Source organism: Cajanus cajan, chromosome 11, assembly GCF_000230855.2.
Source record: "Cajanus cajan strain Asha chromosome 11, NIPB_CcT2T_4, whole genome shotgun sequence".
Taxonomy (NCBI): Eukaryota; Viridiplantae; Streptophyta; class Magnoliopsida; order Fabales; family Fabaceae; genus Cajanus; species Cajanus cajan.
In genome coordinates this window covers 41,289,395-41,360,671 of record NC_138527.1, presented here as the reverse complement: position 1 = coordinate 41,360,671, position 71,277 = coordinate 41,289,395, and the positions used below count along the sequence as shown (strand labels likewise).

The window sequence follows — 71,277 nt, the reverse complement described above, 5'->3', positions numbered from 1 at the left end:
GATCATGGAAATAAGACCTTCCACGCAGAAAGGGCTCAACATTAAGGAAATTAAGCAAATGGAGTATCTATCAAAGGTAAACTTATTATATAAGTTGGAAAAATTGTAAATCATGTGATAACTTTTAATAGAGTATATAACTGAAAAAAACAGTTCTTTTTTAATAAATTAATTTTGTAGGATCAAATTAGATTTAAAATTTTAATCTTAGAATGATAAAAACCAACTTATAATAAGTTTTATATGGCATGTAACATATATTTATGAGTGTAAATTGATAATAATAATAATAATCATAAATAGATAAATAATGAAGAACACAAGATATTAAAAAATGAGCTGGTGAAAATAACTATGCTTTGACATAACACAGGTTATCGATGAGATGCTGCGCAGAACAAGTATTTCGTTTGCAAACTTTAGACAGGCAAAGGTAGATGTGAACATCAATGGTTAGTTATTCAATCCCATATATATATTCAGTGCTTCCTTACATTTGATATTTTATGCTCATTACAACTCCTTAAGATTTAAAAAATACATATAAAAAAAATGCAGGTTATACTATACCAAAAGGATGGAAAGTTTTAGTTTGGAGCCGAGGGGTTCACATGGATCCTGAAACTTACCGTAATCCAAAAGAATACGATCCTTCTAGATGGGAAGTATGTATGATAATATATTATATTTTGTAAAATTGTTTTAACATTCATTAACTCTTTAAGATATTAATTTAATAAAGAAACTAAAGATGTAATATATGTATGTTATGGTGCACTGCAGAATCACACAGCAAGAGCAGGTTCTTTCCTTCCGTTTGGATTAGGAAGCAGGTTTTGTCCCGGGAGTGACTTGGCCAAACTTGAGATCACTATTTTTCTCCATCATTTTCTTCTTAACTACAGGTTAATAAATTTGTTTAATTTCCTCCATCATATTGCAATTAACCATTGACTTGTATATTTTTAAAATTGTTTGTTTTAGAAGTATAGTCTTTTGTGTTACTTGTGAAGAAACCATATAGTATATGATATTTGATTGATGCAGGATGGAGAGAATGAATCCAGAGTGTCCAGTGACTTACCTACCAGTGCCAAGGCCTTCAGACAACTGCACTGCAAGAATTATAAAAGTCACATAAATCATGTCATTCATTACACTCTTGGTCTTGCAAGAAACACGTGGCTAGGCAACCTTGTTTGTTCAGTTCACACTTAGTTATATATCACTATTCTTGAAATGATACTATTTGAATAAATTTAAAGTCACCGGAGTTAGGGGCAAGAAATTTTGTATTTTATTTACTTAAAATATAAGGAAGAAGAAAAAAAAATCAATTGGTTGGGACTTTGCAGTGTATTTTTTTAATTGAATTTTGATTAGTTAAGTTTGTCTATTGTTATGAAATTCATTTATTTACTTTTTAAAAGTTAAAAATATATAAGTTTATTTTAATTTATAAAGGAAAGTTTTATTTATTTTACCTTTTTAATTTCTCTCTTATAAATATTAAGAAGTGTATTTAAAATAGACTTTAATCTCTTTTATTTGATAAAGGAGCTTAATTATTTTTTATTTTACTTTGGGATTGTCTCTCGAAGTGAAAATCTTGCTAGAGGTCTGAGAAATACATAAATTTATTGGATCATGCAAGAAATTACTTTAACTAATCCATCAAGTAAAGAAATATTTGTAAGGTCCAACAAATAAGTGTTTGTGTCTTTCATTATGTTGCCTTGCAGATTTTTTTTTATTCATATGCCTTTGCAGTTGCTTTTATGCATGGCTAAAAAATTAATTGTAAGGGTGAATCTAGAGTATAAGTCTCGAATCAGTATCCAAACGTGGGAACAGAGACTAAATGGTTAGCCTCAAATTGTATTTTAATTAAAAAGTGAAAATCAGTTTCAAATCCTATTTTAATTTGATACTAAAATGTCAGTCTCTAAAATAGATTAATAAAGACCAAAATCAGTGTCTACTTAGATTGTAATTAGAAACTGATAAAATGATCTTTAGTTGAGCAGTGGTAAAGTGGTAAAAATGATTTAGTTAAATAAATAAATTTTAACTTCTTCAATTTATGTTTTATCTCAAGATAGTCAAGGAAGCATTGTTACTTAAATTTCAGAGCATTTTGCAAACCATCATCAATGTGAATTGTAAATTTCAGAGCCGTTACAGTCTAAATTGTTATTCATATCATGTCTTAGATTTGTACTGGAATACTCTCAAAGCACATAAAAGAAATTCGTCTAAAAGAAAACATAAGCATGCGCCTGGGCACAACTTATTTAAATTATATAAAAAATAAAAAAAATAAAAAAAGCTCAAACTGTTCAAGCTTGCTTCAAACAGAATATTGATGAACTCTATTCTTTCAAATGATGCATTTTTAGTAATTACTTCCTCTATTTCTTTAAAAAAAATATTAATTGCACAGATTATGGTGACAAAATATATATCCTTAATAAAAATATTTTTATTAAAGAAATTAGAACGTAGACACACTGAAGTGTCGTGGCAATAGACAATAGCAGGGGAAGGAAGGAAAAATGGAAAGAAGCAGTTCCATTGCATATTAAAAAACTGTTGAGAAGATAATAACAATAATATCATAATAAACACATGAAGAACATTCATAACTGCATGAGCCAATTCAGACTTTAATGACTAGCATCTTCTTCCTCACAAAATTTTGTGTACTCCTTTGGACCCATCAAGGAATGTAATTCAGATGGATCACTTGGCTTTACTTTGATCATCCATCCATCTTCGTATGGGCTTGAATTGACCTTAAAAGTCATTCAGAAAAATAAGTATGTTGATTCGAAGACAAGGCAAATCAACAATATCAAAATAAATAGCCGTGTATATATTAATATATATAAGTAAGAGCAAATAGAACATGCATTGCCATTGATAGTGTAAAAACTGTTACATTAACTGTGCATGCAACTGTTGAATTTTTTGAGTTCTTGCAACAAAATTCTGCTAAGAGCAAATAGTAGAAAGATAATATGGATTAAAGGTTAGAATTGATCACCAGGCCAGGAGTTTCTGTGAGCTTTTTGTTAACCTCAACAATCTCCCCCGAGATTGGAGAATTTATATCACTTGTTGCTTTAACACTTTCAACTGCTCCGAAGCCACTCTTCTTGCTAACTGCACCACCTGGTTCTGGCAGCTCCACATACACAACCTCTCCAAGATGGTCCTGCAAATCCACACCTTCACCCTTCACTGGTGTGCTAACTTTACTTAAGTTGTAGTTAAATTTCAATTAACATATATAAGTACACCCTTACAGAAACATGCAAGTGTTTCCCATTAATTTGTAAATAATAAAGTTCCAAGTTCTAACCACTAACATAACAAGTTAACAGGAACTCAATCGGTTGCACTTTCCTAGCAACCTTGCCTACTGATATTGATATTAAAAAGGATGTTACACACTATAATTTGACACCCACACACGTAACAGACAACCCAAAAAAACAAATGATAAAAATATTGTAACTTGGTAGCAAGCAGAACATCAATAGAACCACTAAAGTCGATCTAACAGTGGCTTTACAAAGGTTGGAATAATATACACGAAGTCACAAGTTTGAACCATTGCACACCAAACAAACAAAGAAACAGAGTAAAAACTTTAGCCTTATCTTAATATATGAGGTTGGCTACATGAATCACACGAGTTGAATAAGGGACAAATTTTCGCTTAAGAAGAGGTGCAAGGAAGCAACCAACCTGAGCATGGTCAGTGATACCAATGGTGGCGACTGAGCCTTCATGCTTGACCCATTCATGTGAATCTGCGTACTTGAGTCCATCCAAGACTGCAAATCAAGCAAAAGACGTGAACAACCAATTCATGGTTCTAGAGAAGAGAAAATTGGACAAAAAAAAAATAGGATAAGCAGAAAAATGCAATATATTGAAAATGAAAAGCGTGTACAAAAAGCCTACATCAAGCATTCTATATAAGCAACAAAACTAATAACTACGTACTAACTGACTAGTGACTCCTATACAATTATATCTCTGATAGCAACTCGAGTGAATTAGTTGGTGAAATATAAAGATGATATTTCATTATATAGATATATTATGAACACATAGATAGCGTGTGTGAGTGTAAATATATAGATATACCGGTAGATAAGCATCTTGAGAAAGAGAAAGAAGGGAAGAGATGAGGTCTGGAGGCAGAAGAGAGTTTGAGTGCATTGGCAGTTGAAGAAGCCCACATCCTGAGTGCCATTGGAGATAACTGAGGTTGCTTCTGTTGTGTCTCTCTAGCTATCACTCTAACTCTTCACTCTGTTTTGGTATTGTTTTTCGAAACACTAAGATTCATATATGTTTTACAAAGTTTATCTTCGATGAATGGTGGGCAGCGAATGCCTCATCCTCTTTATGTTCTGCCTTATGTTTTATATTATCCATTTTAACCAAACACTGCCCTTCGCCTTACCTTCAAAAAAAATCAAACATAAACATGTTACTGTTATAAATGTCGACTATGTCACAAAAACTGGTGCAAGCATGTATATTTCACAAAAACTATAACGAAAATTTCACCAACATCCCAAAATCATAATGTGTTCGATAAATGTATATTTATTTTGTTTTGTTGAGATATATGTCACATTATTGGACTGAAAAATCTAGCAGAATACTTGTATATTCTCCACCATTGAAAAAATAAAGAACTAGATAAACCAAAAATATTGAAGAGGAATCAAAATTAAAGTTGGCCTGATGCATTTTTGGGCTTTTCTTGGACCATTGTACGGAGTTTTCACTGTTTGGAATCTAAACACCAACTAGCCCAAAGAAAATGTGTGCAAGTGTAACTCAGGCCAGCCCGATTGATCATGCACCTAAAATATTTCCTTTATGACTGTTATTTGTCACCTCTTTTTATGAATATACTTGCTAGTTGCAACGGGCTTTTGTTCATCAAGTATTAATTAACATCAATCTCACAAAAGGAATTAATTAAGTAATAAAGGAATGTTTATTAGACTTTTTATTTTTATTTTATTTTGTAAAACAAAATATTCATTAGTCGAAAGTTAATCACTAATCATCCAAGATATTAAAATCCATTTAAGGAATTAATTTCTATCAACAAAATATTTTTTCATTAATACATATCGAGAGTTAAATTCAGCAAATGTTTAAAGGCACAAAGTTGTGTATCATGTTGCTTTGTAGTTCCGAATAATAGACTCGTGATCACAAGTTTCGATCCTTAATTACTAACCAATGTGAATGGCCTGTTTTTGGTCTAACTGAAGAAGTAAATTAATTGAAGTGTACATAAGATATTATAGGTCTTTTTGAAAGAACTAAAAACAAAAGGTTTAACCAACATTTTGCGTTTCGTTTTAGAAACCTTTTTCATATGTTGGATTTAGAAAAGGTGAAACAGAAAAAATGGAAAAGAAAATAAATGAGCAGAATGTGATAGGATTTAATAGGTTATTCGATAGGAAAACATATGAAATAAATAAAAGTATCTTTTTTCTTTTCACTTATTTAGACGTATAGAAAATGGAAAGAAAAAAAAAACTGTATATAAAACAAAATAAATTTCTTTAATAAAAAATAAGAATAAATAAGGGCAAAACAATAATTTATTTTAAAAAAAATCCGTTTAGTTTTATTATATTTTGGACTGATTGAAAAAATTGCGAACTCCACATATTTTTGCATTATTTTCTCTCCTAAAATTAAAATAAATGGTAAAATAACGTATTTCAAGTGTTTTCTATCGTGTTTTCGTTTCTTTCGACGCTTTTTTATTGTTTCAAACAGAGCATTAAATAACCTCAAGCGTGTGATTCAGCGGTAGGGGTTGATCCACGCTTAAGCAAGGTCAGAGGTTCGAATCCTGCCTTGTGTACTCCAGGGACGAACCAAAAAACAGAGCATTAAATTATGATTTGAATAAAAAAAATTACTCATTTCATTTATTTAAACTGTGATTTAGACAACTTGTATAAAACTGTGGTTGAAAAAAAATATTAAAAATAATTAAAAAAATTTAAAGACTAATTATTAACAAAATCAATAAATACTTTATAAATAACACAGTCATAAAAAATTTATGATTTAAATAAATTTTTTAAATACTCAATCTCATATATATATATGTTTAACTCTACAGGTGATTCTCTTTGTAAAAGCGGAAAATGTTAGAAAAAGAAAAAAAGTTAATAAATCTCTTTATACTAAAAAAAGATTAGCAAAATAACAAAATACATTTATTTATTTATTTATTTTGTGATGCAAGAGTAATTTATTAAAAAAAATGTTAGCCGTCTTTTTCTGATATTATTTTTATTATTAGTTAAAATTTATTATAAATCATAAATGTTAATGAATTATATAATAAGCATCTCTTTTAATTTAGAGATAATACTTACTATTGTATCAAAAAAGAGGTAATAGAATTTCTAATAAATTTAAGTTAATAATATAAATAGTATCAAAATAAAATTGTAATTGTCATTCTTCTTTATTAAAATGATGAATTTATGTTGTATTTGAATACTAGTTCTCATACGTTTCAATGCATCCAATTGAAAAATTTGTTTCTTGATGGAACAAAAATCTAAACAAAGACTTATAATATCTATCGACATGTTTGAATTTACATTAATTTTGGTTTAATGTAAATTAATAAAAATAATAATGAATTATTTTTTTTATCAATTTTGATGTGGTTTTTAGTTGAATGTAGATTGTGAATATGAAACAAAAATGCATTCTGATACCATTGTGTTATGATGTAGATTCTCAATTTTCTTTGTTTTTTTTATTTTTTTTCATTTGTGAAAGTTTCTAGTTACCTTCCCGAAGCATTTTATAGGAGAGAAATTTATTCATATTTAAAATTATGATTCTTATAAATTACTAAAATATATTTGATTATTATAAAAATTATTAAAAATATTTATACAAAATTTTTTAGAGTTAAAGATTTTTAAGTTTGATTGTAATAGTATATTCTTTGCTATATAAATATTTTTTTACAAAAATATTCTTTATTAAAATAAGTTCATTAGATATATTTATTTACTTAAATTTTATTTTAAATATGAAATTATAATATTTTTAAAAATTAAAAAATTATTAAAATTATTTAAATACATAATTCAACAAAAAAGGTTACATTAAAATTAAAAAAATTAAAAATATATTATTTCATTTCATTCAAATAAAAGAAATTATTAATAGATGCGTACTATTAAAATGTAGAAACAAAATAAATTTTAATAATATTATTAAAATTAGCAAGTTTAATAAATAATGAGATAAAAGAGAAGAGAGAGAGAGAAATTATAAATAAATAAAAATAATAATAAAAAAGTGAGAGGGGGAGAGAGAGGTAGAGAGTGGAGTGAGAGTGAAAAAAATAGAGGAAAAAGAGAAATGAAAATATACAGAGAGGGATAGGGAGAGAGGAAAAGAGATGGCAGGTGAGAGCGAGAGAAGGAGAAAGAAAAATAAAAAGAAAGGAAAAATTATTTTTTGTTTTTAAAAAAATACTATCATCTTTATATATATATATATATATATATAAATTTCTTCTAACTCAAAAAAAAAAACTAGATTTTCTCTAATGAAAATATTTTTGTGCAAAATTAGATTAAAAATAATTTTTTAAAAATTATATTCTTAAAAAAATTATTAAAATAACTACCAAACATTAAAAATATAGATTATTGATTTAAAATTCTCTAAAAAAATATATTTACCTTAACAAACTTCTCAAAATTTTACAATCATGAAACTGGAAATGATATTTTTTTTGTTTATAGAAGACAAAAAAAAAGGGGTGTATGAAATATATATAAATAATAGGTTATTATTGTTGGTGTGTCTCTATTGTAATGATTTGACAAATATTTATTGTAATATTATAAATTTTCAATTATAATATTTTTATTAATATTCATGAATAAGTTTATTATTTTTAAGCGAGTTGAGCTAATATAAGTGATATCTAGTTATATTATTATGAAAAGATATTTCTTTTAATAATAATAATATTAGTCTTTTATTTTATTTTTAATAATATCAATGTAACTTTTATTTTAAGTATTACACCGCTCAATAACTTTATGTTAAATGTAAATTTTGTAAATTCAACCATTATATTGAAAGTTCATCATATTATTATGTATTACACCGCTCAATAACTTTATATTAAATGTAAATTTTGTAAATTCAACTGTTATATTAAAAGTTCACATCACATTATAATGTTTATATCAAATTTTGTTAAAATTGAACAACAACTTGAAGGTAATTAAAGTGTTCATATTTTAGTATATTTTAAAATGTATATATTACGACAATTTTGTTTTATAAGAATGAAGTATCAAATCAACTTGGATTAATATAAAATTTTGTATATATGATCTAAGAGTACAAAACTTTCAATCTAACAGTTAGATTTACAAAATTTACATTTAATATAAAATTATTGAACAATATAATACTTAGTAAAAATTACACATCAATGTTATTATAACACTTTATATATATATATATATATATATATGGGGAATGCTAATATACTCCCACCTATTTTTTAGTGGGAGTATGTTAGCAACCTATACCAAAATTTTATGACAAAAAAATTATTCATTTTTTTTATTTGGTTAATTCGTACAAAGGATATTATAGTAATTTAATTTAATTTTAAATGAAAATAAAATATTTTTTCTCTCTTATTAAGTTCATTCTCCAATTCATTTATTTTTTCTATTAATTAATTTTTATTTGTTTAGAGAGAGAGGGGGGAGATATCATGAGAGATGAGAGAGAAATGAGTTAAAGAAGAAATTTAATAGGAGAGAGATAAATAAGTTAGAGAAAGAATTTAATAAAAAAGAGAAATGAGTTGGGGAAAGAGTTTAATAGGAGAGAAAAATGATTTAGAGAATGAAATTAATAAAAGAGAGAAAATATTTTATTTTCATTTAAAATTAAATTAAATTACTATAATATCTTTTATACAAATTAACCAAATCAAAAGAAATGAGTGATTTTTTTTTCCTAAAATTTTGGTGTAAGTTGCTAACATATTCCCACTAAAAAACAGGTGAGAGATATCAGCATTCTCATATATATATATATGAGGAGGATTCAAACGACACCGGTGTAACTTTTATTAAGTGTTACACCGCTCAATAACTTTATATTAAATGTGAATTTTGTAAATCCAACCGTTAGATGGAAAGTTCATATCTCTTAGATCATATATGTCAAATTTTATATTAATCTAAGATGATTTGATACTTCATTCTCATAAAACAAATTATTCATATTTTAGTATATTTTGAAATGTATATATTACGTCAATTTTGTTTTGCGAGAATGAAGTATCAAATTATCTTAGATTAATATAAAATTTGACATATATGATCTAAGAGATATGAACTTTCAATCTAACGGTTGGATTTACAAAATGCACATTTAATATAAAGTTATTGAACGGTGTAACACACCGTTCAATAACTTTATATTAAATGTGCATTTTGTAAATCCAACCGTTAGATTGAAAGTTCATATCTCTTAGATCATATATGTCAAATTTTATATTAATCTAAGATAATTTGATATTTCATTCTCATAAAACAAAATTGACGTAATATATACATTTCAAAATATACTAAAATATGAACGCTTTGATTACCTTCAAGTTGTTGTTCAATTTTAACAAAATTTGATATATATGATCTAAGAGATATGAACTTTCAATCTAACGGTTGAATTTTCAAAATTCACATTTAATATGAAATTATTGAGCGGTGTAACACTTAGTAAAAGTTACACCGGTATCGTTTGAACCTTTCTCATATATATATATATATATATATATATATATATATATATATATATATATAAAGGAATCCGTTTATTCTGAGAATAAATCTATCTAAATTTACTTTATTTATTAATTTATGTTCTACGTCAAATTTAATTTTAATAATTGAAATTTAATGAACAACATCAATATTAAATCATTGATAAATTTATTCCAAAAGTGAATGTATGATTCCTCTGGACATATATATATATACACGAGAGAAACAATAAAAAAAATACTCTGAATTGAATTAAAAAAAAAAAAAAGGATAACTACGTTGAAAATTTTGATGATTAGAACGTGCAATCATTCTCGTCCAAAGTAGATAAAGGTAAGAAAATTAAATAAATAATAACAGTAAAGGATAAGGAAATATACGCGAGGGATAAGGTAAATGTGAGAAAATTTAATGAAGGAATCTTTAAAGAGATTGAGATATCTACGAAGTTTTTTGTTCAACAATCTTTAAAGAGATTGAGATATGTACACGCTTCATAAAGTTCTATAAATAGTATATCCTCGTGCACACAATTTTCATTGTTACTTTTTCATCAGTCTAGTTTTACACTTTTACTAAGAGAAATAAAAAAGAGATTTGTATTGATTAAATTATTATCAATAACAAAATTTTTATTACCACAAATATTAAGATAGGAGAAGAGATATTCATTATGATCTTAAAAAATATATATATATATAATCTATCCTAATTTTTTTATTTTATGTTATTTAGTTATTGTTAAAATATTATGTAATCGTTTTTATTTTCTTTAATATCTTATATGTGTTATTTATATTTTTTTTAATTTATTTTAGTATGTTATATTAATATTGTTATTTACAAATGTTTTATTTAATATTTTGTTTCCAAAATAAGACCAAATTTATTTAGATTATTTCTTAAATTATGTTATATTAAATTATATTAAATTTTTATATATTTAAGATTAAAATAATTATATATGTGTCTATAATATATAAATTCTATTTTTATATTCTTTTTTTATGTAGATGCTATAATAACAATAATAATAATAATAATAATAATAATAATAATAATAATAATAATAATGACCATTATAATAATATGTATTATTTTTAAACTATAATAAGTAAATCCTTGTTATTAGTTAATTAATACAAGCATATTATAGGTAATAAAGATTTAATACTTGGATAAAGACATGGTATTAGTATAAGTATTTACCCTACTATGATATTATAAGTATTTTTTTTTATCAGACTCAAGATTTGAATTCAAGACCTTAAGACTTGAGGATCAACCGTAACAACAATTGAACCAATGAACGATGAGTATGTATTTCATTAAGTGGGTGATTCTTGTATTACTGTGTTAAGGTAAAACTCGTTTATCCTGACTAGTCATTATAAAACTTGTTAAAATCTAATTTAAAATAAAAAATAAAGTTTGGACATAAATTTATCAACTTATATATATATATATATATATATATATGTGTGTGTGTGTGTGTGTGTGTGTGTGTGTTGTATTAGAACATGGTTGTATGTTTATATTTTTTTTATCGACTTATATATGATATTTTTTCTCATTCCTTTTGTGTTATTTTTCTATATATTTAAAACAATTGATTAAAGTGGATGGTTACTTCGAATCTAAGACCATTTAGAATGCTTGTTCATGCCATATATTTTAGTCAAGCAACACTTACTCTTATTAAAATAGTTTGCACCAAAACATTGTCATCACCAACATGACTCAATATTGCTTGCCCTCTGACCTAATATTATCATATTCCCATAATAATATGATCATTACAGTTCAACATAAAAAAATAAGAATAATTTTGTATATAAAGAAATAACTTATAATATAAAAGCAATAGTTAGCTATATAAACAAATTCAGCACAATAACATTACAATAGTCATAGCTCAACTTATCACCTTCATAACACAACAACACAATTATACAACATATCAACATAACAACTTAACAACATAACGACTTAGCAACATAACATCTTAGTAACATAACATCTTTAGAACACAACAATTTTATGCACCGTCATGTACTTATACTAAGAGATCTCTTACAAAATAAGTTAGTAATTTAAGTGATTTGACCCTATTGAATCACATCACATAAAGATCTATAGTATCTAGGTCATACAACATAGTTTTGGATACCAATGCAACATCAACACAGATACCAATCCAACATCAACACAACATTGATTTATTGGATTTTGTCACTTAAACTATGAAAATCCAGTATTAGTCGTCGAATATAGTATAGTTTGGATGTGATTGTGCCATAATTTTAGCATGCATTAACCAAGTCATATGGGTATAGCCCACTAACTATCCTCTCGATTCTATGCACTTTTTCAATACTTAATTAAGGATTTGACTCCTTAACTTCATGCCTTACTTAGTAGGTCACAACATAAATAATATGAATCTACCTAACCTCGTACTACATCAACTAAGAACTTAGAGAAAACTCAACATTTCACCTTAAAAGACAACAAACTCAATAATGTTTTTTTTCAATGTTTGGGCTTTTAGAACATCACAAACATATTCAACAATGAGATATTTAAACTTTCAAAACAACAATTTTTCCTCTAGTCCTAAGTTTACAATACAACTCAACATTATGCATCATGCATCTTCTCAGCATAAATCAACTCAACACAACATTTCAACTTATACAACATTAGCATATCTTTTGGCACAACTTAAACAGTTCAATGTTCTTCATTTTCAACTTTCTACAACATGATTCATTAATCATAACAACATATTACAACACATTTCCATAATGGTTTAACTCATCATCTCAATATATCATATAATAACTAAATATAAAGGTCATCAAAATAGGTCTCTTGAATATTCTCGTTGGGCAAGATGAGCTCTTTAGAGCTCCTTGTTGGGTTACACTACTCTCACCCTACGAGGGAAGCACTTTACCATATTCCTTGTTGGGCAGGCTTTTGGCTCGTTGAGTGATCAAGAGCTTGTTGTGCTCCACCGTTTTTGTGGATATTCTCACCGAGTGGACATATCTTGGTGGCTGACCAGGAACCTTTATGGGTCCTCATGTTGGACTCCATATCTCTCGTTGAGTGATCTTAATCACAAAATTATTCTCTTGGGCAATGCATCTACTATTGAGTGAGAAGATGGTTTCTCAACAAATCCAACTATTAATCCATATGAACAACATGCAACCTTTTTAAATCAACTTTTTTTATATCATAAACAACTCAAATTCATCAAAATAAGCAAGATCCATCGACAATAAAATCTATTATAAAATAATCATTTCTATTTCAAAGTACCATGACAACCAAAAACATAAAAATTGAAATTTTCATTTCAACCATGAAAAAGATTAGCAAAAAATAAAAAAATAACTTATCTCATTATAAATGGATAAATTCAATTAAATAAAAAAAAAGATCAAAATTACACATAACTTGACAACGATAGAAATAGGTTAAACTTTAAACAGAGTTAATGACTTAACATTACCTATTAATAAAAGTATCATATTTAAACTTATGAAAAAATTTGTTAAGTCTGATAGATCAATTTATATTTATCTATATGATATTATAAAAAATAATATACTTACTGCATTGTTAACAACATAATTGAATTAATAAATTTATAATTAAAAAAATTAAATTATCAATATTTTTGACATTTTCACTACACTTAATTATTTTACATTTTTTGTTCATACAAAATTAAGAAATCGAAAATAGGAATTCAAGCAATCGCATCTTTATCTACTTTTTTCCCTTCAAAGGGAGATACAAAGAATATTTAGATTTTTTTTAATAAAATTATCTTTTTTTAATAATAATTTGCGTGAATGTGCATTATTTTTTATTTTTATTTGAAACACTAAATTTTAATAATAATATAATAAACTATTTTTATCACGCATTTACAAACATATTTATTAGCTTATTTAAAAATTAAATTTATTAATCTATTTAATATTGTTAATATTAAATAATTTTTTAAATAGACTAATAAGGTAAATCATATTTTTAAATGTGAGACCCCGTACGGAAAACTCTTTTTGCTCTCAACCTTCACTCTCTTCTTCTCACTCCATCTTCCTTTCTCTTTTTCCCCAATATTCTCTACTCACTTGGCTGATTTGTTGAATTCGTTTCTTTGGGATTTGAAGGTGCTGATCCAGAGTAGACCAAGGCTAGCAAATTTTCGGAGTTCTCTCTCTCTTGTTCTTCCGTGATCGTTCAAGCTCTCTTTCGTCCCTCTCTTCCGTTCTTCTTGTCCCTAAGCTCCAATTTCTGGATTCAAGGTAAGGGAAGTTAGTTTTATGCTGTGGTTTGGTTAAAAGGGGGTCTGGGGACTCATTTAACCGACTGAGAACAGATGATTTTGGTTGAGAACTTCTAAAGTTAAGATTTTGGGGTTTTCGGGATTTTTGAGAAATTTTGAGGAAATTCTTGGATTGTGGTTGCATGTGGAAAATGAGGTATTTTTCTTGATGTTTGATGAGAATGTGACATTTTGGCTGGATTGTATGCTTGTTTGCTGTTAAGATTTGCAGGTTTTGAGCAATTTTTCGAACTTGGAGAAGTTACTGATGAGTTCGCGCTGGGCGCTGTTCTTCACGCCGGGCGCGCGACCACCAGGAGACTCTGTTTAGGCAAGCCCGCCGGGCGCAAGGCTGTGTGCGCTGGGCGAGCTTGCAAATGGGGGTCTCTGGTTGGCCCGCGCCGGGCGTGACTCGAGCTGCGCTGGGCGCGATATCAAGAGTAACATGTTTTTGGGATACTTGGACTGCGTTAGGCGCACTTTTGGACTCGCTGGGCGCGGAGGCTCCTTGGGAGTCTCTGCCAAGGGCACGCCGGGCGCAATTGTGAATTGCGCTGGGTGCGAGACCCTGGTAGGTCTCTGCCTTCCCCACGCTGGGCGCGGGTTAGGCTCCGCTGGGCACACGAGACTCCTTGAGTCTCTGCCAGACAGGCGCTAGGCGCAATTTGGAATTGCGCTAGGCGCGGGAGAGCCTTGGTGCTCTCGGGTTGAGTCGCGCTGGGCGCAACCTCGAGTGCGCCGGGCGCGCAAGGAGATGATCATCTATAGGATGTTGACTGTTGAGTTGTGCCGAAATTGTTAATCAATGATGTTATATGCTGAACCAAGCGAATTTGATGAATATGTTGTGATGATTAGGGGATTAAGCTGAGATAAATATGTTAGTTGTATTAGAGGTGTATTGTTGAGCTGGAATCAATGGATTAATAAGAGAAACTATATAGTATAGCGGAATTATAGACCGTTGAGCTGAATTGTAGAAAGTAATAATTTTGTTGAATTGTTGTGCTGTACTGTGCTGAGATATGCTGGGTTGGGTGATATTATAGCCGCTAAGTCGGTTCTGTTGTTAGCCACACATGTGGTGCTGATTCTAACCGCTAAGGCGGTGCTGTTGTTGCCGCTTTGCGGTGCCGTTATAGCCACTAGAGTGGTGCTGTTGTTGCCGCTTTGCGGTGCCGTTATAGCCACTAGAGTGGTGCTGTTGTTGCTGCTAAGCAGTGCTGATATTGCCGCATTGCAGTGCTGATATTGTTGAGTGGTATAAGCTATACAAGTGTGCTGATAACTGTATCTGTTGTTATTTATATTGACATTTATATAATTGTATGCTGAATTTTAATTTCACTAGCTTACCCTTTTGTTGTTTTCCATGTTTTTGGACTGCGATGATCATACTATGTATGGGAGCAGGGCAGGAATAGATGTGCGTCTTGTGGTGAGGTTGGTGGACCTTGCAGCTGTTTTGCTTGGCGATGTTGTTTTGCTTGTGGCTACGTGGGATAGTAGCATTTGGTTGTATTTTTCTTTAGTACACTTTAACTCTAGTCAGACTGGAACCTTGTATATCTATATATTCTAGATCTTATATTCATATACTTGTTCTATCTGTCTGGTGTTTCTAGTGTGCTATGCCGGGCGTAGTGACCAGTCGGGTCGTTACACTTTAGTGGTATCAGAGCAGTTCGAGTCTAGTGGACACTCTTTGGGGGTGGTCCCTTTAGGCTTTTTGCTGTGTTAGCTCTGTGCTGTGTTGTTTTGCTGTGATGTCTGCTGTGCTGAAAATTGTTGTGCTGAAATTGTTGTGGTGATTTGTTGTGCTATTGATTTTGTGTGGTTTAGTTACTGTTTACTAAAGATGTTGTTACCTTTGTAGAAGATGACTAGGACAAATGAGCAGATAGCCCGTGCCCTAGAGATGTTGGCCATGGTTATGCAACAGCAAAATGCCTATTTTGCTAGGATGGAGGCTGAGAGAGCTGCAGCTGGTGCAGCAAGACCTGTAGGGTCACAGGAGAGCCGGGATCTTGCTGAGTTCCGGAAGTGTAATCCTCCACAGTTTGCAGGAGATGCGGATCCAGAAGTGGCTGACCGCTGGATCCGTGAATTAGAGAAGATCTTTACAGTACTGGGATGTCCTCCAGAGAGGAGGTTAGCATACGCTGTATACATGCTTGTTGGGGAGGCTGAACATTGGTGGAGAGGCACCTATCAGATGCTTGCTGCTAGGGGAGTTACAGTTGATTGGGAGTGCTTCCGGACAGTGTTTATGGAGAAGTTCTTCCCGGAAAGCGTGAGGCATGCCAAAGAGGCAGAGTTTATGCGATTGCATCAGGGTGGGATGACAGTATAAGAGTATGCGATAAAATTCGAGCACCTAGCCCGTTTTTATTCGCAGGGTATGCCTGAGGCTTGGAAATGCAGGAAATTTGCAAATGGATTGAAATATGAGCTGAAGAGGATGGTGGTGCCTATGGCCATCACGGAGTTCCCAGCCTTAGTGGAGAAGGCGAAGGTAGTTGAGCAGTTGGAAGGTGGCAACCGTGCGGTGAGGACTATTGGGGGACCATCTGGGTCCAAGAAGGGTGAGAGTCAGAGGAAACCATATGACAGGCCCCAACCACGGCAAGGGGGTTCTGTTTCTAGGCGATCTTCCAGTGCTGCTAGTGGAGGTAAACAGAGTGGAGGTGCTACTCTGAGATGTTTTAGGTGTGCTGGGCCCCACTTTATCAAGGACTGTCCGCACACGGAGAGCCGTTGCTTCAGATGTCATCAGATGGGCCACGAATCGGCAAATTGTCCTACGAGAGATAGACCAGAGAGGAGCACTCAGAGGAGTAATGTACAGAGGGCTGATACTCAGAGGAGTAGTGCACAGAGAGCTGATACACAGAGGGGTGACAGACCTACTACTGCTGGTAGGGTATTTGCTTTGACGGGTGCTGAGGCTTCGACTTCTTCTGATCTTGTGAAGGGGAAGGGCAAGGCCGCTGGTAAGGATGTGATGATTCTATTTGACTCTGGTGCTACGCATTCATTTATATCATATGCATGTGCTGCTTTGTTGGGTGTGCCTGTGTGTGAGTTGGGGTTGAGACTACTTGTGTCGACGCCCGCTTCTACTTCTGTGATTGCTTCTGAATTATGCATGGGTTGTCCAGTTGTGGTGAATGAGAAGAAGTACAAGGTGAACTTGATTTGTTTACCTTTGGTGGATATTGACATAATCTTAGGGATGGATTGGTTGTCTACCAATCGCATCCTTATAGATTGTGCCAATAGGCGGTTAATCTTTCCTCAAGAGGAGGATGAGCTGTTGATCTCAGCTGTCCAAGCTGAGTCCTTGCTGAGGGATGGGGCAGAGTGCTGTCTTCTGCTTGTTGCCACGAGTGTGGAGACCGAGAGGATCTTAGCTGGTATCGATGTGGTGAGGGAGTATGCCGAGGTGTTCCCTGACGAAGTGCCTGGGTTACCTCCTGTTAGGGAGATGGAGTTCAACATTGACTTGGTTCCAAGTGCGGGACCAGTGTCAGTAGCTCCCTATAGGATGGCTCCTGCTGAGCTGGCTGAGCTGAAAGGTCAGTTGGAGGACTTATTGGAAAAGCAGTTGGTGCGACCGAGTGTTTCGTCGTGGGGTGCCCCTGTGTTGTTGGTAAAGAAGAAGGATGGGGGTAGTCAACTGTGTGTTGATTACCGGCAGCTGAACAAATTGACCATTAAGAACAAATATCCACTTCCCCGGATAGATGACTTAATGGATCAACTGAGGGGCGCGTCGGTGTTTTCTAAGATTGACTTGAGGTCAGGATATCACCAGATTAGGGTGAAGGAGGGTGACATACCGAAGACTGCTTTCAGGACTAGGTATGGTCACTATGAATATGTTGTGATGCCGTTCGGTGTGACCAACGCCCCCGCAGTGTTCATGGACTACATGAACAGGATCTTCCGGCCGTTCTTGGATAAATTCGTGGTAGTGTTTATTGATGATATCTTAATCTATTCAAGGACCCCGAAGGAACATGGAGAGCACTTGAGGACAGTGTTGGAGATTTTGAAAGCGAAGCAATTGTATGCTAAGCTTTCAAAATGTGAGTTCTGGTTGGATGAGGTGAAGTTCTTGGGCCACGTGATTTCAGCTGAGGGGATTGCTGTTGATCCGGCTAAGGTGGAGTCGGTATTGCAGTGGGAGCGCCCGAGGACTGTCACGGATATACGGAGCTTTGTGGGCTTAGCGGGTTACTATCGGAGGTTCATTGAAGGGTTCTCTAGGATAGTAGCGCCTCTGACCTAGTTGACGAGGAAGGAGCAGCCGTTTATTTGGACAGATGCCTGTGAGCGGAGCTTTGAGGAGTTGAAGAGAAGGTTGACTACTTCTCCTGTGTTGGTGTTACCAGATTCTGGTGAGCCTTTTGATGTGTACTGTGATGCTTCTCATCAGGGTCTGGGGTGTGTGCTGATGCAAAACGGGAGAGTGGTGGCATATGCTTCTAGGCAACTAAAGATTCATGAGAGGAACTATCCCACTCATGACTTAGAGTTAGCAGCCGTGGTGTTTGCCTTGAAAATTTAGAGGCATTATTTATATGGTGCTCGATTCAACGTTTTTAGTGATCACAAGAGTCTGAAGTACTTATTTGATCAGAAAGAGCTGAACATGAGGCAGAGGCGGTGGATGGAGTTTCTGAAGGATTATGATTTTCAGTTGATGTATCATCCGGGCAAGGCCAATGTGGTGGCAGATGCACTAAGTAGGAAATCCATCCATATGTCGAACATGATGGTGAGGGAGCTGGAGCTGGTTGAGAAGTTCAGAGATTTGAATCTCTGTGTGAAGTTAGCTCAGGATCACATTAGTTGTGGGGCAGTTACCATAACTAATGAGTTCTTGAGGCAGGTTGGACTCAAGCAGTTGCAGGATGAGGAATTGGTGAGACTTCTTGGTTTATTGGGCACCGAGAAAGCTGCTGGTTTTGAGCTGGGAGAAGATGGGATCTTGAGGTTTAGGGGCAGGATTTGCCTACCTCAGGATGCTGAGCTGAAGAGAGCTGTGCTGGAGGAGGGCCACAAAAGTAGACTTAGCATACACCCAGGTATGACTAAGATGTACCAAGACCTCAAGAAGACTTTCTAGTGGTCTGGTATGAAGAGGGAGATAGCTGAGTACGTGGCGGTCTGTTTGACCTGTCAGAAGGCAAAGGTTGAGCATCAGAAGCCGAGTGGGTTAATGCAGCTGATGGAAATTCCGGAATGGAAGTGGGATAACATTACTATGGATTTCATTGTGGGGTTGCCTAGGTCCGCTAGGAATAGTGATGCTATCTGGGTAATTGTTGATCGGTTGACCAAGTGTGCGCATTTCTTGCCTGTCAACATGAAGTGGTCCTTAGAGAAGCTGACACAGTTGTATGTGAGGGAGATAGTACGGTTGCACGGGGTGCCTTCCAGTATTATTTCCGACCGAGATCCGAGGTTCACTTCCAGATTCTGGCAGAGTCTACACCAAGCTTTAGGCACAAAGCTGAAGCTGAGTTCTGCTTATCATCCGCAGACGGATGGTCAGTCGGAGAGGACAATCCAGTCCTTGGAGGATCTGCTGAGGGCTTGTATGTTAGATCACTTGGGTAGTTGGGAGGAAGTATTACCGCTTGTGGAGTTTACTTACAACAACAGTTTCCATGCTAGTATTGGGATGGCGCCGTTTGAAGCCTTATATGGCAGGAGATGTATGACTCCTCTGTGCTGGTATCAGGATGGTGAGTCAGTGGTTGTGGGACCGGAGTTGATCCTACAGACTACTGAGAAGGTGAAGATGATTCAGGAGAAAATGAGGACTGCCCAGAGTAGGCAGAAATCATATGCTGACAAAAGGCGTAAGCCTTTGGAGTTTGCTGAGGGGGAACATGTGTTTCTGAAGGTGACTCCGACTTCTGGTGTGGGTAGAGCGCTGAAGGCTCGGAAGTTAACACCAAGATTCGTGGGTCCCTATCAGATAATACAGCGTGTGGGTCCGGTTGCTTATCGGTTGGCTTTGCCACCGTCTCTTTCAAACCTACACGATGTATTTCATGTGTCTCAACTGAGGAAGTACATTCATGACCCGAGTCATGTGGTGGAGCTGGATGATGTTCAAGTGAAGGGAAATCTGACATTTGAGAAGTTGCCGGTGGCGGTGGTTGATCATAAGCTGAAGGAGCTGAGAGGTAAATCCATTCCTCTGGTAAAGTTGTTGTGGGATGCAACTACTGGTGAGGCTACTTGGGAAGTTGAGCAGCAGTGCCGAGATCAGTATCCGTTTCTTTTCCCAAGTAAGTCTATTTTCGGGGACGAAAACTCTTGTTGTTGGGGAGGTTGTGAGACCCCGTACGGAAAACTCTTTTTGCTCTCAACCTTCACTCTCTTCTTCTCACTCCATCTTCCTTTCTCTTTTTCCCCAATATTCTCTACTCACTTGGCTGATTTGTTGAATTCGTTTCTTTGGGATTTGAAGGTGCTGATCCAGAGTAGACCAAGGCTAGCAAATTTTCGGAGTTCTCTCTCTCTTGTTCTTCCGTGATCGTTCAAGCTCTCTTTCGTCCCTCTCTTCCGTTCTTCTTGTCCCTAAGCTCCAATTTCTGGATTCAAGGTAAGGGAAGTTAGTTTTATGCTGTGGTTTGGTTAAAAGGGGGTCTGGGGACTCATTTAACCGACTGAGAACTGATGATTTTGGTTGAGAACTTCTAAAGTTAAGATTTTGGGGTTTTCGGGATTTTTGAGAAATTTTGAGGAAATTCTTGGATTGTGGTTGCATGTGGAAAATGAGGTATTTTTCTTGATGTTTGATGAGAATGTGACATTTTGGCTGGATTGCATGCTTGTTTGCTGTTAAGATTTGCAGGTTTTGAGCAATTTTTCGAACTTGGGGAAGTTACTGATGAGTTCGCGCTGGGCGCTGTTCTTCACGCCGGGCGCGCGACCACCAGGAGACTCTGTTTAGGCAAGCCCGCCGGGCGCAAGGCTGTGTGCACTGGGCGAGCTTGCAAATGGGGGTCTCTGGTTGGCCCGCGCCGGGCGTGACTCGAGCTGCGCTGGGCGCGATATCAAGAGTAACATGTTTTTGGGATACTTGGACTGCGCTAGGCGCACTTTTGGACTCGCTGGGCGCGGAGGCTCCTTGGGAGTCTCTGCCAAGGGCACGCCGGGCGCAATTGTGAATTGCGCTGGGCGCGAGACCCTGGTAGGTCTCTGCCTTCCCCACGCTGGGCGCGGGTTAGGCTCCGCTGGGCGCACGAGACTCCTTGAGTCTCTGCCAGACAGGCGCTAGGCGCAATTTGGAATTGCGCCAGGCGCGGGAGAGCCTTGGTGCTCTCGGGTTGAGTCGCGCTGGGCGCAACCTCGAGTGCGCCGGGTGCGCAAGGAGATGATGATCTATAGGATGTTGACTGTTGAGTTGTGCCGAAATTGTTAATCAATGATGTTATATGCTGAACCAAGCGAATTTGATGAATATGTTGTGATGATTAGGGGATTAAGCTGAGATAAATATGTTAGTTGTATTATAGGTGTATTGTTGAGCTGGAATCAATGGATTAATAAGAGAAACTATATAGTATAGCGGAATTATAGACCGTTGGGCTGAATTGTAGAAAGTAATAATTTTGTTGAATTGTTGTGTTGTACTGTGCTGAGATATGCTGGGTTGGGTGATATTATAGCCGCTAAGTCGGTGCTGTTGTTAGCCACACATGTGGTGCTGATTCTAACCGCTAAGGCGGTGCTGTTGTTGCCGCTTTGCGGTGCCGTTATAGCCACTAGAGTGGTGCTGTTGTTGCTGCTGAGCAGTGCTAATATTGCCGCATTGCGGTGCTGATATTGTTGAGTGATATAAGCTGTACAAGTGTGCTGATAACTGTATCTGTTGTTATTTATATTGACATTTATATAATTGTATGCTGAATTTTAATTTCACTAGCTTACCCTTTTGTTGTTTTCCATGTTTTTGGACTGCGATGATCATACTATGTATGGGAGCAGGCATGAATAGATGTGCGTCTTGTGGTGAGGTTGGTAGACCTTGCAGCTGTTTTGCTTGGCGATGTTGTTTTGCTTGTGGCTACGTGGGATAGTATCATTTGGTTGTATTTTTCTTTAGTACACTTTAACTCTAGTCAGACTGGAACCTTGTATATCTGTATATTCTAGATCCTATATTCATATACTTGTTCTATCTGTCTGGTGTTTCTAGTGTGCTATGCCGGGCGTAGTGACCAGTCGGGTCGTTACATTAAAAATGTCATATTAAACTTATAAAAAGTTTATGATTATTAATAAGTTAAATTTTAACCTTAATTTTATAAAACAGGTCCTTATTTTTATTCCTTATAAATAAATAATTTTAATTTTTTTATGAGAAATTTATCATTTTTATAATTAAATATTTTTTTAATATTTTATTATTCATGGTTTTTTATGTTATCTCATCTTTTTTTTATATATTTAAATACAATTTTTAAAATTATTTTATAAAATAATATTTAAAAAATTTAAAATAAATAAGCACTCCTCCAAAATGACACATTTTATTATATTAGTCTTTAAAAATCAAGAGAAATCGTGTCTTCAATAAAAACTAATTTTGTACAAGTATCAAGATTCAAAATTTAAAAACTAATGTTAAATCTTCATCACCACTAATAATACGACCAGAATTTAAATTAATGTACATGTGCCAAACAAAAAGAAATTCAACCATATCTATAAAAAAACTGTATTTCAAATTATAGTATCTTTGATTTGTAAATTTGAGCTTTTATATTTTATCACAACTTTACTCTTTGTAAATTTTCCACAAAAATAATCTCTTAAAGTTTGATCTGTCATTTATTTTTATTTTTAAAATATTAATATAACAATAAAATATGTTATATTTAGGTGTAAAATCATTCAAATCAATTAAGACTTTTCAAAATTTAATTAAAAAATAATAAAAATATACTGGATGACAAAAAGACCCGACAAGGATGACGTCAAAGTCGGAAACGGTGGACCTAAGTTTCAGCAACTCTGTCAAAGGTCGTTGACCAACTGATACTATGTCGTGGACCCATGCCCGCCAAATTAATTCCACCCTAACTTCTCAATATTTGTTTCCGCATTTTAACTCTAATATTAAATGTGTAAAATTTGTCAAATGTTATAGGCGTGTGAAAAAAAAATGCCATTAAAAAAGAAAGTTTCGTTAATGATAGTGAAATAATTTAAAAAAAAAATATTAATTATTAATAAATATTTTATATTATTAATGTAATTAAAAAATAGTTGTTATATAATTAAATTTATAATTTTATAATAACATTTTTAAAAATTATGTCTTAATGAAAAAAATTACATTCTCATATAGTTATCTGAATTTTTATAATAATTATTTTAAAAAAATTATCTCAAAAGTAAATATATCTAAACTTATTTTATTTGATAACTTATATTTTATATTAATTTTTAATAATTTAGTTGTTAAATTAAAATTTTATAGGTAGATTTACTTTAAGATTTACAAACTTTTAAAAAATTAGAATTATTTAATATTTTATTTTATTAATTTAAATTAATGTATAAAATATTTTTATAATTATTTATTAATTTAAATTAATAAAAAAATATTAATATTTTTAATATTTAATATTTTAAAATTTTTATTTTTTAAAAATTTAATCAATACATTAAATATTTTTAATTTAATGATTTAATTATTAAAATATAATATATGTATAAATTATTAAATAAATTAAATTTATATAATTTTATTCTTGAAACAAGTTTAGCTGGGTCATTGTCCGCGAGTTCATAAATCAAGCGCAATCGTTATTTAGGAAAAAAAATTGGATAAAAGAAAGATATGAGTGACGTGTTAAACGAAGGTGAAGAAGGAAAGTTCTGGATTAAAGATGAGGCGCGTATGATAAAGTGATAATGTAAAAATATAAATATAGAATAAGATTATTTATTAAGTAGCATAGTGTTTATACTGTAGGAAGCAAGACGTTTTTTCAACGGAACAATGCATATGATATCTTTTATCACGTTGACATATGTTTGTGTCTTTTTACTTTCCCACTTAACTCGGATTAAGAAATTTGGCCAATCATTTTCTTTTTAGTTACCTCTCAATCAAACTCTTTCAAATAATACTCATCAAGCCAACAATCATATTTGAAGTTTGTTTGAATTATTACCTTCTAAAATTATGTTGAATATTTTAGTGACAAATAATCATCTTAACTTTCTTTAAATTATTTTTTTTAATGATTTTGAAGGTGTCATAATTAATTTTAGAGAAGTGACTACTTTTTGTATATATATATTTTAGGGTAAAAGTGATTATTGTCTTTATTTGTTATTTAAAAAAATAAAAAAAATAGAAAAAGTAAAGTTCAGAATAGTGGCGTGACTTTGAAGCTCGTGGTGGTATAGCTCCATGGTTCATGCATCTGTCCAACCAACAAACTCTTTGACTTGCAGACACTGGAAAGAAAGCGACACTTTTTCAATTTTATTTCATACTATTCAGACTTGGAGTCTAACATTTCCTATATTATTATTTTTAATCAAATAACAAATAAAATGTCACACAAATATTATATGATAATATTTTTTAATACTGATGCTATAATTTTTTCTTTAAAAAAACTAGATGTTGTTTATACGGATACTTATAATAAGAGTTGGGATAGTATGCGGTAATGTCTTAAATTGAAAATCAGTTATTTAATGATATATAAATATAAGTGCTAGATAAGTAAAGTTATTTCACTTAACTAATGCAAAAAAACTAACTAATGATTTGGAATTGAATTTCATAATTTTATTAATATTATTTAACCATAGTTAAATCATTTTCTTGATCAGTATAATCACTAAGTCCGATGTTAAAAACATTGTTTCTAATACATTTTTATACGACTACATCGACCACTGGAGCCGCAACCTTCCCTTAATTATTTTATTTGGATCCATTCACGTGGGAGGTATTTTTTTATATTTTTATTTCATATTCTTATAAATAATGAAAAATTGTTTTGTTTTATTATATTTTTCATAAATTTTTAATAGAAAATTAACAAAGACACGATCGTGTTATTTTTATTGTTTTATATTCAAATATTTACAATTAAAAATAAAGCAACACCTTTATAATTTTTCAAAAACATCAAATTGAAAGTAAAAAAAATCTCAAATTAAACAGATGTTACATTTTACTCACCGGAGTCTTTTTTTTTTCTTTCCCCAACATGTCCTTGCGTATTAGTAATGTCTTTAAGTGAATAACATTTTTAAAATTTGAAATAAATTTTGTAAAAATTTGTTTAAAAATTAAAAAAAAAGTATATAAAATTTATATTAAATATCAAGAATATCAACCTTAATGTTATAAAATTAAATTAAAATATTATAAAATAAATTTACTATTATATACAGATATTTGAATTTTATTAATAATAAAGGAAAAGAGTTCTCACTAGCTCCATAACACTTCTATCTAGTTTATCACTTTCAATTTTTTCAAGAATGAACTTATGAAACTAAAATTAAAAAAAAAAACCTTATATGTGTTCTCCTTAGTATCAAATTAAACATCTATCCAGAAAAATCCCTAAACGTCTAAAACTTACAAAAATTTATAAATTCTCGTAGTTTCTCAACAATTAATTCCAAAATTGCCACAACAAAATTATTGATAAAATCAGCAATAGTTAGCAAATATGTACACTGTTATAATATTGAACTTAACTTTTTACTCAAGGCAAATTGAAAATATTTTCTTTGATTTTTTTTCTTCATATTTTAGAGAATAGAATCTCAACCACAAAATTATACACTTTCTAGACTCATATATAAGAAGAAAAAAAATACCTAAAATTTTTGAATTTAAATATAAACAAGTTCTAACTAATTTAATCCTATTTAATATTATTATTAAAAAATTATCTTTAAATTAAATGTGATTACTATTTTCAATAAATACATTAAGGGTAATTGAGGAAGTAAAGTTTTTTATATGAATTTAATAAAATTAAATGAACTTAACAAAATTTCTTAATATGTATGAACTTATATATTTTTGCTTCTATATTAGTTCTGAAAGTTTATTTAGTACTATAAAAATAGTTACTACTCCCTTTCTTTTTTAGTAGTTGTTGAAAGTTGTTTTATCAAAAACCAAAAAATGTGATAAATTTTCTTGTTTTCAATACAAAGATTTTGAGGTTCCTTATTACATTCCCTTTTATTTTGACTCCCTAAATACGTATTAGTTGTTAATGTGTAAATTAATTATTAGTTAAATAAGATATACGGATATAAATGAATAAAAAGTAATTAATACCATCTTAACCCTTTAAAATGACAATTAACTTGAAACAAAATTTACTAAAAATTTACCATTAAAAAGGAATGGAGTATAAAAAGTAAAAAAAAAAAGTTATACTTCTTGAATTCAATATATGGTGAAAGGTAAAAATAGTTTTTTTTCTTATAATTTCACTTACTTTACGTTTTAGTCTTTATAGTTAAATGTTTTTTAGTTCATATATTTACTTTTTTCAATCAATTTTAGTATTGATAGTTTAAGATAGATCTTTTATCTTTATATTTAAAAAAAAAAAAATACATGTAGTCCTTGTTTAGTTTTTTGTAATGTTATCTCTTTTGTGTTAATGTGATAGATATATCAATTTAGCTTTGTGTGTTTGGTGTGGAATTTATTTTATTATAGTTACTCTAAATTAGGTATTTTGACGTTATATATATCTTTTGTACCTTTATTTATAACGTCTATTGTTGAAACACATTTTTTTACTCTCATAAAATTAAAGCCTCTACTTGGGTATGATAAAACGAGTCAATTTGACTTGTTTAGGCTCAACTCGTAAGAAGAAAATGGGTCACAAACCCTATCCTATCCTACCTAAGGGCGGGCTGGAGGGCCAACTTGTTGGCCAACAAAAAAAAAAGATAATAAAAGAAAAAAAATGTATATTTATTATGAGTTATTTTTCAATATATTTTTTTCCTTAATATCTAAAAGACATATATAAATCAATGTGACTAAATAATAAAAAAATCTCAAATTACATATAATAAGATAAATTAAATACACAAATTTGTTGTATAATAAATCATAGATTATATACAAAATAAATATAAAGTGACTTAATTAAATTTATATTAAAAATAATAAATAAACAAAAAATATTATAAAAAAGCCAGCTTGTCTCAGCGAGTTGGCTGACTAGTTGACCAAAATATTTGACTGGATCTGCCAATTTTTTACAAGTTAACGGACTATGACCTATCTTGTCACCCTTACCTCTATCACGTGAATACAAAACAAATAATATTAGGAAATAAGTTATTAGTAAGGACTAAAAATTTAAAAAAAAAAACTGCAAGTATAATAAATACAAAAATCTATCTTAAATTATAAAAAATAGAAATATTTAAAAATATAAATATAAAATTTTAAAACATTTTAAGCTATAAAAATTAAAAGATAAAGAAAATAAAATTTTGAAAAAAAAAATTGACCGGTGGTGAAATTATTTACGGACCATAGACAATCACGTGTTTTTTATGATAGTGATATTACTTAATTTTGCACGTATTAAAATCATAAGAAAAAAGTCAACAAAGACGTCATCGACATTAATATTTATGTTTTGTTACAATTTATAACATCGACATTAATATATTTTTTTCTTTATGTTTTATTACAATTTATACGTGAAGCTACGTGATAGTGGCAAGCGCCTTAAAGAATGTGATATTGCCTCATTTATATTTTGTTAACAGATAATATTTTAGATTAAATATATTTTTAGTTTATAAACTTTTATCAATTTTATTTTTAGTCTTTAAATAAATTTTATCTGACTTTATTTCTTATAAATTTTTATATGAATAAAAAATTTTGACACTAGAAACCAAAATGTTTATAAAAGAAAAATTTTAAAAATTAAAAGTGAAAATTGATAAAAAAAAATTTAAAAAAGGAAAAATTAGTAAAAGTCTTTTTAGGAACTAAAAGTAAAAAGTGACTTTATTCAATTACGACGTTTAACGATTAATTACTGAGGTGACAAAATGTGTAATTTTGAAAGTTGAGTGATAAAATTTTATAAATTATAAAATATGAATGATAAAAAGTGCAATACAATAAAAAATTTAAGAAGAAAAAAGTAAAATAGAAAATAAAAGATAATCAATAAAAAAGAATAAAATTTTAAATTACGTGAACCAAGAGAAAAAATAAAGAAGTAAAAGGGAGAAAAAAAAGTGAACGCGACTCCATCTATTTCCTTATAGTTTTTTTTGTTGAATCTTAGAGATTATTAAAAGTGAAAGTCAAATATGTTGGTCTCAAATTATGCAAGAGGCTAATCAAATTGCTGATAACTTTAACTAAACTTATTTATTCTCTTTATCATGAGATGAAAATTTTTATTTCATCATTTCTTCAAATAATTTTTTAATTGATATAATTGCATGTTTCAGTGCTATTTTTACTTTATTTGAATTTTTTTTTGTGTTTATTAAAAAAACTACTTTAACTGGTCCGAGGCAATCAATAACTTTTTTAATTTTAACTTTTTTTTCATTATACCCTTGTTAATAGAATATTTTCATAATTCTACTACTTTAAATACCCTAGTAAAATAATATATGAAAAAATAAATAAAAAATAGATTAATATTACATTTATACCGTATGGTAGCCGAAACGGCCGAATACCCGAGATCGCCGAATACCCGAACCCGCCGACCAACCCTACATGGGTAAAGCGGGTCGGCGGAGTCGGCCGAGTCTGTCGACATCATCTAGATGGTTACGGAGAGATTAATTAATATAATGCACAGGATTAAACCCCTAATTTTCCGGGGCCCAGTCCCTAATTGCAGCCCAATAAGAACCACTATAAATAGGACCTCAACAAGGTATGCATTTAATTCTGAACTACCACATTTATTACGCCGAGCACTTACTTGAGCGTTGGAGTGTCTTTGCAGGCACCCCCCCTCATTTCGGACTACCCGAATGGGACGAGAAGACCGAGACCCAGGACCATACCCGCTACAACAAGGATAATTGAAGTGTGTATCCTAACACAGGAACATTTGGCGCCCACCGTGGGGCCGAGAAGAGGTTTTCAGCCCCTTTCGAACTCTGCAACTGAGACCAAGACATGGTAGTAACCCGCAAAGGACAATCAACGGCAACTCAACCGATTCCTAATCCCGATAGCAACCCCGTCATGACCAACCAAGAACGCTACCCGTATGGAATGCCTCAAACTGAACCTGAACCTGTTATACAAGAGGTCCGACCGAACACCAACCGAGACCAACCTGACCTCCAAGATGACTTACGTGCTTTACGAGAAGAAATGGCCGCTATCCGAAGGCAGAGAGAGGCCGACGCCAGGGAGTTGGCCGAACTGCGACGACAAAATGCCGAGCTCCGAGGTCTTAACCAAACAAATGTGTCGTCAACCCCAACTCTCCAAGAGGAGTCGGCATATCACGCCCCGACTGACAATGTGACCCGAACTCCCGTCAGCTCATTGATAGCCAACAAGGCCGATACCGCCACTCACTCCCTAAGGCACCCCTTTTCCCGAAGAATAATGGAGGCAACTCTGTTAGACCATTGGAAAAGCATGCCGATCGAGAAGTACGACGGGTCATCCGACCCCGAGGAACATCTAAACGTTTTCCTGACCCAGGCAACCCTGTCCACTCAGGACGACTCGGCTTTGTGCCGAATATTCCCCACGTCACTAAAAGGAAGAGCTTTGAGCTCGTTCACGAGACTGCCGAGTGCCTCCATTAACTCGTTTGGTGAGTTGTCATCCCAGTTCACCTTGCAATTTGCAACAAGTAAGCCGTATAAGACGACCTCACTAGCCTTAGCCGGGGTTCGTCAGGAAAAGAAAGAAACCCTAAGAAGCTTCATGGACCGATTCAACAAAATTGCAATGGAGATTGGTGATCTTAATCCTGCCGTGGCGTTGGATCGGCTGAGCACGGCTCTCAGGCCGGGACCATTCGTGAACAGTTTGTGCAAAAAACCACCCGTTGATATGAACGACCTCCGACGAAGAGCTGAGAAGTATATGCAAATGGAGGAACTGGCGAAGACCCGAAACCAGGCCAGGGCCGAAGAGGGTTACGGCTGAAAAGAGCCAGGCCGAGAGCCCCCGAAAAAGGCGAATGCTGAGGTCCCGACCACTCGGCCACCAAGAGGACCTCGATACACCGTCTACACCCCTCTGAATACGAGCAGGGTCAAGGTGATGGAGCAGGCCCTCGCTTCCGAAATCCTTGCGATGCCGAAAAGGGCAAACACTCCCCCGAGAGCCGATAAAGCGAAAGCCTGCCGATTCCACCAAAACAGAGGACACTCAACCGAAGAATGCTCGGCATTAAAAGACAAACTCGAGGACCTCATCAAACAGGGCCACCTATCAAGCTTCATTACCCACCAGGACCACCAGCCGAGGGGGAGTAACCGCCACCACTCACGTGAGGCACCCCCACCAAGAGACCGACGCCGCCGATCTCGGTCAAATGAAAGGAGAGACCAGTCGAGACATTCTCGAGAAGACGATGACCGACCGAGAAAGATAATAAATACAATAGCCGGGGGCTTCGCCGGGGGGGGATCTACCTCTTCGGCGAGGAAAAGACACCTCCGGGTAGTGCGGTCGGTAAATAGTGTGAACCAGCTAAGAGTGCCCAGGATGCCACCCATAACCTTCTCCGACCGAGATTTCCGGGGGGTAGATCCTGTTCAGGACGACCCCATGGTGATTTCCGTCGAAGTGCACAACTGCATAGTAAAGAAAACTTTGGTTGATCAGGGGAGCTCGGCCGACATATTGTACTGGAATACCTTCGTACAGCTCGGAATTCCTGAGGAGAGCCTAGAGCCGTACCAAGAGCCACTGGTAGGCTTCTCAGGCGAAAGGGTGATGACGAGAGGGTGTATCGACCTGTATACCCGATTCGGGTTCGATCAGAAGTCTTCTCAAGAGATCAAGATCCGGTACATCGTGGTGCACGCAAACACATCGTATAACATCCTACTAGGTCGGCCCTCCATTAACGCCCTCGGGGCGATTGTCTCGACCCCCCACTTGTGCATGAAGTTTCCGTCGAGAGATGGACAAGTGATAACCGTACATGCTGATCAGAAAACGGCACGAGAATGTTATCTCTCCAGTCTCAAGGTACGGCCAATGTCCGACTCCCCAAGGACGAAAGGTGTGAATGTAATAGGGCATCAGACGGCGGAAGACATCGAACTCGATCCTCGATTAGGCGAAGAACGAATCGAGCCAACCGAGGACCTCAGACCTTTTCAACTAGGCAAAACGCCCGAACAAAGCACAAATATGGGATCCCAGTTGAGCGAAGCCGATTCAAGACGAGTCAAGTGCGTTGTGAAGGATAACCGAGACCTATTTGCATGGAGGGCATCAGATATGCCAGGGATAGACCCCAAGTTCCTATGCCATCGGTTAGCTGTTTGCCGAGACGCGCGACCCATCGCGCAAAAGAAAAGAAAGATGGGGGAGGAAAAGCGAAAAGCCGCGGACGCCGAGGTGAAGAAGTTGTTAGAGGCTAAGTTCATAAGGGAAGACAGGTACACGACTTGGCTAGCTAATATAGTTTTGGTAAAAAAGTCGAATGGAAAATGGAGAATGTGTACCGATTACACCGACCTCAACAAAGCATGCCCAAAAGACGCCTATCCACTCCCTTGCATCGACCGGCTTGTCGACGGAGCGTCCGGGCACTCTATCTTCAGCTTCCTCGACGCCTATTCCGGCTACAATCAGATAAGGATGCACCCTTCTGACGAGGAGAAGACGGCATTCATCACAGAAAACGCCAACTTCTGTTACCGAGTCATGCCTTTTGGATTGAAGAATGCCGGGGCGACCTATCAGAGGTTAATGGATAAAGTATTCGAGAGACAAATCGGTAGAAACATCGAGATCTACGTGGACGATATGGTGGTCAAGTCCAATTCTCTCATCGAGCACATCACGGACCTAGCCGAAATCTTCGGCGAACTCCGTAAGCACAACATGAGGCTAAACCCCGAGAAGTGTACTTTCGGGGTCAAGGGGGGCAAATTCTTAGGCTTTATGCTCTCAGCAAGAGGCATAGAAGCGAACCGAGACAAATGCCAGGCCGTGCTGAACATGAGAAGCCCAACAAATCTGAAGGAATTGCAACGCCTATCTGGGAGACTAGTCGCCTTATCCCGATTTCTCCCACGGTTAAGCGACAAAATTAGCCCGATGACGAAGCTCATGCGGAAGGCGTCGGCCTTCTCGTGGGACGAACACTGCGAAGCAGCTTTCGCAACCTTGAAGACGACTTTGGCGACACCCCCGACCCTTACGAAGCCTGACCCTCTCAGCCCAATACTTGTATATTTGGCCGTGTCAGAGGAGGCGATCAGCTCGGTTCTGGTGCAGGAAAGAGAAGGCAACCAAGCTCCCGTGTATTTTGTCAGCCGACTGCTACAAGATTCAGAAACCCGATACCAATTGATCGAAAAAGTGGCGCTCGGCCTAGTACACACTTCCAGACGCCTACGCCATTATTTCCAAAGCCACCGAGTTGTTGTGCACACCGACTGCCCCGTCGCTAAGGTGTTAAGGAAGCCCGAACTCGCCGGAAGGATGATGGCCTGGTCGATAGAACTCTCGCAGTTTGACATCACCTTCAAACCGAGGGGACCGATCAAATCTCAGTGTTTGGCCGACTTTATAAATGAACTTCACCCACAGGGCCAATTCGAGGAACCATGGTGGACCCTCCATGTGGACGGATCCTCAAACAGCCAGGGGAGCGGGGCAGGAGTGATCCTAGAAGGGCCGAGAGGGATAACATTGGAACAATCCCTGCGCTTCCGGTTCAGAGCCTCAAACAACCAAGCCGAATACGAAGCTTTATTGGCAGGGTTAAGACTGGCCGAGGACATGGGTGCATCAAAAGTCAAATGTCGAACCGACTCCAAAGTGGTAGCCGAGCAAGTTGGTGGAAGCTTCCAAGTAAAGGATCACAGCATGATGAAGTACTATCACGCTTACCAAAAAATAAAAGCGGGCTTTCAGGAGGTGTCGGTGGAGCACATTCCACGCGAAGACAATGCCCGTGCCGACCAGTTGGCTCGGCTCGCAGCAACCAAAAAGCTGGGGCACTTGAGAACGATAATCCAACAAGAGATCGACCGCCCCAGTGTCGACGCCGAAGTGGTGTCAAACGTCAATGCTGGGAACGCCGACCAGGACGATTCTCAAGACTGGAGAACCGAAATAAAAGAGTTCCTTGTAAATGGAAACACGCCGACGGATCCGTCCGAAGCCAAACGGCTAAGAACCCAAGCCGGCATATATGTTGTCATCGCCGACCAGTTGTACAAACGCGGTTTCTCTACCCCGTTACTCAAGTGCCTAAACTCCGCCGAGGCTGATTATGTGACGAGAGAAGTGCACGAGGGTGTATGTGGACTGCATTCGGGAGCGAGGACGACCGTTTCCAAACTCCTACGAGCCGGATACTATTGGCCGACCATGAACACTGACTGTGCTAGGTTCGTAAAGAAGTGCCTGCCGTGTCAAAAGCACGGCAATTTGGTCCATCAGCCGGCCGAACAATTACATTGCATTCCCCCAGCATGGCCGTTCGCCACTTGGGGCGCCGATATACTTGGACCTTTCCCGGTCGCCAAAGGCCAATGCAAATTCCTCATCGTCGCCGTCGATCTCTTCACCAAATGGATCGAAGCCGAACCCTTTGCGTGTATCTCGGCCCACCAAGTCCAAAAGTTTCTATGGAGGAATATCATCACCCGTTTCGGTGTCCCATGCACTCTGCTTACCGACAACGGCCTGCAATTTACCGATCGAAAACTAAACGAGTTCCTTGCTGGTTTAGGAGTGCAGCACAAGGTCACATCGGTCGAACACCCGCAAACGAATGGTCAGGCCGAGTCAGCCAACAAGGTCATACTCTCAGAACTGAAGAAACGTTTAGGGGAAGCAAAGGGAGCATGGGCCGAGCAGCTACCCGAGGTGTTGTGGGCATACCGATGTACCCCCCAATCAACCACGCAAGAAACGCCTTTCCGGCTGGTCTATGGATCTGACGCGATGATCCCAGTCGAAATCGGAGAACCGTCCTTCCGCCGAGCCCACTTTGACGAACCAAGCAACGAAGCCGAACTCCGAATAAACTTGGACACGGTAGAAGAGGTTCGTGACCGAGCGCTAGTCGTGGCCGAGGCCACCAAGCAACGCTACAAGCGAAGATTCGACAGCAGGGTGAAACCAAGAGAATTTCGAGAAGGAGATCTCGTTTGGAGAGCCACAGGTGAAGCAAGAAAAGATCCGAGACAGGGGAAGCTCGCCCCAAATTGGGATGGACCATTCCGCATCCGACACAACCTAAACAATGGAGCTTTCAAGCTAGAATACCTGTCAGGAGAACCTATTCCTAGGACTTGGAATTCGACACACTTAAAGATGTATTACAGCTGATGTAATGGTGCACTCTTTTCCTTGACCGACTATTTTTTCCCTAAGGAGGGTTTTTGGGTCGGCAAGGTTTTTAACGAGGCACTTCATTAATAAAAATTCCGAATTCGTTTTTTATTCAATGTCTAGACCGAGCACTGCACCCGAATACGAGGCCGAGCAACACTCGGCCGACGACAACAAAGTGAACTCGTGCCTAACAGGTTTCCCTCCCGAGTACCCTCCTCGGCTAAGGACGTACCTAGGCCGAGCACTATCCCCAACCGCGACGAGGCCGAGCAACACTCGGCCGACGACAACAAAGTGAACTCGTGCCTAACAGGTTTCCCTCCCGAGTACCCTCCTCGGCTAAGGACGTACCTAGGCCGAGCACTATCCCCAACCGCGACGAGGCCGAGCAACACTCGGCCGACGACAACAAAGTGAACTCGTGCCTAACAGGTTTCCCTCCCGAGTACCCTCCTCGGCTAAGGACGTACCTAGGCCGAGCACTATTCCCAACCGCGACGAGGCCGAGCAAAACTCGACCGACGACAATAAAGTGAACTCGTGCCTAACAGGTTTCCCTCCCGAGTACCTTCCTCGGCTAAGGACGTACCTAGGCCGGGCACTATGCACGAACACCTACGTCGCCGAACTACGCTCGGCCGATCGCTCAAATGTGCACTCGCGCCGAACAGGTTTCCCTCCCGAGTACCTTCCTCGGCTAAGGACGTACCTAGGCCGAGCACTATGCAGGAACACCTACGTCGCCGAACTACGCTCGGCCGATCGCTCAAATGTGCACTCGTGCCTAACAGGTTTCCCTCCCGAGTACCCTCCTCGGCTAAGGACGTACCTAGGCCGAGCACTATTCCCAACCGCGACGAGGCCGAGCAAAACTCGACCGACGACAATAAAGTGAACTCGTGCCTAACAGGTTTCCCTCCCGAGTACCTTCCTCGACTAAGGACGTACCTAGGCCGGGCACTATGCACGAACACCTACGTCTCCGAACTACGCTCGGCCGATCGCTCAAATGTGCACTCGCGCCGAACAGGTTTCCCTCCCGAGTACCTTCCTCGGCTAAGGACGTACCTAGGCCAAGCAACGCTACAAGCGAAGATTCGACAGCAGGGTGAAACCAAGAGAATTTCGAGAAGGAGATCTCGTTTGGAGAGCCACAGGTGAAGCAAGAAAAGATCCGAGACAGGGGAAGCTCGCCCCAAATTGGGATGGACCATTCCGCATCCGACACAACCTAAACAATGGAGCTTTCAAGCTAGAATACCTGTCAGGAGAACCTATTCCTAGGACTTGGAATTCGACACACTTAAAGATGTATTACAGCTGATGTAATGGTGCACTCTTTTCCTTGACCGACTATTTTTTCCCTAAGGAGGGTTTTTGGGTCGGCAAGGTTTTTAACGAGGCACTTCATTAATAAAAATTCCGAATTCGTTTTTTATTCAATGTCTAGACCGAGCACTGCACCCGAATACGAGGCCGAGCAACACTCGGCCGACGACAACAAAGTGAACTCGTGCCTAACAGGTTTCCCTCCCGAGTACCCTCCTCGGCTAAGGACGTACCTAGGCCGAGCACTATCCCCAACCGCGACGAGGCCGAGCAACACTCGGCCGACGACAACAAAGTGAACTCGTGCCGAACAGGTTTCCCTCCCGAGTACCCTCCTCGGCTAAGGACGTACCTAGGCCGAGCATTAGCCCCAACCGCGACGAGGCCTAGCAACCGCGACGGCGCCAACCAGTATACGGTCGATTACGGAAAGTACACTCGTTACCGATCCCGGCTAATCCGTTAATCATACGAAAAAAACTCGTGCCCTATGCCAATCACTCCGAACACACCGCATCCAAAGTAAATCTCGAGCAATAGTTCAAAACACGTAATGGTAACCGAACACTCACCGAAACATAATACACTCGGTTCAACGCACGAAATATGCACCAATAAGTCGGATTATGTCTACATTACTAGGCACTATAAACATGCAAAAAAATCCTTTATAAAAACCAAGAGTATGGTGGCCGAAACGGCTACTTACAAAAAATCTAAGTAGCTGATTACAAAAAATCTATTACTAGGCACCGGTGGCCGAAAACAACAAAAGGCACTCACGGCCCGGTTACAAAAAATAGGTAATCCTAAACTGTCAACGGGCCGATCCCTTAAGTAGCTGCCGAGCTTCCAGGATTACCTCCATCGCCTTCGCCAACCACGTCAATGATCGGATCTTCATCCTCAGCTAATTGCAAGGCAGCTTAGACGGAAATACCGTGATGAGGGGCCTCGGCATCGGGTTGAGCCCCTTGGGGGAATTCAGAATAGCTCATAAACTTGCCGCCTAAAAAGTCCCGACCAACATCGAACTGAAAATCAGCCGGAACCTCACAAAAATGATAAGCCTGCCTCACCGCATGCCGGAAACCGGCATCATGTTGCTCAAGTATCTGCTCGGTAGCCTCGGCTTCAAACTTCGCGGCCGCCTCTTTCAACCGAGCAATCTCGTTCGTCGACGCAACGGCGTCGACCTTCAGCCTTTGCACGGTCAACTTCAGGTCGTCGGCCTCCCTTCGGTGGGCGTCGGCAATCCTTTTCAATTCTTCAGCCGACTCAGTCAATTTGGCGTTCGCAGCCAACGTCTCTTTTACCGTGGCATCGGCCTCCTTGAGTCGGCCATGGATCCTTTCCTCGGACACAGCATGCCTGTTCATGACATGCTTCGCAACAAGGGAGGTCCGAGTATCGAGTTCGCAAAACAGCTTATATGCGGCCTCGGCAGACATGGCCTCCAGGTATTGCCGTCCGCCCCCAGTAGCAAGATCTAAACCGACCAAGTTTTCGGTCTGCACGTTCGGGGCAAGGAAGTTGGAGCCGGCGACAACAGCCGGGATAGTGAAGTTGCCGCAACCAGATTGCTCCAGAGACAGCTGCTTGGCCCGCTTGGTAGAAGAGCTCGGTCTCTCCAGCTCTATATTGTGATCAGCCGCCCTCACTCGGGAAGTGCTTCCTTTCTTCTTGGGGTCGGCGGTAGGAATCAACACATGTGAAGGCTTATCCCGAGCCATCCTCAGCCCCGACCGCGCCGGCGGGACCTGCCCACTAGCCTTCGCATCCTTCGCCCTTTTCGCGAGCATGGCGGTCACGTCTAGTTTACCTCCGGCCATTAAACCTGCAACGAAGTAAATTTTAACATCAATTTAAACTGATTAAGTAACCGAATCCTAGAACGCATACCTAGCAAGGCCATCTCAAAATGAGACGTTTCAAAAATGTCCAAAAGGCCTCGAACAGGCAAGCCTTTCGGTAGCTGATCCAACAAATCCACGATCTCCTTGTCCTCGGCAGGGAGTTTAGACGCCGACATCGCTTCATAACGCGTCGGGCGCTTCGTCCAGTAAAAGGGAAATAGAGGTTCGCCTTCTCGGTCATAAAAGCAATTATTCATGTCCGACCCCCAGCGAACCTTGAAGAACCCATCTTTAAACCCTCTGTAGGAAGAAGTGAAGGCTCGGAGGAATCCTCGCTTCGGCACCCGAGACAGTGACACCCACTTTACCGGCTTACTCGGGCGACTAGTATAATAGTAAAGGAAAGCCAGGGGTCGGGGAGTCAGACCCAAACACAAGCATAAATTCCGAAACGCCTGCATCGCGGCCCAGGCATTCGGGTGCAATTGAGTCGGTGCCACATTGAGCACTCGGAGAACCCCCATTTGAAAATCGTCAAAGGGTAGTTGAACACCGAGGTCTTCGAACCAGCACATATACGCGTAGAAGTAATCATCTTCGTCGTCCCCCGACTCCAAAAACACGAAATCAGTCTCCGGCCCGTCGTCCATGCACGCCTCGGCAAGTAGGGGAAAATGATCCTCCCCACTCCCGAAGCAGTTCTCCAAAGAAACAAATGTGTCTAATAGCCCCTGGTCGGACAATTTCGAAAGATAAATGCCGACCTCGCCGTCAACCCACTCGTAACCAGGAATCTCCACAGTTCCGTAGTCGATCCGCGCTCTTACCCGAGTACTCGGCCCACCAGCTCTCTTGCCTCGCGCATCGCCAACCACTTCCAGTTCGTCCGCGCTCACATCAACTTGCAACGCTTGCTGGTGCGGTTGACCGACTAGACCTAGACCTCGGTCATCCACCTCGGTTGCCCGTGCCAAGGCCGCGGCCAATGTTGTCGGAGGCGATACTTCGACCACCTCATCCCCGCTATCCTCTTGTTCGGGTCGATCGGAAGGGAAGACAACTTCGCATTGCAGCGGGGGTAACCTCGATATTTCACTTGAAGTCGACCCCTCCTTGTCTGATGAAGCGCCCGACGCTTCCGAAGACGTCCAACTCCTAGCCGAAACGTAACCTTTATCCATTTATTGCTAAAATTAAAGAATACAAAATTTTACCTTGCTCGGGTTGTTCGGAAGAATATGATCTTGGGAGAGCTCGAAAAATTTACACCGCTTAAACTTTCACATCAACACCCCTATTTATAGGCAAGGTAAATCAGGGGAGGTGAAAAGACGCCCCTGGGCCACAACCGTTCGATCTACCTCATCCAACGGCTCAGATTTAATAACCGTTGGGCCCATAACCGCTAGGGCCAACGTGGCAAGACACACCTACCGAGGCCTCGGTCTAAGTCATCAAGATTCAGAACCCGTGCAGGAGGTCTCGGCCTGACCTCACACGGCCAAGGCCTCGGCCTAGACCACAAACAAAAGGCTTCAGCCTGACCTCACGGCCAACGTCTCTGCCAGTACCGCCTGATGTCTCGGCCGAGACATCGCCCACAAAAGACCTCGGCTGTAGCCCATGGTCAAGGTCGACCCAAGCATAATCAAGACAGCATCGACATACTCATATACCGACCCTTATTCCGGGACACCGAATACCACGTCATAATTTCCTCCATACCGTCTTCGTCTTTCCTCATCCTTGACGCTGCGGGGGTTGTATACCGTATGGTAGCCGAAACGGCCGAATACCCGAGATCGCCGAATACCCGAACCCGCCGACCAACCCTACATGGGTAAAGCGGGTCGGCGGAGTCGGCCGAGTCTGTCGACATCATCTAGATGGTTACGGAGAGATTAATTAATATAATGCACAGGATTAAACCCCTAATTTTCCGGGGCCCAGTCCCTAATTGCAGCCCAATAAGAACCACTATAAATAGGACCTCAACAAGGTATGCATTTAATTCTGAACTACCACATTTATTACGCCGAACACTTACTTGAGCGTTGGAGTGTCTTTGCAGGCACCCCCCTCATTTCGGACTACCCGGATGGGACGAGAAGACCGAGACCCAGGACCATACCCGCTACAACAAGGATAATTGAAGTGTGTATCCTAACACAGGAACAACATTAAAAACTGAAGTTATGATTATTTTAAAATGTTTTTCAAATACTATTAATGAAGCATTAAAATTTTCACTCCGTTTTATATTAATGAAAGATTAAAATATTTATTAAAGTTTTGTCTCGTAATAAATACTATTATTATGAGTTGAAGTTATTTATATAATAAAAAAAAATGAAAGGATGATGGCGAAGGGGAAGGAGTAGAGTAGGTGTTTAAAAAAAGGAAAACGGAGACGCCAGCTCACGTAACCGTCAAAGTCGGACAATGGGAAGAAAGTGCACAGAACACAACAAATATTTGGATTTGAAAAAAGACCCGCAAAAAAAAAAAAAAAAAAAAAAAAAAAGAATTCTCTGGTCTCACACACACAGTCACAGAGACAGAGGCACTCACTCACTCCTTTTCTTTTTCTCTCTATGTTTTGTTTTGTTTGGGTGTGAGAGAGGGTAAGTGAAGTCGCAGTCGCGGGACTCGAGTTGTGTTGGGTTGGTTCCTCCAAAATCCAAATGTGATGGGAAGCAATAGCAATGGCCTCTGCAACCTCTTATCCTGCTTCAAACCCTCCAATACAAACACGCCTAACCACAACCAACACCAACACCAGCACCAACTCGTTTTCGCCGAAGCAGAGCCTCCATTGGACGAAACCCTAGGCCACTCCTTCTGCTACGTCAGATCCTCCGCCCGCTTCCTCTCCCCCTCCCACTCCGACCGCCTCCTCTCCCCCTCCGCCTCCCTCCGCTTCTCCGAAACCGCCTTCAAGGCCATCTCCGGCGCCTCCGTCAGCGCCAACAGCTCCGTCCCCAAAACCGTCCTGCAGTCCGACCAGGACGCCGCCCTCAATGGCTTCAAGGGAACCTCCTCCTTCACCGCCCTCCCGCTCCAGCCGGTCCCCCGTGGAGAGGGCGACAGAGAGAGAGACCGGAGGGCCTTCTTCCTCTCCGGCCCAATTGAGAGCGGCGCCCTCTCCGGACCCCTCGACGACGCCGTTTCCACCTCCGCCGCGGGAGTGCCGTTCTCCGCTCCGCTCGTCTACGTTAAGAAGAAGCGCAAGAAGAGCATTGCGGGGCTCAGAAAGGCCTTCCAGCGCAGCCTGTCGGAGAAGAAGCGTCCCTGGGTGGTTCCGGTGGGCCGAAAGGGGAAGACCGAGGCCAAAGACGAAGCCGATACCGAGAGCAATGTGCAGTGGGCGCTCGGAAAAGCCGGGGAGGATCGTGTGCATGTGGTTGTATCGGAGGAGCAGGGTTGGTTGTTCGTTGGGATTTACGACGGTTTCAACGGCCCCGATGCGCCCGAGTTTCTCATGGCTAATCTTTACCGTGCTGTTCACAAAGAGCTTCAGGGTTTGTTTTGGGAGCTTGAAGACCCTGCACCGGAACCTCAACCTCCACCCGAACACCACAATGAGGTTGAAGAGGACTCTAATAACTCTCTCCAAGGATCCGTTAAGAGAGTCACGTTTCAAGCGGAGGGGACTGAGAGTAGGAGGCGGAGGCTGTGGGAATTTCTCGCTGAGGATGACGATGAGGCTGAGGACGGCCTTGATCTCTCTGGCTCGGATAGGTTTGCGTTTTCGGTGGATGATGCTCTGAGTGTTAGCAAGGAGGGTTCGGGGGGTGGTAGTAGAAGGTGGTTGATTTTGTCTAAACTGAAGCATGGTTTGTCGAGGCATAAGGAGGGGCATGGGAGGGGGTTGTTGCCGTGGAGCTTTGGTGTTGGGGCGGAGGACAAGGAGAAGGTTGAGGTGGAAAATTTGCCGCCTCCGCCGGAGGAGGAGGGGGAGAAGTGTGGCGGTGGGAGGAGGCGGAAAGTGGGGCCTGTGGATCATGAGTTGGTTTTGGGGGCGTTGTCTAGGGCGCTTGAGATGACTGAGCTTGCTTATTTGGATATGACGGATAAGCTTATTGATTCCAATCCGGAGCTTGCTTTGATGGGGTCGTGTCTGTTGGTTGTGTTGATGAGGGATGAGGATGTTTATGTGATGAACGTGGGGGATAGCCGCGCCATTGTGGCGCATTATGAGTGCAAAGAGGTTCATTCTAGCAAGGAATCGGGGAGCGGTGGAGATGTTGGGTCAAGCGGGGAGTGCATTGTGGAGGAGTCCTTAGCTCCGGATGAAGGTGCTGCTGAAGAGAGGAGGTTGGTTGCATTGCAGCTCTCCACTGACCACAGCACCAGCATTGAAGAGGCAAGTTTGAAATTGGGTTTATCAGCTACTTCTCCCATGCTCCCTGTTTCCGTTCATACATTGTGCTGCTTCTTTTCTTGCTCTCTGTTTCCGCCCTTCAATTGTTCCGTAATTCCTTTGATAGCTTTCTGGGATTTAATATGGTTATTTATATATTGCTGATAATGCTGTTTTTTCTTATGATGTTTTACAATTTATTGATTGCTAATAATGCTGTTTTTTCCCATCAAGTTTTACTACTATTTTCCTCGTATGTGTTTTTGTATACATGTGTTTTTGTATCCCCAAGATCAGAGATTAGATTGTTTCCAAGACTTTCACTAAATTCAACTTTCTGCTTTTGCATCAAGTGGCATGTAGTTTTTGACATCTTAGCTTTCATTAACGAGGCATGTGAGTGTTATGTTCAAGCAAGAAGTTCAATCTTTGGCTTCATGCCTATTTGCAGTTTCCTTTTTTAATGCTAATTTTATTAGTTCTGCTACTATTAGTTTTGTTTCCTTTTCCTTCAGTCATGTTCTGATCAATTCATATCACGTGTCTGAAATTGAAGTTTATTGTTTTGCAGGAAGTTATTAGGATTAAGAATGAACATCCTGATGATAGTCATTGTATTGTAAATGATAGAGTCAAAGGCCGTCTTAAGGTTACTAGAGCTTTTGGAGCTGGATTTTTGAAACAGGTGCGTTTTGAAATACTCTATTGTAATAATATTTCGTTCTCTCTGTTTACATCTCATTGTTGTATATGAGAAGATGAATGACATTGATATCCACTATTATTATCGGAAGCATTGGTTGTCCTTTTTAGGCGCAGCACAATCCATCTATGAAATGGATAAAACATATACAGTTTCTTAAGTGCGGGTGGCATTGTGCTCCAATCAATATTAAAGTTTTATCTCTGTAACATGCACTTGCATTTAATGCATATCCCATTAAGATACAATTCTGATTAGAGAATAGTACCAACCACGCTTAAGGAATTGTGCTTAAGTTTTGTCCTTATGAAATATCAGTTCTTTATAATTTTTTTTTTTTTTGCAAGTTTGCATAGAATAGATTAGGACTTGATGTTTACAAGAAAAGCTTACTTTGAGTTTAACTTATTGTGCATAATACCATAACCTGCAGCAAACTTATATATATACTTTCTATTTATTTTTGAACATGGGGAACTGGTGTATAGCTGTTATGTCTATCATTGTCCTTCAGTTTTTTGTGGCTGGTGGTTTGATGTGCGGTCAGGCCCTCCTTGGTTTCAGAGTATGCCAAACTTTCTACTCTGGCCATGGGGGAGACGTTTCATGCAACCTCACTTTTTTTAGTGCCTATGGCACTGGTGCGCATGCCCATTATCCACATCCAGAAAATTGAACCCTTCTATTTTATTATGTCTTTTGTTCAAGGCTACAATTCATAAACTTCTTACATATTATATGTACGCTGATTTGATGGTATGATTTAATTGTTTCTGCAGCCGAAGTGGAATGATGTAGTACTAGAAATGTTTCGTAATGAATATATTGGCACTGCTCCATATATATCCTGCTGCCCTTCTCTACGTCACCATAGATTATGCCCAAGAGATCAGTTCTTGATCCTCTCATCTGACGGGTTGTATCAATATCTAAGCAATGAAGAAGTGGTTTCTCAAGTTGAGAGTTTCATGGAAAAGTTTCCAGATGGAGATCCTGCACAGCATTTAATAGAGGAGCTGCTCCTACGTGCAGCTAGAAAGGCTGGTAAACAACTCTTCATATCGCATGAATCTTTCTTATGGCTTTGCATAAAGTCACGTTGAACATGTTCAATTTGTTTATATGACATAAATGGAGGAATGGAAATGGCAAAATATTTATTTATTTATTTACTTATTTTGAATTGATACTTTATATGTATAACAACTAAAAGTATCTGTCTTCTCCCAATGGTAGTTCAAAATAGTCTAACATTCAAACATTATTGATCGGTTAATTTGGTGACAAACTATATTTTTTGGCCAGAATCAGTCATTACATTTGTGACTCTATCTGTCGGCTGAGGATTTATTTTATCCCTCTTTTGGACTCTCCCGGAGGGTTTCAAGTCTATGTGCATAGGTTTGGTTGGTTCTTGCAGAGAAAGCTTGTTTTTGAAATGATTTGTTTGATGCTAGTGGGCTGTTTGCACTTTACAGCCCAGCCTGGGGTGGGGGTTAAGGCAACTAAAAAATAAGATAGAAACAAGAAAATAATTAAGTGTAATATTTGAATCAACATATTGTTCAAATCTTTGGACTTGTCAGCTACTGTATATGACCAGATTTAGAGTGGTTATTTACTAATTTTGGACTCAAATTGTTGCAGGAATGGATTTCCACGAGTTGCTGGACATCCCTCAAGGAGATCGGAGGAAGTATCATGATGATGTTACTGTGATGGTGATATCGCTTGAAGGAAGAATCTGGAAATCGTCAGGGAAGTATCTGTGAGATCTTGCTCAACTCCCTGTTGGCTGTATACATATGATCATGTTTCACCTGAGGGTCAGTGTCAAAATTTCGCAGCTGACCCATTTTACAACAAAAGTTGTGTATAGAAGAATCTTGCATGTTTATGGCAAGAAGCAACCGGTAGAGCTCTATCCAGAATTGGGAGATGCAAAATGCAAATTAAATCAGATTGGGAACGGACATTGAGGATGGGTTTCGGAAGTTTCTTTAGGAGAAAGAACAATGTAAAGCCTTTTTAAACTGTTCTTTTTTGGTTCCAATCGTAGTCTATCTCTTTTCCCAACTATTGTTCAGGTTTATAGAGATGAAAAATGATGAAATTTTGAGTAGCGGAGGCTCTTTCCAATTTTTTTTTTCTTTTGCTCCTTTTCTTTCTCTGGCTCTAGCCAAGAGAATTGGGTGTATATTGGTGGGGATACAAATGTACTGACTGAACTTAGGGCAGTCACTAGTCAGAGAAGAAAGTATGTAATTGAAGGTGGATTTCTACCATTGCGGATTAACATGATTCTGAATTAGAGATCTCAATCCGATAACTGCATTTAAGTTGTAGAATGAAATATTCCCCGGCGAAAACTTGATAAGCACAGAAAAAACGATATGGATTGCTATCATTTTCCTGTGTGATTTAGTATTTGTCTCTCAATCAGTTACGCCATAGTTCTGTTCGAATATCAAGCATATAGGCTGAATTTTTTAGGAATGTGTACCAACGCAACAGATTCAAACTATGGAGGGTATCCTCTACCCAAAGAAAAAGTATGGAGGATATCTTAAACGGTATATATAATTAAAAAAAAATGTTTTCTAATGATTTCAATAGACCAAATGGCAGAAATAACCCAATAAAATGCATGTTTTCTCTCCAATGGCCAATGGTTATAGATTCCACCTCATACTGGTTGATAAGCCTTTACCATTAGCCTGTTCTGTCTCTGGTGAAAGATTCCAAACATCTCTCCTTTTTGACGATCACATCTACATTCAATCGAGTTTAAGTACGGGGAAAATTGTTCATAAAGAAAAAGAAAAAAAAACATGTTCATTACCGTCTGGCGGAATATGTTCACAGCATAAATACAAGCCATAATATATCACATTTTTCGACCTCGGCACATTATGGGCATCGCACGTGATCCGTAAATTCTGAACAGAAAAATTCTCCTGGTATTATATACTCGAATGTTATAATAATGAATGTGCTAATAACTATGTGGATTTGTTTCAATAAACTTTTTTAGAAGTACTTTTAATAGAGAAAAAAAATAAAAACAAGTTTTTCCATAAACTAAAATTAACTTCAAATATAAGTTAATTTATAAAAAATTTCACTAGCTTCTTCAAAGACTTGATGTTTATCTTATACATAAGATAGTTTTAACTAATGAAAAAGTTTATTTCTATTTCTCTTAGTATTTTTTCTTCTCTTAAAATTGCTTTTATAGAAATTTATTCAGACCTTACTTAACATCAAGTAAAATTGTTAGATTTCGCTAACGCTTTGAACTCCATATAATGTTTTGTCTGGCTTCGAATTGCTGGAACCAAATTGGCATTGCAGAGCTGATTATTTTGTTTTGTGATTGCTCGAGGAGGGCAATTTTATTTATGTAATTTTTTTAAAAAACGACGGAGATACGTCAAATAAGGTGGCTGGGAGGACCAACAACGGTGGCTTGCCAAAACAGAGACTATAAGAACAAGACTACGCCCATAGAAACAAGTGTATAATGCGAGTCAATTTGCACCCCAGGAGATATGTTAAAAATATACTTTTCTAACTCTTTAAAATACACTCTCCAATTGGGCAAAATTTATGCGAATCCTATTAAATATGTAGATCATTCATTTGGTGGTCTCATTCTAAAACCAAAGAGACTCGCATGAATTTCTGCCAGTAGAATATGATGTATCGAGAAAAAGTGTCAAAGAGTACGTTATTAGCAGTTTGACTTGAGACCAGACCGAGGACATGAGTAGCTAACAGAATGCAATCTGTGCGAAGAGTAGCGTGGTAGCAGTAATAGCATCATCCACATTCTGAGATTGATTAGAATCTGATTACCACTGGCGGGCTAAGGCTTCCTCAACTTGGGTAACAATAGCATATAATGATTCTAGCTCCTACATACAGGTAAGGTAACGATTTTACACTAAACAAATGCTTTTTTTCACATTAAAAGTAAATACACCTAGAAATTGGTGGTACACGGTGAAGCATTATGCACCAATTGTTTCACTCATCAGTTACATACATAATAGAACACACTTCAATTTTGTCTCAGCAATGAATTTTGGTAAAAAGAATATTATTTTGATTTGAATTCATCATTTTATCCGGCAACTTAAAATGTACACATTTATCACACACCTACAATGACGACGAATCCGAAGATGGATCCAACAACGTTTTAATCTGACTCCGTACTTTGTCTCTAATGGAAGAATTAGGAAACTTATCTATGACCTCCCCTCCAAAAGCAAAAATCAGAACTCTCCTAGCAGTGTTTATGTCAATGCCGCGTGCCTGAAAATACAGCAGTTGACTTTGTTCCAGGTCACTTATCGCAGCTCCATGGGAGCACTTAACATCATCAGCCACAATTTGGAGATTCGGTTTGACATTCACAGTTGCACGAGGCTCAAGTAGAAGACTTCTTGTCAACTGCCCTGCATCTGTTTGTTGAGCATACCTAAACGAAAATAGTACATTACTTATATAGAGTGAAAACAAATTCACTTGCTCTAGTTCATTTAGGATTTGATTATATAAATTTATCCAGGGCAGTTCTAATAGAGAAAAATAGGAAAGAAAAATAATTAAATTTCTCTATCTGATAAAACTAATTTTTCCGCAAGTTAAAAAATATGATTTTGAAAGAGCTAACAGGGGAAGCCTTTTATAAATTAGTATAACCATAAACTAATTTTAAACTTATTTCCTTCCTAATCGTCTTTATTAGAAGTTTGGATAAATTTATCCATACATGCCCATAAGCTCATTAGATTGCATTTTTTTTTTCTTTTGTAGAGATTACAATAATGCTAGCAAGGCTCAAACTTATAACCTGTGCATCCTACTCCAACCTTCTATACTCTAGTGGTGCATTTTAAATTGCATTTGAGTCCATAAAGTTGATATGAAAAATAAGAGGTGATATAGATAATGCAGAATTAGTACCTGTTAACCTTAATGTTTCCGTCAAAAACAGCTTGTCCCTGAGAATGGGTTACAATGCATTTATGGAGTTGTCGAGAATAGCCCCGCGGATGGTCCAAGACAAGAGAACTATGCAAGTCCTGCGTTTGATCCCCAACAGACAAATGCAAAGTTGATAACTCGGTGACGGTGTGAGGTCCCAATTGCTGGATATGAAGATTGTGCCTTCCCACTTTTCCTCCCGAGCTCACCTCGGTGAGCTTGTACGTACTAGACGATTCCTGAAAGCAAACCATGAAAATCAGTGGTTGTGAAAAAGGTGAAATGCAAAAAAAGGGCAATAAATTGACCTGACGAACAGAGGTCCATTTGATGTGAGCAGCACGGAATGACTGAGTCTGGATATAAGAATGCGTGAGGTTGGCAGCTTCTCCAATCACTGCCTCAAAAGCTGCATTAGTCCAATAAGGGTGATTTTGGTTCTCATTGGAAAACTCCTCAGTTATTTGGACGTGTGCTCCTTTTTCTACGATGACAAGGACCCTGGGGTTGGAAAGGTGCATGGTGTTCGGGGTGGGGGGTGGTAGCGTGCGGCGGGGTGTAGTGCAAGTGGATGGGGTTGTCGACGTGGCAGTTCTCGGGGACGTAGATGAGGGTTAAATCGGGGGCGGCGATTCCGTTGATGGACCAGAAGATGTCATGGTGGTGGAATTGGGAGAGGAGTTGGGAGACGCGTTGGAGGAGGGAGGGGGGAGGATAGGGCGGAGAGGGCGCCGGCGTAGACAGCGGGGGGGAGGTCTGCGGCGGTGGGGAGGGGGGAGGGGTGGGGGACGGGGAGGATGCGGGATTGGCGGATGAAGGAGAGGTCGGTGAAGCGGAAGGGCTCGTGGCGGCGGGAGGGCCATGGCGTGGAGAGGAGGGCCTCGGAGGAGGCGTGGCGGAGGTTGTGGAGAGGGAGTGGGGTGGAGGGAGAAGAGGGGAGGGACTCTTCTAGCGTTTCGGCCAGTTCCAGAACGTAGGGGTCAGAGGTGAAAGCTTGTTGTGCGTGGAGCGAGGCTTTTGGTCTGAGTTTCCTGATTCTGTTAGGGATTACGGGGCTCAAAGCCGCGGGGGACAACGCTATACCACTCATCTTCTTCTTCTTCTTCTGCCTCTTGTTGTCTCCAGTCAAACCTCTTCTTCTCTCTTATTTTCTGCTCTGTTAACTGGGCCTTTCTCTTTCAGGCCCAACATGCTACTTTTCAATGTAAAGAATATGCTCATTCAGATAGATTATCATAACTCATTTCTTATTATTTATTTATTGTAATTTGCTTCTTATATTAATAATTAATAATTGAGAAAGACATCAAAGCCCTTGCTAAAATTTCTAATGCACATCTCCCTCATATTATATTAGCCATCAATTCTTCCTCATTCTACTGTGGCTCATCACAAATTAAGATAATGTTGAATTTTGATAAATGAACCAGCCTTCACCTGAAAACTCTAAGATTTCTTCAGACTTCAAATATTTACCCAAGTTAAAATCTAATCGATATTCAAAGCCTTCCACTAATTTCAATCACAAAAACTTCCGGATTGTATATGAGTGGTTGGTACACTCATACAACTGTGATAAAATTGTGCTGTAATAAGTGAAAATCCTGATCCCTTTGGGGATATGAGATATCTAACTACATACTTTATGAACAAGGAATAACAGCATAAATTGTCAATTGTGATACAATTGATTTACCATTTTACTTTGACTTTTGTGCTTAAACTATCGATTTCATACAAGAAATAGCAAAATTAATTTGTGCAAATATATGCTCTCGTGAGTTTACTAGAGGCTGCAGTAGAGTGGATACGCTAATAATAGTGCAAAGTTCATACATGAGCAACCAATGAAAGTTAAATCAGCTGGCAGCTGCTTCAGTGCAAGTCTAGCTAGCTCAAACACGTACACGTGTGTATGACAAAGCCTAAATGAAAATGCTTGCAACCTCACTTGTCGCTTTGGAGCCATGTCTAGATTAGTAGATTCTAACAACGGATATCACCTGGTTATAACTTGACTACATAAGTCTACGTCTACGTCTACCTGGGTTAACAATCCATGAAATCTTCCACTTTTCCTTGTAGTTGGGGCTCTGGTACAACAATTTGGAATTTTGGTTCCACATCTTTCTCACTAGTTGTCCGGCTAGATTCAAGTATACCATGATAATAACACTCTTTATATTCCACCTTAGGCGATTTCCACCTCATGGAAGGGATAAGTCCCACATCGACCAGTTTCTTATACAAATCATTCTTTATAAGGCTCTGACATGTGCCAGAGTTCGCCGAGCTTGGTAACTCTAGCTTGTAACCCAAATGGGGGCAACAAAGTGATGGAACATGGTATGTGCCACGCTCGGTTGGGCTGGTGGATGCATTATGCAGGCCTGCCCGCTCCAAGTTAGGAGTCGAGCAATGGGACTTGGGCGAAGGCCCGGGTCTCCCTGTTCCTAAAGTGGAGGGCACAGCGTGAGGCTGGCTTCACAGAGCAGCGATTACCTCCCTCTCCTCCCAGTGGAGGGATAACAGGCCTCTGCTCCCTCAGCCCACTATAACCGGGTGTGCCATACTCCTGAACCATCTCTTTTTTAAAATTATTAAGATATCCTCCATGCTAAAGTTTTTCCTATATAGATGATCGTATTTTTTTTAAAGCAAACGAGTCTTATTAATAGGAAGGAAAGACTAGTCTTAGCATATGACATGCCACAGATCAGCTAAAAGGTTTTATAAATGCATACAAAACTATCAAGAAAGAGCCCGATACATAAAACCAAACCCAGTAAAGTGATTAAATTCAACTGTCTTTGTTAGTCTTTTATATATAATCATATAATCGAAACTTTATTAATATACTCAAATAATTCAACCATCTACTACTTATACTGAATCTTATGGGTCTAAATAAATAGCCTCCTTTAAGAACAAGTCTTGAGAACTTAACGGACAAAATATAATTCATTTTTTAATTTGTTCTTCTCCAAACCTTGACAGTTGAAAGTCCAGGTATTTCCACCTGATTTATTATCCCAAGTGGGCAGGCTTCCAAAGAATTTAATAATGAAAAGCACCACTGTGACATTGTCTAGGGAATATGAAACTTACTAAGTTGGTAATATATTTTCAAATGAAAAAGTTTTAGGGGTATTCTGGTGAAAATAAACTTCAACGTCATTTCTTTACATCTATAAAGAAGAAAAGACAAAGCTAAAGTGTTGCCAAACAATAGGTCAAAAACCAAAAAGAAGGAAATGCAGATTGTCAAAAGATACCTAGTAAATACTTTTTCTTTTACCAAATATCTCCGTAGATATAATTGTGAAACTGAACTTAGGTTATAGTTAGGCAAAATACCCCCTAGGGTAAGAATGACATAAAACTAGTGTGATAAAGTATTCAAAATCCGAGATTCTATTTATAACCAACTGTAGTTTAATATAATGAACTGTGATTGTTTCATTGTTTTCACTTAGGATGCTTTCTTAGTTTGAAATTGATAATTAAACTCGATAGTTTTATATGTTGAGTCGTGAGCTAAATATGCAATATCCCACTAATCTTAGTAGACAACTAGAGGAAGGGGATTCTGAATTTAAAATGGTAGGGGAGTGAGAGCATTGATAGGATATCCATGTTTGCTGTTGTTTCTATTCCCTCACTGTCCATATTTTGAGAATGCAACTTGCAAATGGAAAGATCCAAGTTATAGGCACTTGGGCAGAGTAATACTCATGAGTTGCATGTGGAGCTGCACATTGATGAGCTCACAAGCTTCCAGGGAAGCTGCCACCTAAAAAAGATGTCTTTAGAAATTTGCAAATTGTACCACACGTTCTTCTCCATCTTGGCAAGAATCTCTATAAATAAGGCTCACTCATGTATGACTTTGCAACTTTTTCTTAAGGCCTAAATTTGAAAACTCCTATAAATGGAAAATTATCCTTTACTACATCCAAAGCACCCACCACTATGACTCCATTGATCCGGTCTATATTATATATGTGGCTTTTTCCTTACTAACCAATTGCTTTTAGGTTTTATGTGGCTGTATGAAGAAAATTTTCCTTTACCATTATGTTCCACTTGTGAAAAGCATCCTCGATGAAAGTTAATATATAGTAGACACTGGTAGTGGTAGTTTATATTTCTTGGTGAATCTTTCTAGTGGAAGATGAGAAAATGGCATATTAGATAGTCTTGGTTATTTAATATTTATGCACAAAATATTAGACAAAAACAACAATCATGAAAGTCAAAAGGGTAGTATTCTTTGTTCTTTATGCATTTATTTGTGGTATAAGCTTTCGGTTTAGACTGCAAAATAAATCTATTTCTTCCTTAGTAACCTAGACTCATCACCAAAAAGGTTCTCTTGTCCATCATCATAATAAGACAATTACAATCTAGACTTTGCTTGCTGTAAATTATCAAATTGTGAGCCCCTGGCAGCGTATATTAGATAACAAGCCGCGTAGAGAAAGGTTTTCTATTATCAATACGGGCATTGCAGAGGAACATCTTGAGAGTCATGCCATCAACAGTTAAACGGTGAATGCATCCATGCATAATGCATTTTATAACCTGAAATATATCATCATCCTGAGAAACATCCCTACCGACAGTATATCAAAAGTCTCAAACATATTCAAATATATTAATCATATTCAGTATTCATCACCATAATTCATCAAATAACAGATTAATTATCCATATCCATGAAATAATGCAGCATCTAAGGGCTCTTTCTCTCTCTTAGTCCACTCCGTGAGAAGGCAAATGGTTCTGGAACACGTCAACTCGAGGCTCGTCACAAGTGACAACAACCTCATCACCAGGTATGAACTCCTTAAAGCATGCTAATCTCCCCAGTTCCTCAACCTCCTCTATGACAAGGTCCAGTTTAGCCACGGTTTCCACAAGCAACGATGCAAAAGCAGCAAAAGGAAGAGCCTCAGAGAACTCAAGGCTAGTGATAGCAATTTTACTCAACTGTGGCCTTAAAGACTTGCGTTCTGATTCCTTTGTCTGTTCAGTGGAAACCCTTTTTGTTTTCCATTCTAGCAATGCTGAAGAATCAGTTTTAACACTTGATAGTGAGCTTTTTCCATGTCTTTCTTGACCAACTTGTTCAGCAGCTATTTTGAGCATGTTGGTGGCTTGGCTGTGCCTGTGTTTGGGGCCTAAGAAGAGGCGAGGTTGAGATTTTATGGCAGTGTTGAGGTCCTGAAGGGCTTCATGGAGATGATCAGAGAGGATTTCTGGGGAGCAATGGCGGCGATTCCTTATGCTGTTGGAAAGTTCTATCAGTACTTTTGATACCTCTGCTGCAAGCCGAATGCAAGGGTCCTTGAACATGGCTCTCACAGATCGTGGTGTCTAACAAATGAAAGTGTACGAATCATAGTGTTAGTGTGATTAAAAAATATCCAGTTGCACCAACTATTTGACATCATAGATAATCTATAACATAACATACTATGCTGTTGCAGCAATTGTTCAAGTTCTTTAGCTTCAAATAGATGATAAAAATTTATGAAGCTTTACCTGAATTTCAGTTCTCAAACAGCCATGTAAGGCTACCACAGTATAACCAAATTGACGAAGAACAGCTCCAACTTTGACATATTGCTGCCATGGAAATCTGTGACAGTATCTTGAATGCCTTGGCTCCCAACTTGCATGCAATGCCTGCCCAATTCAAAATAGAAGATCTATTTGAGTGTTTCATTGAATTCGAAGGGAATGAATGTATTGAAATGAACTTATCGGTACATGACTCACTCAATGCCTTACCAGTGTTTCATCAATGGATTTTGAATCCAAAACAGCCTTATAACCTTTGTATATTGGATCATCAGACAGTTTCATATTTCCGGTGCCTTCAATTTCTCCGTAAAAGTACTCATTCACACAAGCTGCAACATTTTAATTACATTCACAGTGTTAATCTATAGTAATATTAAAATTTATCTACTTTTAGTATTTGGTCAAATCAAGTTACATTCTAAAAGTACATCATTTATATCTGTTATATTTATAATCATAAACACTACAGCGCTGACCCATCTAATAGATTTTCGAGTATAAAATATTAGTTATTTATATTAAATTTTATTAATTTTATAATATTTTTATAAATACTAAAAGAAGTAATACAAATTAAAAGAAGGATATTTTAGAGAAGATTTCATTAAATGAGATAAAAATGGTTAAAATTTATTTATATTTAAAAATAAAAAAGTGTGTTATTTTATTTTTTGTTATAATAAAGAACACAGAATGTTCACTATAATGACAAATCTAGTTTTATAAGGTAAGAAACTTTATGACACCCTTTGGCATCCACAATTAGAGGTGTCAAAATTGAAATTTTACAAAAAATTTTATTTTTAAGTTTGAAAAAGATCAGGCCAATTTAATCAGGCTAGCCCAATGAAATTTGGCCCAACTATCAAACATCTTTGATTTTGTTTTTCTTTTAAAATACATATAAGATAAGAAATGGTTCAATTTGACTGATTCCATACATAAGTTAAGCTAACAAAAATGCAATCCATATAAAAATTGGGTCAAGTGCCAACCTACTTCTAACCCCATAGTTTGTTGGACCAAGTTAGGTAAATTGTCTCCAACAAATATAATAAGTATGTATATGTACATACATGTATATATGTCAGAATTTGTTGATATTAGGTGTTAAAGTTAGTAAAATTACACATTTAATAAATTTTTGTAAAATGTAAATTAAATAAATTTAACTTTTAAATTATGTAATTTTATGTTTATGTCAAATTTTACATAATTTAACTTTTTATATATGTTATCTAATAATAAATACTTACATATTTTAAATATTATATTACAAAACTGTCACCGCATCTTTTTAACGTCGGAGTATTTTTTGTCCGACGAGAATCTAGTGACATAAATTTCATGTTTTGTACTAGTGTACATTAAAATAAGTGATGCAGTGGAACTATTATATTTTGTTTATGAAATCTTGTTATATGATTTAAAAAGTTAGTAAATACATCAAATACAACAGTTAAGTTGAGTGAGTTAAATTTACATTTTACAAGCAATTATTAAAAAATATAATTATACTATTTTTAACACTTAATGTCAAAAGATACCAACCACACACACATATATATATATATATATATATATATATATATATATATATATATTTAAAGAGAAAATGGATATTTTAAAATGAAGATAAAGATCATCAAATGTAGGTATCAGATATGTGCTCAACAAAGATATAACATGACACGAGATTCTTTTCTAAAGTCTATGCTTGGTTGACTATATTAGGTGTTTGTATACCTTCTATAGATTTGGCAAGGCCATCAAGCTTGTAAACTGTGGAATTATGGAGGTCTTCTCCGGACCAATTTGGAAATACCAGTAGACTCATCAGAAGGCAAACTGCACAGCCTATGGCAATGGTGTATACACGGTCATGTGCAATCTTCAAGACATTATCAACCCGATAACTCGACACAGCGATCAGGTTGAAAGTCAAGAGAAATATAACTAGACCATAGTCATAATTCTTCTTTATGTACGGAATAAACCTCATATATGTAGCTAGAGCTCCTGCAATAACAAATTTAGTTCAAGACTAATATTTAGTCATCATCACGAGTTTGTCAATTTAATTAAGTCTTAATTTTATTACTTGACTGACTTCTTATAAATTTGTAAAGCATATTTATCAACCTATAAAAAAAACTGCAGCTCCGATGATAATAGCTTGACAGACTCGGCCAGATGCATGTCCAATATACCCAACAAGAAATGCCAATAATCCTGCTAACAGTGTCCCCAATCCTCTATTGAGCCCTTTGCATAACGTTGCCCCTGAAACCAAATAAAAGTATTAAGGTCATCCAACACATGTCATGCATCAAGCACATGATACACATGAAGAGAAATGCTAGCTAACACTCTTTATTATTAGTCGAAACTTATTAGAAATAACAAATTTTGTAGGGCCGTATTTTATTTAATAGGTTTTTCTCTTGATTTAGTGATAAAACACATTGAAACTTATGATTTCTAAGTAATAGTAGAAAGAACATTAATAAGAGAATGTTAGAAAGAATCTTGCTAGCACTTTTGTACTTCGGAAATGTATCAAATGCAAGAGTGATTAATTTTGATCATGTATGCATTTTATATTTAAGAGAATCACTTGCCTGCAGTGAATTCCAACACAACCACAACTGTCATGACTGCCCATATAGCACTTTGCCCAATCCCCTTGAAAAGTGGCTCCAACAAATACAACATAGAAACAAGAGTTAGAGACAAACCCACTTTGAATGCATGGATGACCCTTCTTGGGTCTTCACGTCCCACCTTCCATGTAGTATGCCAAGCCTTACAAGGAATTCTCCTCATCCTCTCACCTAAAACATGCACACGTTTCTTCCAGTTCCCACTCACCATGCAATTCTCATTCTCTTCCATTGCCATTTCTTGGCCAGCATAAACTTTGGGAACCATTTCTTAACTAATCAAGGTGCAGAAAATTGTAGTGAGGGTGCAACAAGTTAGCAGGCTTCTAAGGTGGTGTTTCAAATTTCATGAGCCACAACACAAGAAATAGTTTTAAAAAGGGGAAAAGGAACTGATATTTTTGTCATTTTGTGTGTTAATGGGGAGTCTAGATGTATCAAAAGAGAGCCCCAATTTTGTCCATTACGCAAGTGTGAACTTTATAAGGCGGGTGAAAGGTTGAAGCTGGCAATGTCATTTCTACGTTCACGTGCATTCCATTAAAGTGACAATGCTTTAAATTGAGTGTCTCTCTCAAGTCTTAAAAGTTAACAAAGAAGAGAACTCCAATTATACTAGCACTATTTTTTGTGGTGATTGGTTCCATGTCACCTTGGTGATTGTATTTTCTGACTATTTTTTTTATGAGGGCCAAAAATTATGAGGGATCGTGCAAACCATAAAAAATCGGCAAAGAATGCTTCGAATTTTCCTCACCCAACAGTTAAAATGATATCTAGAAATACTTGATTTTGTAGTTGAATATCGTGAAGGTGACTAGTTGTACCGACCAAGTGACGTACATAAAAGTACAATGCAGATCATATTAATTAGCACAGATGCTCAATTACTGCTCTAGTGTTGGTACAATACTTGTTTGCAAATTCCAGTTTGCAACTGCGCCTCGCTCTAGAAACCACCAGTTTAGTAGTTGAGGGGTTGAATAATTTACATTAGTACTCGAGGATTTGAATAAATTATATGAAGTCATAAAGCTTAAATACAATATATCAATATTTAGTATTATTCTTTAATTAAAATTGAAGTTTTATCCAGATAAGTTGATATTCAATGAAATCTTTTCTTAAGCATATTTTCAAATTAAAATTTTAATTCTGATAAGAAAACAATATATATATTAGTGTTCTTAAGTTATATCCTAATAATAGTAATAAATAAATAAACTGCTCTGGTTGACCTAACTCTAACCGATGGAGGGAATCATATTTGTTTGACAAAGCAGGTAGTGCGTGGAATTCTTCATTGGCCTGGTTGAGAGTTTCATTTGCATTAAAGAGTGCTGCTGCCAGCTGCAACATGGCAAGTGTGCAAATGATACTGTGATATATTATGGCATAGTCCAAAGGTGGTGTTGACTCCTTTGGTTTCACGGGAATGCAACCAATAATAGCCATAATATGGGAAGAACCGTGTGAACTGTTCTATTTCATATATTAACGTACCTTCTTTTTTTTAATCTAAATCATAAATGTGAATGCTGTTGTCCTCAAACAGCTGGGGTTGATTTCTTTCTTCTTTTTTCTTTTTGTTTTGTTATATTAGTAAGCGGTTGTCTCGTGCATTTCCAACTTCTCCATATCCGTTTGAAGCTGAGATTTCAACATGTGGCTCCACAAACAAATTGCCATTTGTATTTTCAATTTTATGCATATTAGAAACTAAGCTTTAATTAAATTGAGATAATTTGTGTCGCTATCAGTCATACATCAACCTTAACAACTGAATCGGTTGAGAGGGTTTCGATCGTTTTTTTCCACTTTGGTGTGGAAAAAAATTATCAAAAATTAAATCAGCCTTGCGCACTACTTACATAACCCATCAAAACTTATAGTCAACAAAATATAAGCATCAACATTTTAATCCTAATTTAGCCCAACCCAGTGTATACTGTCAGACCTAAAGTTGGTAGAATTGAATCTGCATAATCATTTTTAAAATAAAGAAATTTAATTCACTCAAAACAAAAAGGAGAATCAAAATTGTTAGTTAGTTTCCAAGTGATATCAGACTCAATTTTTTTAATCAAGATCTTAAGTTCAAATTTTGTGTATAAAAAAATAATATAAAAATAATATAAAAAAAAAAAAAAAATTGTACATAATAATAAAGAGAGCAAAAGTCAAATTTTATTCTATTAATTTTATATCATCACATCAAAATATAATTTTCTATATCTTTTCACTGATCTTTCTTATTGTAGTATCGTCAACAACTATCCATGATCTCTAATGTTTAAGTAATATATCAAATTTATTTAATTTAGCAATTATTTTTAACTTACTAACTACAAAATATGAATATATCATGTTTTCATTTTTAACCCAAATATTAAGAAAATATTTAGTGGGAAAAGGATTTATAAATACTCCTTCAGTATAAACAACTTGAGAGATGCAAAAACATAATAGATAACTAATTGATATGATTAGTGATGTTGATACAAAATAAAATGATAAACAAGAATACTTCCTCCGAACTTATATAGAAGTAAAAAATGCTTAAAATTTTTTGATTTAAACAAAAGCAAATTTCAAACAAATGAATTTTATTTAATTTCTTAATCCAAAAATATTTTTAAGATAATAAATGAGAACATTATTTACAAGAAATTTGATTAAAAATATTTTAATAAATATAATATATATTTTATATAAAGTCATAAAGATTAAATGCATCTAATTACCTTTCTAAATCTTTGTAAAATTGGTTTTTTTTCTTCTTATAAATAGGTCTAATTAGAATATTGATTATCACTTAAATGTTTGAAAATATTAGATATCTAAAGAATAGCCTCATACCTTGTATAAACCTATATATAAGCAAAAAAACAATGCTCAATTTTTTAAATTAAAATATAAACAAATTTCAGTTAAATCAATTTCATTTAATGCTCTTAATCCAAATACTTTAAAAATAATAAATGAGAGCATTATTTATTATAAGTGTAGTTAACTATATTTTAAAAAATGTATATATTTTATTTGAAAACGTGAAAATCAAATATGTTTAATTAAGTTTCTTCATCTGTATGAAATTACCTTTTTTCCCTTTATATATATAAGTCCAATGAGAGTACTCAATAAATGAAATAAAGCGGAAACCAAGAAAATTAAACTAGAGGAACAAAATACTGTGTACCTTAATAAATTTTCTACATTTTATAAGATTGAGGGGGTGAAAATCATATGCTACTTAATTCTTAGACTCGTGCCCAGGAACCATAACTGAATATTATTAAGGAATCAACACATTAAGTGCATGTTTGGAATAGATTTTAAATCATAGATCCTAGGTTCTCGTCTTGAATGCAAAATACGCAAAAGCAAAAGCTATGTAGCTTCAGTTGAGACGCGAAAAATCACACCAGAGACGCAGATGCAAACACGCTATACAGTATACAGTATTGAATTAAAACGAAACATTTGTTGCATTAACAACTCAAAAGTCTTTAATCATCCTTCAATCCTATATTTTTTTTAATTCTTGATCAGTGCTTTCAGAACACTTGTTAGTATTTGCCTATTTCTTATTTTCAAGCTAACAACAGATTTTCAGACATTTAAAAGATACAGAAGAACATAGCTTTAATGTGATATATCCCTCATTATGCTCACACCCCACAGCAGTGTGAGATTAAGGATAAAGAAACTCCAGAGACTGCAAAGAAATGAGAAAGTTCATAGCTTACAAATGAAAGACTACGAACTTGCCCCAAATATACGGATTTTCTGTTCGATTGGAACCCTGCAACATGGACAAACGGCTTTGCCCTTTCTCCCATATTCTTTACAGCAACTAGCACACATAACTTGGTGCGCACATGGCAAGAAAATTGCGGAAACTTCATCTTTTCCACATATAATGCACTGTCTATAACCGTTGACTTCTCCTGAAAAATCCTTCACGTCATCTAATTCTTGCAGAAGCTTAGCAATTGTCTCTCTCTGGGGCTCTGCATCCTTAGACTCACTTGTAGGCAGAGTGCTTGACTGGTGATGCAAATTAGCAGACCGTGCAGATGCTTTAAGACGTGAAATCTCCTGCTCAAGCCTTAGAAGATCATCCTTACGACGCTGGAAATCTATCTCTATCTTCAGGCGTAAAGCCTTAAGGGTTCTTTTATTATCAGCTTCAACTGCTTCCTTTGAACGGCGTTCCTCTTCAATTAGTGCTAAGGCTTCCTCCTTTGCCTTTAGCTCTTCTGTCCTCATTACCTGTCATAATATTATGCAGAATAAATGATTCATAAAATAAGTTCAGGAAAAAGAAAGGAAGATACACACATATGCACTGATACAGAGATAGTTTTATTTATAAAGCAAGTTCAGTAAAGGAAGCACCAATGAGCAGAAAATTAAGAAAGCACCAGACAGAACTTCCCTTTGCATAGCTAAGAGATTGAATGGTAAGAAAGTTGTAATGAATTCAATGCTGACAAAATTGTATCATTCTAATTGATCTGACTGCGAGCAACTGATAGAAAATTCAGATATAACCATGATGAATATTTATACGATTCACTTTCCAGTTTATGAATCAGAAGACACCAAAAATGTATGTATTTAGGATCAACATGGACTGAAAGACATGATTTCTTCACACATCCACTGACAGGTGTATATACATAATTACATACACAGATATACCTGATAATTGAGACCAATTTTCTAATTAAGGTGAGCATGTCCAAAATATTTGTTGAATTGGTGAATGCATTCAAGTGAAATCACTTCAATTTTAATTTATTTCAAACACTTAATAACAGAAAATGTGCATAACCTAAAACACGATGCAAATGTATATGCATTTATAAACATGCAAAGAAGCATAGGCATACACAAAATGCATGACATGAGAGCAATTCAAAGCACCCTGCAAGGATAGTAGGTGTCATGCTGTGTCTTACACATGTCCAAAGCCAATTGTGCCCCCATTGAACAAAGCTCCTCTTCTGCACTTTCCAACATTCACATGGTACATACACAATTAAAAGTTCTAATGTATGAAATGGACTCAAAAGAAAAGGCACAACACTTTTATCTTATTCAAGTCCCTAACGGTAAATACTATGCTAAACCAGTAATATACAAACACAAGCCCAATAAGTATAAGACATGTAAGGTTTCAAAATCACTCCAGAGTTAGATATATTTAATCATTCATGCAAAAAATGTTCAAAGTAGGCCACATCCATGTCTAATCTAGAAACATGTTATTTTTGTTATGAAATGAACAAACCTCAGCTTCTTGAGCACACTGTTTAGTCTGAGCCAATTCTTCTTGTATCTCCAATATCTTCTGTTTTTCATATGAAATATCCTGTTGTATCTTAGCTTTCTGTTTTTCCCAAGCCAGAAGCTTCTTTAAGCATTTTTTCTCCCTTTTTGCCACTTGCAAGCAGTTTGCGACTGATTCTGATGCACTTAATTTACAAGCCTCTAACTCAGCTTTGATTTCAGCTTTCTCCATCTCAAGTTCTCTGACAGCTGCATTTGCTTGGTCCACTTGACCACTAACCTTTTTCAAGGCATCCTCCAATTCTGAGAGTCTAGTCACAGTTGGGTCGTCAAGCACCAACTCTGTCTCTTTCTCAGTCAACTTTTTATTCTCCTCTCTTTCCATCTTGGACATTTTCAGCTCAATCAGATCATTGCTTAGCTTTCTTGCCGCTTGGATTGCCTTCTCATGAGCCCAATCTTTTCGCTCCTTGACCTGTTTCTTAAGATCCTTTATCTGATGCATTAGAGTGACTATCACCTCCTCCTTCTCATCTTCTGCTACAAACTCCAAATTCTCATCAATATCAATCTTTAGCTCAAGAAATTTACTCAGCACAGTGTTCATGTCATCTTGGTCATTCAGATCTTGAGAGTCACTAGCCTGCTCACCAGGGACTACAGTTTCAGAAACAGATGAAGAATCCATCTTTGAAACGGTGCTATTGCCAGGAAAGGTAAAATCCTTTTGGGAATTCAACTGTTTTAGTTTAGTCCTATAACCAGCAGCAAACATTGCAACATTTCTTTTCAACAAGGACTTCATGCCAGGAGTAAGATCAAGTCTTTTTGGGAATTCAATCTCTCTCTGTAACTGTATAGTCATCTCATTGCCACAAAATAACCCGTTCAAAGGAAAACTCGAGCCTCCCTCATTCCCAAATTCAGTTAAAGGAGGAGGACGCTGGTTTGCAGCAGGAACTTGGATGCCGCTTGCCTTTACCACATGAAATTTGCTCATGAGGAGACACCACATAGCATCACCTTTACTCAAATCGGACCTCACCTCTTGCAACAAAGACACGAGGCTCTGCAGAGAGTACTCTTCGAGCTGCTTCAAATCAGAGAAAGCAGACTTTAACTCATTCGCGTCCAAGTCTACCTTATCCAAACAAGCCAAGGTGTTGTGCAGCACGTTTGTTGCCAAATCATTGGCACCATAACAATGTCCATTATGCAGAACAGCTTTCACGGCAACATCCTCATTGTGCCCCATAGCGACGAGCCTCGACACAGTATTTTTATATATAATTTTGATATATTTCAATGCAATATCTTTCAAATGTTCCTCATTGCAGAGGACCCAACTTGACGGGTCAGCATTAGGGTTTGGAACGGGATTGGGACCCTTGTCAGAATAGTATCTATAAGGCACCATCCATTTCTTGTTCAAATTAGAGGAATCTTGTTTCACCATACGAGTTTTCCGATTTGCTCGATGAATTTTACTAGCGTAAGGCATATTGTTATTCCTATCAATTGTGTGAATCACTTTAAAACGTGCATGCAGAAAATGAAGATAAATATAATAAAATTAAAAAAGTATAAAGATACTCACAGATACGATCGAACGAAATATTATGTTGGGTTGAAAACAGAGAACAATGGAAATGGTGGAAATGAGAGTGACAGTGATGAGTTCAGTGTTTATTAATTTCAGCCCAGTGAAGTTAGTAGCCACCGCTCGATTTCATTTGGGGTTTCATAAATTTATAGCTTTCTCTATGTGGGCCCTCGTCCTCGTAAAATTTGGGCCCATCCTTTTCCCTCATCCAAGCTTCAGGCCCAACATGTATTTTGGTAATATTTGTTTCATATAACTTTCTTTTATACTTATACTGTAATAATGTGTTGAATGGACAGTGATTAAGGTTTCAAACAACCCCAATATTTGTGATAATAAGGGTAATATTCTAATCCTACAAAGTACAAAGCCATTCAGAAAATATATTTTTGGGAGAAAATGGTTAAAAGTACAGGTTTGTGGTCCTTTTTCAATGTTAAGCTCTTATCCATGCATGCTTCTCTCGCTTTCTTGTCTCTTTAAGGCCATTAACAATACTATACTTTTCCCCCCTCTCGTATATATGCATATCGTACTTTATTTTATTCTTCCATAGTCTACACCTCATAAATTTCCTTTCCTTTCCTATCTATTATTCTTATATAACTTTCATCTACCTTCAAAGATTATATACCCACTTTAACACACACTTTTTTCAATAATAATTAACAAGAACACATTGCTTGAGCTTCATTTCTTCACAATGTCAGTGCAATTCGTTTAAATTCAAAGAATCTCACAGGATTTGAACGAATTATGACAAGAGAGGGTTAGGAATACATTTTCTAAAATATTCTTCGTAATATGTTTCTTTATTGGTTTATATTGATTAAGTATTGTAAATTATTAGTGATATTTATTAAATAATGAGTTAGATGCACGCAATTTTCTATTTTTAATATATTTTGGTCAATAATAATAGGTGTGTAAGAAAAAAAAATGTTTTAAAGAAAGTGACACTATAAGCTTTCTTGAGATAAATGAATCATGCTTGAAGTTTGATAACCTTATATATATTGTGAAGAGTAATAGTTTTTATTATTAACTAAAATTTATTGAAATTATAAAATATTACAAAAATTATTAAATAAGAAGTTATATATATTTTTATTTTTAATAATTTTAATCAATAAATAAAATATATTCAAAATAATATATTAGAAAACATATTACTAATAATTTTCGTACTTCAACGTTGAATGTCATTCACTTGTTCATAGGGTAGAAGATAAAATAACCAGAATCAAATGTGTCATTCTGCTTGAACTTGAAATAGATTTTTGATCAATTCACTATAGTTTGCAGCCTAATAACATCTTTTTTATTAAGTAAATTTATTTATTAGAGGAGCGTTGACAATTCTTTTCATCTCAGTCACTCGATACTTCATAATTATATATTTTGTATCAATCTAATTAATTCGAATTAAGTTGAGTAGATCCATTAAAGAAGTATTATTAAATAAGTTAAAACTTTTACTACTTAAATTAGTAAAAATTGGTTAATAATAACAATTTATTTATAAATAAAAATATTTTTTTTGCTTTAAACCTTGTTATTTAATTTATTTCTTAAGAAAAATAAGAGTGTATCATTATTTTTTTAAAATTTATTTTATCATTTAGTAGATGTTAAATTTATTAATAGAACGAGACAATATTACTAAAATAAAAACAATTAAATTTATGCTCCAGTTTTTACATTAAAGGCATTACTCATTTTTAGTTTATGGGAAATTTTAAACTAAATATTGGAAAAGAAAATGGTTAATAGCCAAGGGAGAATGACTCTTGAAATCTTGCAATCCACGTAAATGAAAGTAAAATTATTTAATTTAATTCTATTATTTTTTAATAATATTTAATGTTGTTCTTACCTCTAAATTATAACTAATGATGTTAATAAAATTAAGTAAAATAATAATATTGAACATTTTTTTAAAAAAATTAGAAAATTAAATTGAACATTTTAAAAATAATGAAATCAAATTAGGTATTTTAAATAATTAAATTTGCTCATCTAGTTTACAAAACATGTTTAATATTACCTTCTATCAAATTTCATTAGTGTCAATTTGAATAAAAGGATAATATTGGATATATTTTAAAAAAATTATAAGATCAAATTGAGCTATTTAAAATAATGAGACTAAATTGAATATTAAAAATAAATAGAGGGACCAAAAGTATAATTTGAACTAAATTTTATTGTTCTCCTTTTCAAATTAAAAGAAGAACAAAAAATATTTTATACACTAATGATTTAAGATTTTGCCTTAAATTAGTCTAACTCAACCAAAAAAATAAGTAAAGTCTAACTAAGGATAATAATAATAAAGTTTGAATTTAAAGTCTTGTATATATTAGTATTAAAAAAAATTATTGTTTTATCCACTTCAAAACCTCGTTATTATTATTTTCTATCTTGTTTTGTGTAACTCCAAATTCAATAGTGTATATTCAAAATTAATTACTAAAAGTGTTAAGAGTTTTTTTTTCTCTTTTTTTAATGTAGAATGATATTATGATGATCTTAAGCATTTATCTTCATTTTCACCACTATTCTGATTGTTCAATGTTAAGAGTTGTCCATAAAATAAATTGATCCTAATAAAATCATTTACATCAAAATAAACCAAAACATAATACACATTAATCTTTCAATATCAAAGTAGATGATTTTTAAAATAAAAAAAGATAGCATAATATAAATATTTTTGAAAAAAAGAAAGAAAGAGAGAAATTGGGATTTATTCTTTATCACAAAATGACTGAAGGGACCACAATTTTAGACTAAGTGGCCCATGGTTTTTATTTCTCATATTGTACCACCAAATTAGAAATTCCGAGGGAGAATGGATAGGTTGTATTTGCATTCCTCTCCTCGTGTTTGCACACAAAACCAAAAGTTTAAGGTGGTCTATTGCAGGCTCAGTATTATAGTCCACATGGCACATGTTAATGTAAAATTTTAAAAATACTAAAATAATTTACTAATCAATTAATATTAACGGAATAGGTAATACAAAACACAGATGAAATCTTGAAAGAGGAATCTAAAGAGAAGTAGGACTTACGTTCCTTTGTCACGTTAAGCTTGATATTAAGGTGGAAATAACAATAAGACCAAGAAATAGTGACTACTCTTACAATTATATTAAGTATTAAAATAAATGTTTTTGACATGTAACAATTCTTTTTGATTCGAACAAAATTGCTTACAACGAAATATACATGAAATTTTTTATTTTAAAAAAAAAAACTTTGCTTTTATCTTTGGCAAAAGTCAAAACATTTGTTTTTCTTCAATATGCTCAGTGTACTTTTTCTCTCTCTTTCTCTCTCTTGATTTCATCTGTAACAAGTTGTCAAGGGCGTGTGTTTGCCCCACGCCAACTTGGGAGTTGGGACACTATTCTATTTAATTTAATTTTATTCGTGGAGAGAGGGTCTTAACTCTTCTCTTCTTCTTATGCTTCATTCATGTTGCTTAATGCATGGTTTCCTAAGGGGAACAAAGCTTGTCATTTGCCTCTTACTTTTTCCTGTTTGCAAATTTATTTGCTCTCACTCTGTTTCTACTGGTATTAGTGCCAAATTAGAATTCATTTTCCATGCCTTTTTATGCCACCATCATATTTCATGTGCATCACTTTTTCCCCTTATTAAATCCTTTTCAAAATTTTCCAGGAGTTGTTCAAATTGGAGAAAGAGTTTTATTCTCTACGTAGAGTTTGGTAGATAAAGATAACATTTTTGAGAATTGAGATAATGCCAGTTCCACTTGCCCCTTACCCGACACCCCTTCCACCAGCTCCATATGCGCCTCCACCAAATGGTATCTTCATTATTCTCTCCTTCTTTGCTTATTATTCATGTTGCTTATTATTCTCTCCTTCATTATCCATTAATAGGAAAAATCCAATGTCCAATTTGAACATGTATGAATTGGAGGGAACAAGTTATTGTTTCTTTAGAATGGCTCACGGATATAAAATGTCACCTAAAGGGAAGGGAGAATGGAAAACTTTACTTTCTCAAATGGTGGATTAAACATGAAGATGTTGTGTTCAGTGAAATTCCTTTCAGATTCTTGATATGTTTGGAATGGTGATAAATTGGTTAGAATCTAGATATAACTTTTCAAGTAAAATATTCTCTGTTTTAGTCCAATTTCTCTGCTGGCTAGGCTTGCCATTTGAAAATTGGACCTATATTAATGACAGGATGAATGATAGAACCTCTGTTGTGCTAGAAAAGGGGGAAGAAATAATCATTTTCTTTAAACTTGTAATTAACATGTCAAAACCTTCCTTGGTAACCAGGTGCACAGAGTCAACTTGTCTGTTCTTGGTGTAGAAATCTTCTGCTCTATCCAGTTGGAGCCACCTCTGTGTGCTGTGCTGTTTGCAATGCAGTCACAACAGTACCACCTCCTGGTACACCGCAGTTTCTCACTCTAATTCTTGTTAGGACAAAACTTAGTTAGGGTACCATAGATATAGATATAGTTAGTGTTGTTCTCAAATTAAAATTTGAATTTTATTTTAATAATATGTGTAAATGTAAATTAATCAAGTCAACATTCAATGTAAATAATTATTATTAAAATGAATTTATAATTTTAATTGGAGAACACACAACTCTATTTATGGTACTGTACTTAAACTTTGTCTTTCTTGTTATTAAGAAGTTCAACTTGTTACATATTCCATTCTTTTAGATCAACCAAATATAAGGAAGATGAAATCATAATCATTTATTTGCATAGGCATTGAAATGGCCCAGTTAGTTTGTGGAGGTTGTCACACTTTCCTCATGTACATCCGTGGAGCCACAAGTGTGCAATGTTCTTGTTGTCACACGATCAATCTAGCCTTGGAAGGTATTGAACCACTAACTGCCTAATGAACTTTAAAACTTTTGTGTGTGTTGTGTTTGTGGTATATACATATTCAAGAAGATATGGACATAGTTTCTTTTGCGAGTTAAATTGTGGTCATTTGAGTGACTACTTTGTATGTGTGAACATTGCAACAGCAAATCAGGTGGCACATGTTAACTGTGGGAACTGTAAGATGCTACTCATGTACCAATATGGAGCAAGATCCGTTAAATGTGCAGTATGCAGTTTTGTAACATCAGTTGAGGTCAGTACAATCTCTTGTTTGTCTACTCTGTAGATTTCTGTTAACATGAGTCACAACTTGATAGTGAAAGGATCCTCATAAATGTTTATTTAAGAAGAGCACATACTTTTCCCCCTTTCCATTTGGAAGGACAGGGATAGATTTGTTGAAAGAGAAATTAACGTTTAATCTTAGACAAAAATATGATTTGTTTTTAATATGTTACTAAGGTCTTATTCAGATAAGCTTCTACGTAAAAAATAAAAAGGTAAAATAGATTTAACTTTTCTGCAAATTAAAGCTAGTGCTCATGCACCTTAGTTTTTGTAGAAGATAAATGAAAAATGTTTCTGTAAAAATTATGTGCATAACTTGATTTTAACTTTGTAAAAAGCCCAATTCACTTTACTTTTTTTTTAAATACATATAGAGAAATTTATGTAAATATGAACTGAATGAAACTACAGTACAAAAGGTATAAAAAAAAATTTAATTATTAACTGATCAATAAATGTTTTTTATATTATTAAGATATTATTATTTACTTCTTTAGTTAATATTTTATACAGTATTGGGAGGATTAGTAAGAATAAAAGAATATAAAATTCTTAAGTTTTCATATTAATATGATTGATTGAATGTATGCAATGTGACAATTGTGTGATACTTTCAGAAGTACTTTTTATTATAGCAACTGCGTATTGTTATGCATTTTTTTTTCTCAGCCAACTTTGCATGAAGTTTTCTTGTACAAAATAAATTTCATACCTGAATGTGAAAAAATCTTTTACATGGGGTAAGAATAATTTGAACTGTATTCTAAATTTCTAATACGTACATTGTTTACGCTAGTGTTACTGAATGATGCAGGTCTCAACAAGCACTACTGAGCAGAAATTCAACACCTAATCCTACTGTAAAATTCGTTACAGACATCGCAAGAATCGCAACCTTGGTTTTAATAGTTTAGTATCGCCCTTGAGGAACAACTAGTGCATATGAAAAGGCAGGGAAAATTCTCTTCACGTGTACAGCTATTTTTCTCTTGAGTGAAGTAATTAAATAATTTTGGTATTATTGGTGTACCATGTAATGCCTTATTTGTAAGCCTCAAAATTAAGGAATCAGTCTTGCCCCTACAATGTTAGTGACACTTTATAGTTCTTCAATAAATAAATATAAAAAAAAAGTTATTTGGAATAACTATTTATGATAAGATGATTGATTTTGAGTGCTTTTGAGAATTGGCATCTTTAGATAATTTTATTTTCCCTTGCTTCTAGTTTTCTGCCTCTTGAATCAACCAAAGGTCGTCCAAGTCCAAGTACAGTTGTCGAATCTAGGCTTTCGAACGAAACATTGGATGGGTTGATAAGTGATAAATTCAACTAGAAAACATCCAAATATGAAGTAATAATAGATATTTAAAATATGAAAGTATGATTAGATATAAGATTGAAGTGATTTTAATAATTTATTTATCGAAATATTTCTTTATTTTACAATGGCAGTTATAACGACTTACTACCTAAACTTCAATTATCCAAAAAAAAAAAATGAATACTTTATTACTATTAAACCAATTCTACTAATTTATTTACATGTCACGTTAATACATATACAAAGATAAATGTGACATGTATCAGTACAGAGGTCATTGTACTTGTTGATAAATAGAGAAAATAAAAGGATGAAAGAAAAAATATATATAAGAGTAAATTTGTCGTAAAAACACTTTTTAAGCTAATAAACAAAATACTTATTAAGGTAGTCTTTATTAGTATAACTTGTAGACGAAGAAAACTTCATTAAAGTTGTCTTTATTAGTAGAACTTTTGTTTAATAAAAATTAAATTGTCAATAAAAAGATAAATCTAAATGATATAATGCATTATGTGAGTGATATAATATATTAATATTTAAATTTTCTACGCTAACAAATTGTTTTGTGTGTATTATATTATTAGTATAGACTTGCAATTATCTAAACTAGCAGGTTAATTCTTATTAGATAAATATTATCCTAGTATAGGTAGATAAGTAAAGTTTGATTTTAAATATATAATATTCTTTTAGTGTCAGATTGGTGATAATATATTTATAGCAAAAATATACTTTTTATCCTTTATATTATTTATTAGATTCAATTTAGTCACACTTTAATTAATTGAATCAATTTAGTCTTACATTTTTAAAATGTATCTCAATGTCTAATTTTTCATCTCTTCCGTTTAAATACTTAATGGATATAACACGTGTCATGTCACATGGCTAGACAACATGACATGTAGCATTACACGTGATATGATGACATGACACGTGGCATGATATTTGTCAAATATGTTAAAGGCATCTCCAATAGAAGAAATCATTTGAGTTGTTTCATGCATTGAAAAATGAAAAAAGTGGTCCCTAGTGTGCCATGTCAGCATTAAGCAACTCAAACAGAAATTTACTCTAATGGTAAAAAACTTTAAGAAATTCAACTTTTAGAATTTTTTTTCAAATCATTTATGAACCAAATTAAAATTTTTATTAAAAAGGACAATTGCACTACAATAAAAGAAAATAAATTATGAGAAAAAATACACAATAAGTAGATATTAAAAATAAAATAAAGCAATAGTAAATACATCAACATTATACGAAATTAATTTTCATCATTATTATTTCCAAAATGTTTCCAAGTATGTTTAATAAGATCTGCTTGAAGTTGGCGGTGTATTCGTTTGTCATGAACGTCTGCTCTCCTTTAAAGGTATGTTGTTCTAAAATTGGGATGAGCACCTATAGATATTTCAGATCTTGACATGTCATCATCTACACCATCATAATTAATATAATTTTGATAGGTGTCTCGCTCGTCCTCGACAATCATGTTATGCAATATGATACATGCATAAATTATATTTT

The 71,277-nt window shown here is 36.0% G+C and overlaps 7 protein-coding genes across 10 annotated transcripts in view; 3 read left to right on the top strand and 4 right to left on the bottom strand.

Moving 5' to 3' along the window:
- Positions 1-1,396, top strand: part of LOC109800023 (7,8-epoxymelianol synthase CYP88A154-like) — a 3,698-nt gene extending 2,302 nt beyond the window's left edge. The window contains exons 4-8 of the mRNA XM_083066473.1: positions 1-76; positions 374-452; positions 559-665; positions 784-905; positions 1,048-1,396. The exon at positions 1-76 is cut by the window's left edge and continues 14 nt beyond it. Of these exons, the coding sequence (XP_082922599.1) occupies positions 1-76; positions 374-452; positions 559-665; positions 784-905; positions 1,048-1,141 (478 nt within the window). The 3' untranslated portion in view covers positions 1,142-1,396. The remainder of the gene's footprint in view (positions 77-373; positions 453-558; positions 666-783; positions 906-1,047) is intronic.
- A 1,160-nt stretch (positions 1,397-2,556) lies between these two features.
- LOC109800868 (Single hybrid motif superfamily protein) lies at positions 2,557-4,402 on the bottom strand. The gene is made up of 4 exons (XM_020361778.3): positions 4,159-4,402; positions 3,754-3,842; positions 3,047-3,217; positions 2,557-2,795 (listed from the first exon to the last, which is right to left on the bottom strand). The coding sequence occupies exons 1-4, from the start codon at positions 4,265-4,267 to the stop codon at positions 2,667-2,669; spliced, it is 498 nt and encodes a 165-aa protein (XP_020217367.1). The 5' UTR covers positions 4,268-4,402; the 3' UTR covers positions 2,557-2,666.
- A 36,098-nt stretch (positions 4,403-40,500) lies between these two features.
- LOC109800981 (protein phosphatase 2C 29) lies at positions 40,501-45,422 on the top strand. 3 transcript variants are annotated; one of them, XM_083066971.1, is made up of 4 exons: positions 40,501-42,496; positions 42,957-43,070; positions 43,868-44,132; positions 44,736-45,422. In XM_083066971.1, exons 1-4 carry the CDS (start codon positions 40,712-40,714, stop codon positions 44,858-44,860), a joined length of 2,289 nt encoding a protein of 762 aa, XP_082923097.1. In that variant the 5' UTR covers positions 40,501-40,711; the 3' UTR covers positions 44,861-45,422. The 3 variants fall into 3 exon arrangements, with proteins under 3 accessions (XP_082923097.1, XP_082923099.1, XP_020217516.1); XM_083066973.1 differs by having other exon boundaries at positions 40,504-42,392; positions 42,961-43,070; XM_020361927.3 differs by having other exon boundaries at positions 40,505-42,388.
- A 1,605-nt stretch (positions 45,423-47,027) lies between these two features.
- ABCI7 (non-intrinsic ABC protein 6) lies at positions 47,028-49,261 on the bottom strand. The gene is given in 5 exon segments (XM_083066974.1): positions 47,028-47,574; positions 48,063-48,322; positions 48,392-48,622; positions 48,624-48,791; positions 48,793-49,261. Coding segments are annotated over 5 exon segments (1,362 nt in total). The 5' UTR covers positions 49,174-49,261; the 3' UTR covers positions 47,028-47,252.
- Positions 49,262-52,712: 3,451 nt separating this feature from the next.
- LOC109801171 (aluminum-activated malate transporter 12) lies at positions 52,713-56,794 on the bottom strand. Its single transcript, XM_020362178.3, has 6 exons — positions 56,294-56,794; positions 55,815-55,955; positions 55,419-55,691; positions 53,880-54,001; positions 53,631-53,774; positions 52,713-53,462 (listed from the first exon to the last, which is right to left on the bottom strand). Exons 1-6 carry the CDS (start codon positions 56,601-56,603, stop codon positions 52,839-52,841), a joined length of 1,614 nt encoding a protein of 537 aa, XP_020217767.1. The 5' UTR covers positions 56,604-56,794; the 3' UTR covers positions 52,713-52,838.
- Positions 56,795-59,799: 3,005 nt separating this feature from the next.
- Positions 59,800-63,370, bottom strand: LOC109800742 (MND1-interacting protein 1). The gene is made up of 3 exons (XM_020361597.3): positions 63,231-63,370; positions 61,635-63,144; positions 59,800-60,610 (listed from the first exon to the last, which is right to left on the bottom strand). The coding sequence occupies exons 2-3, from the start codon at positions 63,132-63,134 to the stop codon at positions 60,095-60,097; spliced, it is 2,016 nt and encodes a 671-aa protein (XP_020217186.1). The 5' UTR covers positions 63,135-63,144; positions 63,231-63,370; the 3' UTR covers positions 59,800-60,094.
- A 3,259-nt stretch (positions 63,371-66,629) lies between these two features.
- Positions 66,630-69,929, top strand: LOC109801551 (protein LOL1). 2 transcript variants are annotated; one of them, XM_029271953.2, is made up of 6 exons: positions 66,630-66,819; positions 66,926-67,073; positions 67,561-67,674; positions 68,007-68,120; positions 68,276-68,385; positions 69,217-69,929. In XM_029271953.2, exons 2-6 carry the CDS (start codon positions 67,007-67,009, stop codon positions 69,223-69,225), a joined length of 414 nt encoding a protein of 137 aa, XP_029127786.1. In that variant the 5' UTR covers positions 66,630-66,819; positions 66,926-67,006; the 3' UTR covers positions 69,226-69,929. The 2 variants fall into 2 exon arrangements, with proteins under 2 accessions (XP_029127786.1, XP_020218239.1); XM_020362650.3 differs by having other exon boundaries at positions 66,636-66,819; positions 69,235-69,921.
- Positions 69,930-71,277: the final 1,348 nt, after the last annotated feature.

Bases quoted from the DNA above. Each gene is read 5' to 3' on its own strand.
- LOC109800868 (XM_020361778.3), bottom strand. From the start codon at position 4,267: ATGGCACTCAGGATGTGGGCTTCTTCAACTGCCAATGCACTCAAACTC. The intron at 3,843-4,158 runs GTATATCTATAT...CTTGATTTGCAG, and splicing joins CTCAAGATGCTTATCTACCG to TCTTGGATGGACTCAAGTAC. The intron at 3,218-3,753 runs GTTGGTTGCTTC...GTGGATTTGCAG, and splicing joins GTATCACTGACCATGCTCAG to GACCATCTTGGAGAGGTTGT.
- LOC109800981 (XM_083066971.1), top strand. From the start codon at position 40,712: ATGGGAAGCAATAGCAATGGCCTCTGCAACCTCTTATCCTGCTTCAAA. The intron at 43,071-43,867 runs GTGCGTTTTGAA...TTGTTTCTGCAG, and splicing joins GAGCTGGATTTTTGAAACAG to CCGAAGTGGAATGATGTAGT. The intron at 44,133-44,735 runs GTAAACAACTCT...AAATTGTTGCAG, and splicing joins ACGTGCAGCTAGAAAGGCTG to GAATGGATTTCCACGAGTTG.
- LOC109801171 (XM_020362178.3), bottom strand. From the start codon at position 56,603: ATGGTTCCCAAAGTTTATGCTGGCCAAGAAATGGCAATGGAAGAGAAT. The intron at 55,956-56,293 runs GCAAGTGATTCT...ATTTGGTTTCAG, and splicing joins TGTGTTGGAATTCACTGCAG to GGGCAACGTTATGCAAAGGG. The intron at 53,463-53,630 runs GTAAAGCTTCAT...TTCATTTGTTAG, and splicing joins GTTTGAGAACTGAAATTCAG to ACACCACGATCTGTGAGAGC.
- LOC109800742 (XM_020361597.3), bottom strand. From the start codon at position 63,134: ATGCCTTACGCTAGTAAAATTCATCGAGCAAATCGGAAAACTCGTATG. The intron at 60,611-61,634 runs GTTTGTTCATTT...ATATTATGACAG, and splicing joins AGTGTGCTCAAGAAGCTGAG to GTAATGAGGACAGAAGAGCT.
- LOC109801551 (XM_020362650.3), top strand. From the start codon at position 67,007: ATGCCAGTTCCACTTGCCCCTTACCCGACACCCCTTCCACCAGCTCCA. The intron at 68,121-68,275 runs GTATTGAACCAC...ACATTGCAACAG, and splicing joins GATCAATCTAGCCTTGGAAG to CAAATCAGGTGGCACATGTT. The intron at 68,386-69,234 runs GTCAGTACAATC...TGAATGATGCAG, and splicing joins GTTTTGTAACATCAGTTGAG to GTCTCAACAAGCACTACTGA.